This window comes from Lolium perenne, chromosome 1 (assembly GCF_019359855.2).
Source record: "Lolium perenne isolate Kyuss_39 chromosome 1, Kyuss_2.0, whole genome shotgun sequence".
In the NCBI taxonomy this organism is placed as follows: Eukaryota; Viridiplantae; Streptophyta; class Magnoliopsida; order Poales; family Poaceae; genus Lolium; species Lolium perenne.
The window spans coordinates 247,641,132-247,712,275 of record NC_067244.2 but is presented as its reverse complement, the minus strand read 5'-3'; the positions used below and the strand labels follow the sequence as shown (position 1 = coordinate 247,712,275).

The 71,144-nt window shown below is 42.0% G+C and overlaps 5 protein-coding genes across 8 annotated transcripts; 3 read left to right on the top strand and 2 right to left on the bottom strand.

Moving 5' to 3' along the window:
- The first annotated feature begins 270 nt into the window (after positions 1–270).
- LOC127327540 (DNA damage-binding protein 1) lies at positions 271–8,757 on the top strand. Of its 3 annotated transcripts, XM_051354319.1 has the most exons (20): positions 271–461; positions 1,010–1,058; positions 1,172–1,231; positions 1,321–1,412; positions 1,509–1,560; positions 1,713–1,775; positions 1,857–1,906; positions 2,352–2,427; positions 3,191–3,403; positions 3,498–3,604; positions 3,693–3,801; positions 4,214–4,414; positions 4,510–4,725; positions 5,256–5,366; positions 6,047–6,180; positions 6,262–6,322; positions 6,402–6,676; positions 7,145–7,493; positions 7,644–7,928; positions 8,010–8,757. In XM_051354319.1, the coding sequence occupies exons 1-20, from the start codon at positions 358–360 to the stop codon at positions 8,619–8,621; spliced, it is 3,219 nt and encodes a 1,072-aa protein (XP_051210279.1). In that variant the 5' UTR covers positions 271–357; the 3' UTR covers positions 8,622–8,757. The 3 variants fall into 3 exon arrangements, with proteins under 3 accessions (XP_051210279.1, XP_051210278.1, XP_051210280.1); XM_051354318.1 differs by having other exon boundaries at positions 6,047–6,322; XM_051354320.2 differs by lacking the exons at positions 271–461; positions 1,010–1,058; positions 1,172–1,231 and having other exon boundaries at positions 1,321–1,416; positions 6,047–6,322.
- Positions 8,758–31,330: 22,573 nt separating this feature from the next.
- LOC127327539 (rop guanine nucleotide exchange factor 9) lies at positions 31,331–34,159 on the top strand. Of its 2 annotated transcripts, none has more exons than XM_071824978.1 (7): positions 31,331–31,893; positions 31,995–32,111; positions 32,244–32,398; positions 32,524–32,598; positions 32,708–32,983; positions 33,132–33,455; positions 33,508–33,802. In XM_071824978.1, the coding sequence occupies exons 1-7, from the start codon at positions 31,557–31,559 to the stop codon at positions 33,658–33,660; spliced, it is 1,437 nt and encodes a 478-aa protein (XP_071681079.1). In that variant the 5' UTR covers positions 31,331–31,556; the 3' UTR covers positions 33,661–33,802. The 2 variants fall into 2 exon arrangements, with proteins under 2 accessions (XP_071681079.1, XP_051210277.1); XM_051354317.2 differs by having other exon boundaries at positions 31,339–31,893; positions 33,566–34,159.
- Positions 34,160–35,100: 941 nt separating this feature from the next.
- On the bottom strand, positions 35,101–35,838 carry LOC127327538 (photosystem I reaction center subunit VI, chloroplastic). The gene is made up of 2 exons (XM_051354315.2): positions 35,643–35,838; positions 35,101–35,568 (listed from the first exon to the last, which is right to left on the bottom strand). Exons 1-2 carry the CDS (start codon positions 35,750–35,752, stop codon positions 35,256–35,258), a joined length of 423 nt encoding a protein of 140 aa, XP_051210275.1. The 5' UTR covers positions 35,753–35,838; the 3' UTR covers positions 35,101–35,255.
- Positions 35,839–42,219: 6,381 nt separating this feature from the next.
- LOC127327537 (golgin candidate 5) lies at positions 42,220–51,977 on the top strand. Its single transcript, XM_051354314.2, has 19 exons — positions 42,220–42,825; positions 43,630–44,834; positions 45,654–45,725; positions 45,920–45,994; positions 46,566–46,680; positions 47,268–47,329; positions 47,419–47,466; positions 47,930–48,214; positions 48,429–48,488; positions 48,577–48,660; positions 48,810–48,875; positions 49,273–49,371; positions 49,505–49,723; positions 50,075–50,162; positions 50,267–50,481; positions 50,597–50,656; positions 50,764–50,877; positions 51,523–51,597; positions 51,682–51,977. Exons 1-19 carry the CDS (start codon positions 42,687–42,689, stop codon positions 51,706–51,708), a joined length of 3,108 nt encoding a protein of 1,035 aa, XP_051210274.1. The 5' UTR covers positions 42,220–42,686; the 3' UTR covers positions 51,709–51,977.
- Positions 51,978–53,832: 1,855 nt separating this feature from the next.
- Positions 53,833–55,411, bottom strand: LOC139834965 (uncharacterized). Its single transcript, XM_071824901.1, has 2 exons — positions 54,701–55,411; positions 53,833–53,910 (listed from the first exon to the last, which is right to left on the bottom strand). The coding sequence occupies exons 1-2, from the start codon at positions 55,409–55,411 to the stop codon at positions 53,833–53,835; spliced, it is 789 nt and encodes a 262-aa protein (XP_071681002.1).
- Between the last annotated feature and the right edge of the window lie 15,733 nt (positions 55,412–71,144).

Here is a 71,144-nt window from a genome sequence, read left to right as displayed (position 1 = left end):
CTATCACCTGAAGTATCTGGAAAAGAAGAAATGTCAGGACTTTCACCGGTATTGTTGAAGAAACCCCCTTGGTCACCCGTAGGTGCATCGAAGACGTCAGGTTTTGGGCTCACCGTTGTACCACCCCCTCTTGCTCCTCCTCTCTTAATAATTGGTGTAATAGGTTTGACCCGCCTTAAACCCCCACCCCTCTATGATTCCTGTACGTTTTTGATGTTATTTAATTGTTCAGGCTGGCCTAAGCCCGCCGTAACCCCGGTCAAAAAAAGAAATTGCACATAGGGAGCTCAGAACAGAAAAACTCTGCCAAGAACCCTCCTCTCCCCTTTCCCTCCTCCTTCTCCGGCGGCGGCGAAGATGAGCAAGTGGAACTACGTCGTCACGGCACACAAGCCCACCAGCGTCAGCCACTCCTGCGTCGGAAACTTCACCGGCCCGCACCAGCTCAACCTCATCGTCGCGTACGCACGCCACTCCACTCCCTCTCCCCCAATTTATGCCGCAGGATACGCAGGATGTGATATCCATATCCCAGGGGTCTCTCTCCGGCGGATCGATTTTTCTCTTGGCTATCTGGGAGGACCTGGGCCTGTCACTCTAGCTAGTGCGGCAACACGACGGCAGGCAGGGCAGGCTGCAGTGTTTTCTCTAGTCCTCGGCTATTGAGCTAGAATGAAACTGAAACCAGGCTAGGCTGATGTGAAAAGTGAAATTGAGATGAGTAGAGCCGTCCAGATGCAATGAATATGCACGCTTGAAGATGTTGAGTTCATTATGGAAGTGTGCCGTATGTGTTTATTTCGAAAATTGGAATGTGAAACTAGTTAGTTATCCAGATGCAGTCACTGTATGCACGCATGTCGGCGTTGCGTTCATCCTAGAAGTGTGCCATATCTGTTCAGAAAGTTCGCTAGCTTGTTCAATTTGGATGCCTGTGTTTTTCTATGTCCGGGTACCTGCTAGGCTGCTAAATCCTTTTGCTAAGTGCGCGTGGTTGCCCTGCTTTCAGGAAATGCACCCGCATCGAGATCCATCTGCTCACTCCACAGGGCCTTCAGGTCAGTGATCCATGCCACCGAGGAGGGCCATATGTGCTGCTTGTGCCTTTCTGTAATTTGTGCTCACTTGATATCCTGCTACTGCAAAACCATGACGTTTGTTCTGCTCGCAGCCTATGCTAGATGCACCGATATACGGAAGAATCGCGACGATTGAGCTCTTCCGTCCTCATGTGAGTTAATGTGCTGCTTTTCATATATCGCAGTTGTCTTCGTGCAGTATTTCTGTCAAAGTAATTTACTGTCTGTTTCTCCCCTTCAGAATGAGACTCAGGACTTCATTTTCATCGCTACGGAAAGATGCAAGTTCTGTGTCCTAAAGTGGGATGGGGAAAAATCAGAGCTTCTCACCATGTTGGTAGAACAAAATCACATTGTCACTCTATAGGATAACTTCCGAGAGTTATTATCGTGTTTCGTATGGAATTATAATTTATTTGTATTATGTAGATCCATGGGAGATGTTTCTGATCCCCTTGGCTGCCCTACGGACAATGGACAGGTTGCACCCCTTTCCATGTTCAAACTCTTTTTTTTGGGTTGCGAAATTATATCACGTTCTTCCTATTTTTGATCTTCACCTTTCCATGCATTAAAGAGAGAGTGATGCACTTAGCAATGATACTACTGGATGGCCTTTGATTTATAATGCAGATTGGAATTGTTGACCCTGACTGTAGGCTTATTGGTCTTCACCTCTACTATGGATTATTTAAAGTAAGCCTCTGTTACTTCTGTTCTTATGGATCTTAGTCATCCATCCTTGGTACCAAACTGAATTGATTCTTTCTTTATCAGGTTATACTGTTTGACAACAAAGGACTGCTGATGGAAGCTTTTGATATCAGGTACTAGTATGTCAGTGAATAACTAAATGGTTTTGCTGATTGAACCGCTCATTTAGTGATAATAATGGGTTGCTCAATGGGAGGAATTCTTACAGGATCCTATTGTCTTTCATTAGAAGCAACCATAATGTACTTTGTTTCAATTTATCAATTTTATATTTATACTTGTGTTGCTTGACCTGCTATCATTGTAGAAAATGCATAAAATGATTAAGGTTATTTTATGTTTTTGCTTCGCATGCTTGATGGTCAAGACAAAGTCACCATTTCTCATGGTGGCGCGGAAATCTTATGGATATTTATGTGCTTCTGTGCTATAGCTACTGTCAGGCTTATAGAACAGTTGTTGCTAGAAGTTCACGATAGAGTTAATGTTTCATGAGGAATAATATTCATTAAAATATTTGACCCTATTAACTTAGATGCTTTTGCTTACTTATGCCAGACTAGAAGAGCTTCCAGTATTGGACATCAAGTTTCTGTATGGCTGTGTCAAACCTACAATAGTTGTCCTCTACCAGGTTTGCTCAAGCTTCTTCTTAGTTCTTACACACTTTATACTATCAATGTCAAAATCCAGCGTTGCAAAGTATTGAACTACATCAATCATGAATCACTACTCTAATGATGAATATGACTTCCTCTATTTAAGGTTTGCCATTATTCTCAACTGGAGCAAATGTTTGGTTTACACCTGTAATCCTTGCTGTTTCTGTATTTACTTTTAAAGTGTAGTCTGTTCACAACTTGCAGGTGCTTAACTTCTTATAGGCTGTATGTAATAAGTTACTCAGGGATGTTCATAAGATTAATTCTCGAGATTTGTGGCTATGTTGTCCAACGATTTAGTTTTGATTTAACAATTCACAATATGTGTTCTCGCTATATCATCTGCACTATATGATATTGCTCTTGTGATTCTACTTTCGACTCGGCAACACAGTTCAATAATCAATACTGCTGGGATAGTTACTTGATTATCTTTGCAGCCATACTCTAAAGTCTAACATGATCTGCATGGTTCTTATACTTGTTGATTGTTGTGAAATCTTGAGTCATCCCTGTAGTACATATGTACTGATTTTTTACTTTTAACATCAAGCTGTGCCGTTGATGTAACAATATATTTTTTTGTCTTCTGAACACTGACTGAAGGCACCCTCTCCTTATTGCTACCCGCCCAACCTTAGGGTTCCTACTTTACTGATTATGCTACAAATAACTTGGCCATTGATAAAATAGTAACAGATCTTGATCAGTTGCATTTTCCATGCTATATGTCAGGATAACAGCGATGCAAGGCATGTTAAGACATATGAAATTGCACTGAAGGACAAAGACTTCGTTGAGGGTCCTTGGTCACAGAACAATTTGGACAATGGTGCTGGTCTTTTAATACCTGTACTGGCTCCACTTGGTGGTGTTATAATTATTGGTGAGGAGACAATAGTTTACTGCAATGGCAATTCTGCATTCAAAGCTTTGCCCATCAAACAAGTAATACTTCTTCTTATATTAGTTGTATTCTTGTTGAGTCAATTACATGGTGTGTATTTTGACATGCTGTAATTATCTTCCATATCTTGCTCAGTCCATCATAAGAGCTTACGGACGGGTTGACCCAGATGGTCCCCGCTATTTACTTGGTGATAATACAGGCACTTTGCATTTACTTGTGCTTACCCAAGAAGAAGAAAGGTACCTTACCATGTACCATTTCGCAACTAACAGAATCTTGATCTACTACTTACATATTTTCTGTTCTCGTGTATTCCTTACGTTCTAGGGTAACTGGTTTAAAAATTGAGCACTTGGGAGAGACTTCAATTGCATCGTCAATATCGTATCTTCATAATGGTGTTGTCTATGTTGGTTCTCGATTTGGTGATTCACAGGTGGGTCAATAGCAGATTATGTTACAAGCTACCACTATTGCTTCCTATTCCATGCTACATAGAACAACTTACATATTGGTACCATGTAGCAATTCAATAACATGTAGCTATTTAACCGTCCATTCAGATAAATATTCTTGCATCTCCATTGGCAACTTCTACTTGTACTTATGTTAAATTGCTTGGAAATCAAGTTACTCTCAGCTCCACTTAACAAAAAGGAAAGGAAGGGAAATCAGGAAAAACTAAAAAAGGAAAACCAGTAGCAACTAATTAGGTACTGCTTCGACACAAAAGCATGTACGCATGTGCAATAAAATGTGCGCACTTACGGGAAAATACAAAACTTCCATTCATCTCTCTGTTGTTATTTTAATGATACCTGCACTGAAATATTCATTGGTCTTGACAGCTCGTAAAGCTGAATCTCCTACCTGATGCAACTGGTTCGTTTGTTGAAGTTCTTGAACGATATGCGAATCTTGGACCCATTGTGGACTTCTGTGTGGTTGACCTTGATAGGCAGGGGCAAGGTCAGGTGGTCACTTGTTCAGGAGCATTTAAAGATGGATCAATTCGGGTGATTCGTAATGGTATTGGGATTAACGAGCAGGTATTGAATTAAAGGTGACCATTTTCTTGCTAGGAAGTTACTAGCCAAACTTCACAAATAGGAAGTTAAGTTGTATATCTTCTCTCCTCAATTAGGCTTCAGTAGAGCTGCAAGGAATCAGTGGATTATGGTCATTGAAATCTTCCTTCAGTGATCCGTACGACATGTACCTGGTGGTGAGCTTTATAAGCGAGACACGATTCATGGCTATGAACATCGAAGGTGTATTAGAAGAAACGGAGATAGAAGGCTTTGATGCACAAACCCAGACTTTGTTTTGCCAAAATGGCATCAGTGATCTGCTTATACAGGTATTTTTCTAACCATTTGGTTTGTTTTCCTTGCTTCATAAGCCATAAACGGAGTATCCCAGTAAAAGTAGATATGGTGGGTTAGGAAAGCTAAATGAAACACTATATGGAAATGGATGAACCCTGAGTAAAGAATGGAATTATTGTGGACTATTATAATGGTATTTAGTGTGTGTTTTGTTGGTGCCCAATGCATACGTACCAAATATGGGCACGAATTGACATCTTTTGGTCAAAGATTCATGCACCTTGTTGCAAATCAGTTGGTAGGCATCCGTGAGAGGGATGGGTGAATTTTCATGGGCAGCCAACATTTTGGCAACAAAACCAAGCAAGATAATCTTTTTTATAGGTGACCACTTTCTTCGGTATCGCTAATTTGGACAACAATCGAACATATTCTCGAGCCATATTTTGTGGCAAGTTGTAGCATCAGGTTTCTGTTCATCATTTAAAAAGGTTGCACGACTATGCTGCACGCCTACTGTTTTAAGAAATATTAATATCTTATCACCTATTTTTAATGTCAGATTACTGCTAATTCTGTTCGGTTAGTCAGTTGCACTTCCCGGGAGCTAGTGGATCAATGGAATGCACCAGAAGGATTTTCAGTCAATGTTGCATCAGCTAATGCCACCCAGGTGGGTATCTTTGTGGGTTCCCCTCTTTTTCTTTGGGCAAATATTATAGCGCTTCTAGTAAGAAATGAGTTAATCCCAATGACGACCAGCTTAGTAAAACATGTATGTGAGGGAAACAACTTTCCTGTAGCCTGTATTCATGTTTGAATTTCTCATCAATATACACATGGAACATGCATAGTCTGGCAAATACAAACTGAGCAAACCCAAGAAGTGGTTTAGAGAGGAGAATCATAAGCAAGAGATGAGATGTAACTTATCAGCTGTCCTATTGATTGATACTGTTGATATGTCCTTTCACTTTCAGTAACTGTTCCTTATTCGTATGCCTTTCAATTCTGTCTTCATATTTGTACTTGCAATTTTATATACCGTCATACCCATTTTGTTTATTGCTAACTTTGTTTCCTGACTCCAAAAACTTTGAATCCATATAGTTGACCATTTTTGTAAGTGTATGCATTGTGACATGTTTTTACCTTTTACCTACAAAACAATGCATGTGTGTTTCATTTCAGCCTCTTGTGTCTGGACTTTAGGGTACTTGCTTGTAAGTCTTAGTGGACTTGTAGATGCACGCCAACATACTCTGTGCTTGACAATCCTAAATACAAATGAATTTGATACTTCGCTAGTTAGCTTTCTGTTCTGACTTCAAATACACATTATCTGTATTGCAGGTCCTGTTGGCAATCGGTGGTGGTCATGTTATTTACCTAGAGATTAGGGATGCTAAGCTGGTTGAAGTGAAACATGCACAGCTAGAACATGACGTCTCCTGTGTTGATTTGAACCCAGTCGGCGAGAACCCACAGTATAGTTCTCTAGCTGCTATTGGGTTATGGACTGATATAAGTGTTAGTATATATTCACTTCCTGACCTTAAATTAATCAGGAAGGAGAATTTAGGTGGAGAAACAGTTCCTCGGTCTGTTCTGCTATGCACCTTGGAAAGGGTATGTTGCTGACCTCACTTTTCATTAAATTAAAAGAGTGCTAATATAAGTGGCTTATGCTTGCTGCTTGTCTTTTCAGGTTTCGTATTTGCTTTGTGCTCTTGGAGATGGCCACCTGTTCAGTTTTCTTTTAAATGCAAGTACAGGTGAACTAACTGATAGAAAGAAGGTTTCTCTTGGTACCCAACCAATTACCCTTCGTACATTCTCATCGAAGGGTACAGCTCATGTGTTTGCTTCATCTGATAGACTGACTGTTATCTATAGCAGCAGTAAGAAGCTGCTGTATAGCAATGTCAATTTGAAAGGAGTTAATCATATGTGCCCTTTCAATACAGCCTCTTTTCCCGACAGGTTACTATCTTTCTCACACAGAATGACTTGTTTATTTAGTTCCGCAGTTTAATGCGTGGTATACCTGTATCAGCTTTTGTTTACAAGTAGGAATGAACCTGACATATCCGTCCAATAGAGCTATTTATTCCGTACTCGTTTTCTCATCTGACTCAATATTGTCAAGTAACCTCCCTTTGTACTCAACGCATACATGCCAACACTGTCGTTAACATTCACTGCGCTAGTTTCTTACATATTACACCATAATTTTTTTTTGAGTAGATTATCGCTGACTTGATAGTGTCTTCTAATATGCTAATTGAAGCATAATTTTTGCTAGTGCTGTTCTACTTATACTACGGGCTTCTCACATGGTCCTCATATTTCATTCCAGTAGTTTCTTGCCAGCATGTACTTGGAAGCTGTACTATTATCTTATATCCGTATATGTGCTTCTAAGTTACTTTTGTTCGGTGTATATCACAGCCTTGCAATTGCTAAACAAAGTGAATTTTCTATTGGAACTATGGGCTATATCCAAAACCAGAAGCTCCGCACGATACCGTTGAATGAACAACCAAAGCGTATTTGCCACCAGGAACAGTCCAGTACACTGGCGGTCTGCACTTCCAAATACTTAGACAGTGGGGAGCAAAGCGAGGCACATTTTATTCGTCTGTTGGATCATCAAACTTTCGAGTTTCTGTTTACACATCCACTTGATCAATATGAATGCGGTTGCTCCATGATTAGCTGCTCATTCTCAGATGATAATAAATTCTATTATTGTGTGGGAACATCATACATTTTACCTGATGAGTACGAACCAGCAAAGGTAATTATGTGAGGAGTTTCCTTAATGGTCTGTTTTTTCTTTTCAATACTCGTTCAGTTTACTTCCTCTTGGAGCTTATTGTTTCAGTGATTATGTCTTCATTAATATTTCCTGCACATTGTACTTCTGTGCCTATGCATCTTGGTGCAGGGCCGGATCCTCGTATTTGCAGTTGAAGATGGAAGGTTGCAATTAATTGTAGAAAAAGAAACAAAAGGAGCTGTCTATTCTCTAAATGCATTCAATGGGAAACTGTTGGCAGCTATCAATCAGAAGGTGCAATTATATAAGTGGATGACACGGGAGGATGGTTTGCATGAGCTGCAATCTGAGTGCAGCTATCATGGACACATACTGGCCTTGTATACCCAAACCCGTGGCAATTTCATTGTCGTTGGAGACCTGATGAAATCGATATCCTTGCTTGTATACAAAGTAAGTATTGGCTGTTTACTTGTATGCTTGGCATCTAATGCACATGCCCACTAATTTTCTTCTTCTTTTACTTCTGAGCAGCATGAGGAGAGTGCAATGGAAGAGCTTGCTAGGGATTACAACCCAAACTGGATGACTGCGGTTGAGATGATCGATGATGATATCTACATCGGTGCAGAGAATAGCTATAACCTCTTCACTGTCCGTAAGAACAGTGATGCGGCCACAGATGAAGAGAGGGGCAGGCTTCAGGTTGTCGGGGAGTACCACCTTGGAGAGTTTGTGAACAGGTTCTGCCACGGTTCACTTGTGATGCATCTCCCAGACTCTGAGATGGGCCAGATCCCCACGGTCATCTTCAGCACAATAAACGGGGTCATTGGCATCATCGCCTCCCTGCCCCATGACCAGTATGTGTTCCTCGAGAAGCTCCAGGCGACCCTGGTGAAGTTCATAAAGGGCGTCGGCAGCCTCAGCCACGAGCAGTGGCGGTCGTTCTACAATGGCAAGAAGACGTTGGATGCCCACAACTTCCTGGACGGTGACCTGATTGAATCGTTCCTGGACCTTAACAGAGGCAAGATGGAGGAGGTGGCTGAGGCGATGTCGGTCCAGGTGGAGGAGCTGCTCCAGAGGGTGGAAGAGCTGACGAGACTGCACGAAACGATGCCGCGCCATGTACATAAAGAATGATTCTGTGGAGTTATTTGTAGTAACATTACTTTCCACTAACGTTTGATAATGTGTATCTTTTCTCTGTGCTGATGTAGAATTTTACCGGTGAATTGTCGTGGTTTACAAGCATGACATTGCCTTAAGACTTACCATATCTTCCTTTGGCTGGTTATGCATAATAAAATCATGACCAGAGACAATCTGAAGAAAAGGAATATCAAAAGACCAGAAGAATGTGTCTTGTGTTCTTGAAAATAAACCATAGACAACTTATTCGTTAATTCTATTGTTGCTAAGAATATATGACAAAAGATAATTAGTTTCTTTGGCAGACCAATAGGAAGTTAGGAACTAGGAAATAATTAGATACTTTTTCCCATTTTTGGATTGCAAATGAAAAAAACTATGCTTTAAACACCATTTTTGTTGCTGTGTTATGGTCCATTTGGAGACTTTGGAATGATTTAATATTCAATGGAGTGACATAGCTTAGGGCCTGATCGGAACAGAGGACCCAAAATACAGTAAACGGAAAATGTATAGAAATAGAATGAATCTCATAGTGTATCCTACATACCTCTAAATTGGAGGATTTAGAACACCTGAGGTGTTCGGAACGAAGGAAACTTGTGGTTCGGTTACAGACTCGTGGAGCACGAATGGAGTATTGTTTATCAATGTTCACATGACTAAAAATGGATCCGGGAGGAGCCATCCTGCTTGTCTAAGAGCAAGTCCAGCAGCACCCCTATAACCACCCCTATATCAAACAAGGGGAGAAAGAAGAAAAAATATTGCTGCAACAGCTCTCCTATAGTCTCCCCTAAATATTGGTGTCCCCAACTCAGCCCCCTCCCTCCCCTATGCATTGGGGTTGTGGAGGTGTCCCCTACACATGCCCCAACCCAAGTTATGTCTTGTTATAATCTTACATGTGGACTCTACACTATTAAAATACATGTAAACATGACATTAGGGAGGAATTATAGGAGAGCTGCTGGAAAGAAGAAAAATATAGAGAAGGAATCTTTTTAGAAATGTCCCCTACATGGGGAAAAAAATATAGGGATCCTACTGGACTTGCTCTAAGAAAGGCCGACTTACGCGGATTCAGTCTATGCTCATGCCATGTTACAAGGTACGCAAAACGATTCTCCTCTCTCCCCGTATACATCTTTTTTAATTGCAACTAGGCAGCGTATGCAGACAGATGCATATCCAATCTTACATCCAAAACTATTACTGCATGCATGCATGCTTATGTGCATATGCAGCATCCTTGCAGAAAACCTGATCCGCATGACGAGCTGAAGATGCAAGCCCAGCCGAACAAACAAGAGCTGTTCGATCTGCTCATCCAGGCCAAAAGAACAGAAGCCTACACGCCTTTCCCCAGGGCAGACGTACAAAACTCACGGCTCATACATAACTTTGCTGTGCACTCAGATGGTGATCCTCTCTTGTAGCTTTTGATATTATCTTTTTATTATTGCCTCGATCGATATGGGTCAGGTCGTGGTGATTTTCTGCTAATATTTTACCCGAAACACATTCGCAGGCATAGGTATCAATATACAAGAAGGCTCTTTGATTTCAACATGTTATACTCCTGCCTGGGATTTCACTATTTGTCATGTTGCTCCAGTTGCGAGATGGAAGAAGATGATGCCCCCCGGGGGCCCATATGGACGCCAAGTCTGATACGGAGCAGTCGGTTTTTTATCCATGTCCACCCGACAAATATAATTACAAGCATGGGAATTTCTATGACAACGTGACTCATTTATAGATCTTTTGTTTGGTCCGATAAAAGTAGTTCTTTTTTATAACTACTAAACGTGCATGTGTCATATTAATTTGTTTGCCACCCCTCGCTGCATCGCTCTTCTTGAATCTATGAGGCCGGTGGCATGTCCTCGCACAAAAGCAATGTCGCCTGCATGATCAACAGCCATAAAACATTCAAACGACTGTAGCAACATTTAGGACAATGCAATGACATAAAAGAACACAATTGTATGTTTCAGAGCCCCACATCTTAAATTCAGTATGATATGATAATGTGCATCTACATTTGTATTTTAAAGATTCGGAATCTTTGTTCAAAAAAAAAAAAAAAAAAAAGATTCGGAATCTATGGTTCTGTAGCCTAGATTCTGAATGGTTGGTTCAATAATATTCGTGAAAGTGTGCTTGATGTTTCCTTTATCTAGGTATCTTCTACATTTGTATTTTAAAGATTCTGAATCTGTGGTTTTGTGGCCTAGATTCTGAATGGTTGGTTCAATAATATTCGTGAAAGTGTGCTTGATGTTCCAGGGAAACGGTGGCGGGGAGGTGCATTGGAACCAACCGGCTGGTGGTAACTTTCACACATTGCAATCTTGTGCAGTGTTCTTCTGTGGTGTTGAATAGGGAGAAGTGTTAAATGAATTTTAATGTACATGGCTCTCTTAGTGTGATAGGAGTGTCACATCTAAAATTAGATGGCCATAACCATTGCAATTATTTTAATACGATCAAGAAGATTGGAGTAGAGAATTTGAGGTTGGCAAGCCAAGTTCTTAGAAGTTGTGATGCGGAGAACGAAACTAGAGAAAGGATGATTGTGTGGGCAAATAGGATTAGTAATTTTAGTTGTTGCATGTGTCATGACTTATATTATTTTCTGCATTGATGATAATGGGATGTGTGTGAATTGTCTCTAATGTGTTTATTGCGGTAAGCAGACAATGGAATTTGAATAAATGCACCTTCAATTTAATGTGTATAATTAGTGAGTGGCAACCTATAAAACGTCATGAAATTTCAAAAGGAAATTGCACATTCAGTTTGACACATCCATTTTGCAAAGTAACAACAAATTTGACATGATAATTCACTAAATTGCCAAAAGTTTCACACATTCACAGAAAGTGACATGAAAATGCACATCAGAACCCGTCAACATTTATTATCTATAAATAACCAGAAATTTCACAATGAAACCTATATTAATATGCCCTGGAAAATCTATAATATTCCCAGAAAGTGTGCTTGATGTCCAACAAGTCTCCCAGCCACTTTCTCCCAGGTTATGTTATCTTTTTTTTTTTTTTGCTTTTTTCTGATACCTAGACCACATAGTTATGTGTGGCTGGGAGACTTGTTGGATGCTGTGGTTTTTAAGATAAAGAGAATATATTAATATCGTCAAGATACCAATTACAGCCAGCCTCTGCAATATTGCAAAACCCTAATGACAGCATAGATACACACATTCAAAAAAATAAGACGAGGCTAAAAAAATAAAAGTCATGTTATAGTGATCTAGTCCTTATAGCAGCAACACAAATACCACTAAGACACCGCCTAGAGTCCAAGTTCTCCAAAATCGACGCCTCAAAGAAGGAAACAGTGCACTGATGCATGTAAAATGCATGCATGAACTTTGTATTTGCAACATATATGATCTTATATCCATGTCTTATATTGATTTTTGGGGATTTATCAATGATCCCCTTTATTTGGGTTTGATGGCTCCCAAGTGCAGGAGATCAATTGTAGTACTTTTCAATAAAGAAATATTGTCGAACTCAAGAGGAGTTGAAGGTATTGGTGAGAAAAAATAACAAGAAAGCAGTAATAATAAAGTAATGGTTTTGGTGTTTTGGGTATATATTTGCAATAGAAATAAAGTACGAAAAGTAAATAGCAAATAAGTAAATGCTCTCGATGAGAGAAAAGCCCAATCCTCTTTGCAGCAAGAGAACAAGCTCAAGTGTGTGTGCTTATATGAGACAAAAGTTCCCGATGGCGGCATGGATTCACTAGCATCTGAGTTCTAAACAACATGGTAAATATCTTGTCAAGATTTGTTCAATTAGGGGTGGAGCCTTAATTAGGTGCAGCCATAAGCATGTGCAAATACACCCCTTATGATAGGTCCTAGAGCTATTTTCATGTGCAAGTATATGAATCATTAATACATAAATGTCCCATCATAGCCATAAGATTTAGGGTCCCCGACATAAACCCATCTAATGCAACCCATAGTGTTGGAAGACGGTTTCTGTCATTCCGACCCCTCCAACACTAATGCATTACATCAAAGTGCAGCCCTATGAGCCCATATAGGTGAAGTAATATGCAATCAACGTTCGCATAAACCCATCATAGAACAACATAAAAGATAGAAAACTTAACCAAATACTCATTGCACATCATATATAATCATAGCCAGATCATCCTATGCCCTCAGGAACGTGGGGAACTACTTACAAGTGACAAACATGATATGGACCAGAGATATAATGGTTCCAACACAATCTGAATATATAATCTCCCCACCAAATAATGACAAAGTACCAATCACGAACATGCAATAGCACGAAAAACAATATCTGGGGTTCAACTAAACACAAACTATGAGGGGGATAATGTCGATCGCGTAGATGGTGATGGTGGTGATGATGGTGCTGGTGGAGATGTTGATGGAGATGCCTCCTCCCAAGCCAAGGAGGAGTGGGGATGTCGATGGTGTCGCTTTCCCCTTCACCGGAGGCACCGGTGCAGCAGGATCTGCCCTCTCCCGGAGTAGGAGAGGACTTTCGCCTCCGCCACCGTCTCAATAAATCTCGGGAAAAATATGGCTTAGGTTTTTGGGCGAAACGGAGCGTATGGAATAAAAGGGGGGCCGAAACGATGCCCAAGGTGCAAACGAGCACAAGTGGCGCGACCAGAAGGTTGGGTCGCGCCACCAGGTGTCGTTCGCACCTCGTGGCCCCTCTCGCGTGCTTCTTTCGCTCACGGCCGTTCTTCGGGTGAAAAACTGATCAGGTATTTTTTCTCCTTGAATTAGGGGACTTTGTAGAAAAATCCCAGAAATCATCTAAGAATGCATAAATAACAACGTATGAATGCAAATAACAATGAAAACAAACTCTATATGTAGCAATAATGATGATGCAAAATGCACGTATCAGGGTTATAGCTCTGCAGGACAGGAAAACCATGATTTGTGTATTTTTAACTTTTAGGGATCTAAACAAAGTCAAATTGAGGTAGGATTTTGGGGGTATCAATATTTCATCAAAAGAAGCATCTGGAGCGCTTGGATCTCACCAGATGAGCCAGGAGGGGCAAAAGGCCCCTGGTGGCGCGCCCAGTCAGGGAGGGTGCGCTACCATGTCTCTTTTCCTCATCGAGCGTCCGATTTGCTTGCTTATTTCACCCACGGACTTCGTCTGACCTAAAAACACCTATACAAAGGACTTCCCAAGGCTTTCTCGAGGAGAGCACCGCAGAAACACCGAAACATCAAAACAGAGCTAGAACCAGTGAAGATTGGAGGGGGGTGATACGTCTCCGACGTATCGATAATTTCTTATGTTCCATGCCATATTATTGATGTTATCTACATGTTTTATGCACACTTTATGTCATACTCGTGCATTTTCTGGAACTAACCTATTAACAAGATGCCGAAGTGCCAGTTGCTGTTTTCTGCTGTTTTTGGTTTCAGAAATCCTAGTAACGAAATATTCTCGGAATTGGACGAAATCAACGCCCAGGGTCCTATTTTGCCACGAAGCTTCCAGAAGTCCGAAGAAGAGACGAAGAGGGGCCACGAGGGGGCCACACCCTAGGGCGGCGCGGCCCCCCCTTGGCCGCGCGGCCCTGTGGTGTGGGGCCCTCGTGCCGCCTCCTGACCTGCCCTTCCGCCTACTTAAAGCCTCCGTTGCGAAACCCCCAGTACCGAGAGCCACGATACGGAAAACCTTCCAGAGACGCCGCCGCCGCCGATCCCATCTCGGGATCCAGAGATCGCCTCCGGCACCCTGCCGGAGAGGGGAATCATCTCCCGGAGGACTCTACGCCGCCATGGTCGCCTCCGGAGTGATGTGTGAGTAGTCTACCCCTGGACTATGGGTCCATAGCAGTAGCTAGATGGTTGTCTTCTCCCCATTGTGCTATCATTGTCGGATCTTGTGAGCTGCCTAACATGATCAAGATCATCTATCTGTAATTCTATATGTTGCGTTTGTTGGGATCCGATGAATAGAGAATACTTGTTATGTTGATTATCAAAGTTATGTCTATGTGTTGTTTATGATCTTGCATGCTCTCCGTTACTAGTAGATGCTCTGGCCAAGTAGATGCTTGTAACTCCAAGAGGGAGTATTTATGCTCGATAGTGGGTTCATGCCTCCATTGATATCTGGGACAGTGACAGAAAGTTCTAAGGTTGTGGATGTGCTGTTGCCACTAGGGATAAAACATTAGTGCTATGTTCAAGGATGTAGTTACTAGTTACATTACGCGTAATACTTAATGCAATTGTCTGTTGTTAGCAACTTAATACTGGAGGGGGTTCGGATGATAACCTGAAGGTGGACTTTTTAGGCATAGATGCATGCTGGATGGCGGTCTATGTACTTTGTCGTAATGCCCAATTAAATCTCACTATACTCATCATAATATGTATGTGCATGGTCATGCCCTCTTTATTTGTCAATTGCCCAACTGTAATTTGTTCACCCAACATGCTGTTTATCTTATGGGAGAGACACCTCTAGTGAACTGTGGACTCCGGTCCAATTCTCTATACTGAAATACAATCTACTGCAATACTTGTTCTACTGTTTTCTGCAAACAATCATCTTCCACACAATACGGTTAATCCTTTGTTACAGCAAGCCGGTGAGATTGACAACCTCAGCATTTCGTTGGGGCAAAGTACTTTGGTTGTGTTGTGCAGGTTCCACGTTGGCGCCGGAATCTCTGGTGTTGCGCCGCACTACATCCCGCCGCCATCAACCTTCAACGTGCTTCTTGACTCCTACTGGTTCGATTAAACCTTGGTTTCTTACTGAGGGAAACTTGCCGCTGTGCGCATCACACCTTCCTCTTGGGGTTCCCAACGGACGTGTCAACAACACGCATCAAGCAAATTTCTGGCGCCATTGCCGGGGAGATCAAGACACGCTGCAAGGGGAGTCTCCACTTCTCAATCTCTTTACTTTGTTTTTGTCTTGCTTTGTTTTATTTACTACTTTGTTTGCTGCACTAAATCAAAATACAAAAAAATTAGTTGCTAGTTTTACTTTATTTGCTATCTTGTTTGCTATATCAAAAACACAAAAAAATTAGTTATTTGCATTTACTTTATCTAGTTTGCTTTATTTACTGTTGCTAAAATGGCCAACCCTGAAAATACTAAGTTGTGTGACTTCACAACCACAAATAATAATGATTTCTTATGCACACCTATTGCTCCACCTGCTACTACAGCAGAATTCTTTGAAATTAAACCTGCTTTACTGAATCTTGTTATGCGAGAGCAATTTTCTGGTGTTAGTTCTGATGATGCTGCTGCCCATCTTAATAATTTTGTTGAACTATGTGAAATGCAAAAATATAAAGATGTAGATGGTGATATTATAAAATTAAAATTGTTCCCTTTCTCATTAAGAGGAAGAGCTAAAGATTGGTTGCTATCTCTGCCTAAGAATAGTATTGATTCATGGACTAAATGCAATGATGCTTTTATTGGTAGATATTATCCCCCTGCTAAAATTATATCTTTGAGGAGTAGCATAATGAATTTTAAACAATTAGATACTGAACATGTTGCTCAAGCTTGGGAAAAAATGAAATCTCTGGTTAAAAATTGCCCAACCCATGGACTGACTACTTGGATGATCATCCAAACCTTCTATGCAGGACTAAATTTTTCTTCGCAGAATTTATTGGATTCAGCTGCTGGAGGTACCTTTATGTCCATTACTCTTGGTGAAGCAACAAAGCTTCTTGATAATATGATGATCAACTACTCTGAATGGCACACGGAAAGAGCTCCACAAGGTAAGAAGGTAAATTCTGTCGAAGAAACCTCTTCCTTGTGTGATAAGATTGATGCTATTATGTCTATGCTTGTGAATGATAGGACAAATGTTGATCCTAATAATGTTCCATTAGCTTCATTGGTTGCACAAGAAGAACATGTTGATGTAAACTTCATTAAAAGTAATAATTTCAACAACAATGCTTACCGGAACAATTCTAGTAACAACTATAGGCCATATCCTTATAATAATGGCAACGGCTATGGTAATTCTTATGGGAATTCTTACAACAATAATAGGAGTTCACCCCCTGGACTTGAAGCCATGCTTAAAGAATTTATTAGTACACAAACTGCTTTTAACAAATCTGCTGAAGAAAAGCTTGGGAAAATTGATATACTTGCTTCTAAAGTCGATAGTCTTGCTGCTGATGTTGATCTTTTGAAATCGAAAGTTATGCCTAATGAAAATCATCATAATAAAATTGTTACTACAGCAAATGCCATTCAAGTTAGAATTAATGAGAATATAAGATTAATGGCTGAATTGCGTGCTAGGTGGGATAGAGAAGAAAATGAAAAACTAGCTAAAGAGAAGAATGTAGCTAAAGTTTGGACTATTACCACCACTAGTAATGCTAATGCTACACATGTTGCTGCACCTCCTACTATTAATAATAAAATAATTGGTGTTAGCAATGTTTCCACTTCTAATGCAAAGCGCGAGAAACTGCTCGAAATCGCTAAAACCGCTAAATCGCTGTGATAAACCGCTGAAATTTTTTCCAACATTGGGGATGATGATCCCATTGCTTTAGATTATAATGGTTTGAATTTTGATGATTGCCACATCTCTGAAGTTATAAAGTTCTTGCAAAAACTTGCTAAAAGTCCTAATGCTAGTGCTATAAATTTGGCTTTCACGCAACATATTACAAATGCTCTCATAAAAGCTAGAGAAGAGAAACTAGAGCGCGAAGCCTCTATTCCTAGAAAGCTAGAGGATGGTTGGGAGCCCATCATTAATATGAAGGTTAAAGATTTTGATTGTAATGCCTTATGTGATCTTGGTGCAAGTATTTCTGTTATGCCTAAGAAAATTTATAATATGCTTGACTTGCCACCGCTGAAAAATTGTTATTTGGATGTTAATCTTGCTGATCATTCTACAAAGAAACCTTTGGGGAAAGTTGATAATGTTCGCATTACCGTTAACAATAACCTTGTCCCCGTTGATTTTGTTGTCTCGGATATTGAATGCAATGCATCTTGTCCCATTATATTGGGAAGACCTTTTCTTCGAACTGTTGGTGCTATCATTGATATGAAGGAAGGTAATATTAAATATCAATTTCCTCTCAACAAAGGTATGGAACACTTCCCTAGAAAGAGAATGAAGTTACCTTTTGATTCTATTATGAGAACAAATTATGATGTTGACACTTCGTCTCTTGATAATACTTGATACACACTTTCTGCGCCTAGCTGAAAGGCGTTAAAGAAAAGCGCTTATGGGAGACAACCCATGTTTTTACCTACAGTACTTTGTTTTTATTTTGTGTCTTGGAAGTTGTTTACTACTGTAGCAACCTCTCCTTATCTTAGTTTAGTGTTTTGTTGTGCCAAGTAAAGTCGTTGATAGAAAAGTTTATACTAGATTTGGATTACTGCGCAGAAACAGATTTCTTTGCTGTCACGAATCTGGGCTGTTTTCCCTGTAGGTAACTCAGAAAATTATGCCAATTTACGTGAGTAATCCTCAGATATGTACGCAACTTTCATTCAATTTGAGCATTTTCATTTGAGCAAGTTTGGTGCCTCAATAAAATTCGTCAATACGAACTGTTCTGTTTTGACAGATTCTGCCTTTTATTTCGCATTGCCTCTTTTGCTATGTTGGATGAATTTCTTTGATCCATTAATGTCCAGTAGCTTTATGCAATGTCCAGAAGTGTTAAGAATGATTGTGTCACCTCTGAATATGTTAATTTTTATTGTCGCTAACCCTCTAATGAGTTGTTCTAAGTTTGGTGTGGAGGAAGTTTTCAAGGATCAAGAGAGGAGTATGATGCAACATGATCAAGGAGAGTGAAAGCTCTAAGCTTGGGGATGCCCCGGTGGTTCACCCCTGCATATTCTAATAAGACTCAAGCGTCTAAGCTTGGGGATGCCCAAGGCATCCCCTTCTTCATCGACAACATTATCAGGTTCCTCCCCTGAAACTATATTTTTATTCCATCACATCTTATGTGCTTTTCTTGGAGCGTCGGTTTGTTTTTGTTTTTTTGTTTTGTTTGAATAAAATGGATCCTAGCATTCACTTTATGGGAGAGAGACACGCTCCGCTGTAGCATATGGACAAGTATGTCCTTTGTTTCTACTCATATTATTCATGGCGAAGTTTCTCCTTCGTTAAATTGTTATATGGTTGGAATTGGAAAATGATACATGTAGTATTTGCTATTAATGTCTTGGGTAATGTGATACTTGGCAATTGTTGTGCTCATGTTTAAGCTCTTGCATCATATGCTTTGCACCCATTAATGAAGAAATACATAGAGCATGCTAAAATTTGGTTTGCATATTTGGTTTCTCTAAGGTCTAGATAATTTCTAGTATTGAGTTTGAACAACAAGGAAGACGGTGTAGAGTCTTATAATGTTTTCAATATGTCTTTTATGTGAGTTTTGCTGCACCGGTTCATCCTTGTGTTTGTTTCAAATAAGCCTTGCTAGCCTAAACCTTGTATCGAGAGGGAATACTTCTCATGCATCCAAAATACTTGAGCCAACCACTATGCCATTTATGTCCACCATACCTACCTACTACATGGTATTTTCCGCCATTCCAAAGTAAATTGCTTGAGTGCTACCTTTAAAATTCCATCATTCACCTTTGCAATATATAGCTCATGGGACAAATAGCTTAAAAACTATTGTGGTATTGAATATGTAATTATGCACTTTATCTCTTATTAAGTTGCTTGTTGTGCGATAACCATGTTCACTGGGGACGCCATCAACTACTCTTTGTTGAATTTCATGTGAGTTGCTATGCATGTTCGTCTTGTCTGAAGTAAGAGCGATCTACCACCCTATGGTTAAGCATGCATATTGTTAGAGAAGAACATTGGACCGCTAACTAAAGCCATGATCCATGGTGGAAGTTTCAGTTTTGGACATATATCCTCAATCTCATATGAGAAAATTATTAATTGTTGTTACATGCTTATGCATAAAAGAGGAGTCCATTATCTGTTGTCTATGTTGTCCCGGTATGGATGTCTAAGTTGAGAATAATCAATAGCGAGAAATCCAATGCGAGCTTTCTCCTTAGACCTTTGTACAGGCGGCATAGAGGTACCCCTTTGTGACACTTGGTTAAAACATGTGCATTGTGATGATCCGGTAGTCCAAGCTAATTAGGACAAGGTGCGGGCACTATTAGTACACTATGCATGAGGCTTGCAACTTGTAAGATATAATTTACATGATACATATGCTTTATTACTACCGTTGACAAAATTGTTTCAAGTTTTCAAAATCAAAGCTCTAGCACAAATATAGCAATCGATGCTTTTCCTCTATGAAGGACCATTCTTTTACTTTCATTGTTGAGTCAGTTCACCTATTTCTCTCCACCTCAAGAAGCAAACACTTGTGTGAACTGTGCATTGATTCCTACATATTTGCTTATTGCACTTATTATATTACTCTATGTTGACAATATCCATGAGATATATATGTTACAAGTTGAAAGCAACCGCTGAAACTTAATCTTCCTTTGTGTTGCTTCAATGCCTTTACTTTGAATTATTGCTTTATGAGTTAACTCTTATGCAAGACTTATTGATGCTTGTCTTGAAGTGCTATTCATGAAAAGTCTTTGCTATATGATTCACTTGTTTACTCATGTCATATACATTGTTTTGATCGCTGCATTCACTACATATGCTTTACAAATAGTATGATCAAGGTTATGATGGCATGTCACTCCAGAAATTATCTGTGTTATCGTTTTACCTGCTCGGGACGACCAGAACTAAGCTTGGGGATGCTGATACGTCTCCGACGTATCGATAATTTCTTATGTTCCATGCCACATTATTGATGTTATCTACATGTTTTATGCACACTTTATGTCATATTCGTGCATTTTCTGGAACTAACCTATTAACAAGATGCCGAAGTGCCGCTTCTTGTTTTCGCTGTTTTTGGTTTCAGAAATCCTAGTAACGAAATATTCTCGGAATTGGACGAAATCAACGCCCAGGGTCCTATTTTGCCACGAAGCTTCCAGAAGTCCGAAGAAGAGACGAAGAGGGGCCACGAGGGGGCCACACCCTAGGGCGGTGCGGCCCCCCCCTTGGCCGCACGGCCCTGTGGTGTGGGGCCCTCGTGCCGCCTCCTGACCTGCCCTTCCGCCTACTTAAAGCCTCCGTTGCGAAACCCCCAGTACCGAGAGCCACGATACGGAAAACCTTCCAGAGACGCCGCCGCCGCCGATCCCATCTCGGGGGATCCAGGAGATCGCCTCTGGCACCCTGCCGGAGAGGGGAATCATCTCCCGGAGGACTCTACGCCGCCATGGTCGCCTCCGGAGTGATGTGTGAGTAGTCTACCCCTGGACTATGGGTCCATAGCAGTAGCTAGATGGTTGTCTTCTCCCCATTGTGCTATCATTGTCGGATCTTGTGAGCTGCCTAACATGATCAAGATCATCTATCTGTAATTCTATATGTTGCGTTTGTTGGGATCTGATGAATAGAGAATACTTGTTATGTTGATTATCAAAGTTATGTCTATGTGTTGTTTATGATCTTGCATGCTCTCCGTTACTAGTAGATGCTCTGGCCAAGTAGATGCTTGTAACTCCAAGAGGGAGTATTTATGCTCGATAGTGGGTTCATGCCTCCATTGATATCTGGGACAGTGACAGAAAGTTCTAAGGTTGTGGATGTGCTGTTGCCACTAGGGATAAAACATTAGTGCTATGTTCAAGGATGTAGTTACTAGTTACATTACGCGCAATACTTAATGCAATTGTCTGTTGTTAGCAACTTAATACTGGAGGGGGTTCGGATGATAACCTGAAGGTGGACTTTTTAGGCATAGATGCATGCTGGATGGCGTTCTATGTACTTTGTCGTAATGCCCAATTAAATCTCACTATACTCATCATAATATGTATGTGCATGGTCATGCCCTCTTTATTTGTCAATTGCCCAACTGTAATTTGTTCACCCAATATGCTGTTTATCTTATGGGAGAGACACCTCTAGTGAACTGTGGACCCCGGTCCAATTCTCTATACTGAAATACAATCTACTGCAATACTTGTTCTACTGTTTTCTGCAAACAATCATCTTCCACACAATACGGTTAATCCTTTGTTACAGCAAGCCGGTGAGATTGACAACCTCACTGTTTCGTTGGGGCAAAGTACTTTGGTTGTGTTGTGCAGGTTCCACGTTGGCGCCGGAATCTCTGGTGTTGCGCCGCACTACATCCCGCCGCCATCAACCTTCAACGTGCTTCTTGACTCCTACTGGTTCGATTAAACCTTGGTTTCTTACTGAGGGAAACTTGCCGCTGTGCGCATCACACCTTCCTCTTGGGGTTCCCAACGGACGTGTCAACCACACGCATCAGGGGGGAACTCCACCGGAGCCGCCGCTGGAGGGGTCTCCACATTCTCCAACGTCTCCACCATGATCACCATGATGAAGAGGGAGTAGTCCACCTCTGGACTATGGGTTTGTGGTTGTAGCTTGATCTATTTCTCTCTTGTTATTCATAGATGTAGTACTATGTGAGCTGCCCAACATGATTATCGTCATATATGTAATTCCTATGTAGTGGATATTTATTCTATGACATTGTATATGAGATTGGAACCTATTATGCATAATATGTATTGATAGATGCATATTATGTACCCCGTTCTTAAGTACTTGCTCTAGTCCAACTTGTATGCAAGAACATGTGTGGAGAGAAGTGTGTACTAGACGGAGTAGCATGGTGATAGTGATTGAATTGTGACAACAAATTCAAGATCTAATATGATATTTACCTCTCTTTTACTACCTCACTAGGCATAAAGTGAATACATGTGCTATAATTATCATGTGACATTGTGATAATCTTGTTTGTTCAAGGTAGCATATTTGATATTCAAATATTATGTCAAATTATTTAAGGCTATACTCTTAATTCAAGATTTCTTGGAGTTCTCTATGTTAGGACGTAATGCTTATATGAATGCTTATCAAACATATGTTGAAGTTCCACCAATATTACGTCATTGATGAATGGTTAGTGTCCACTGATGTCTACGCCCCCCTCCTTTTCCTGTAGACAGTGTTGGGCCTCCAAGAGCAGAGGTTTGTAGAACAGCAGCAAGTTTTCCCTTAAGTGGATCACCCAAGGTTTATCGAACTCAGGGAGGAAGAGGTCAAAGATATCCCTCTCATGCAACCCTGCAACCACAAAGCAAGAAGTCTCTTGTGTCCCCAACACACCTAATAGGTGCACTAGTTCGGCGAAGAGATAGTGAAATACAGGTGGTATGAATATATATGAGCAGTGGCAACGGCACCAGAAAAGTGCTTTGCCCAGGACAGTAAACAAGCAGTAGTAACGCAGCAGTAGTAACAAGCAGTAGTAACGCAGCAGTAGTAAACAAGTAGCGATAGCAGTATTTAGGAACAAGGCCTAGGGATTAGACTTTCACTAGTGGACACTCTCAACTTTGATCACATAACAGAATAGATAAATGCATACTCTACACTCTTGTTGGATGATGAACACATTGCGTAGGATTACACGAATCCTCAATGCCGGAGTTAACAAGCTCCACAATTCAATGTTCATATTTAAATAACCTTAGAGTGCATGAAAGATCAATTCGACTAAACCAAGTACTAACATAGTATGCACACTGTCACCTTCACACTATGTAGGAGGAATAGATCATATCAATACTATCATATCAATAGTTAACTTCATAATCTACAAGAGATCATAATCATAGCATAAACCAAGTACTAACACGGATGCACACACTGTCACCATTACACCGTGCAGGAGGAATAAAACTACTTTAATAACATTGCTAGAGTAGCACATAGATAAATTGTGATACAAAACACATTGCAATCATAAAGAGATATAAATAAGCACTTCACTATGCCATTCATAACAGTGAATAAGTATTCTGTGACATATAGCCTAAGAGACCCACACGGTGCACACACTGTCACCTTTACACACGTGGGACAAGGAGTCTTCGGAGATCACATAATTAAAATTCACTTGACTAGCATAACGACATCTAGATTACAAGTATCATCATATGAATCTCAATCATGTAAGGCAGCTCATGAGATTATTGTATTGAAGTACATAGGAGAGAGATTAACCACATAGCTACCGGTACAGCCCCGAACCTCGATGGAGAACTACTCCCTCCTCACCATGGAGGCAGCGATGGCGGTGAAGATGGCAGCGGTGTCGATGGAGAAGCCTTCCGGGGGCACTTCCCCGTTCCGGCGGCGTGCCGGAACAGAGACTCCTGTCCCCCAGATCTTGGCTTCGCGATGGCGGCGGCTCTGGATGGTTTCTCGTACCGTGGCTTTTTTCGTCGAACGTGATAGGGTTTTCGCGACGGAGGCTTTAAATAGGCGGAAGGGCAGCCTCGGAGGGGGCCTGGGGCCACCACACCATAGGGCGGCGTGACCCCCCTCTGGCCGGGCCAGGGTGTAGTGTGGGGCCCCCAGGGCTTCCCTCTGGCGGCTCTCGGGTGTTCTGGATGCTTCCGGGCAAAATAGGAACCTGGGCGTTGATTTCGTCCGATTCCGAGAATATTTCGTTACTAGGATTTCTGAAACCAAAAACAGCAGAAAACAGGAACTGGCACTTCGGCATCTTGTTAATAGGTTAGTTCCAGAAAATGCACGAATATGACATAAAGTGTGCATAAAACATGTAGATATCATCAATAATGTGGCATGGAACACAAGAAATTATCGATACGTCGGAGACGTATCAGCATCCCCAAGCTTAGTTCTGCTCGTCCCGAGCAGGTAAAACGATAACAAAGATAATTTCTGGAGTGACATGCCATCATAACCTTGATCATACTATTTGTAAAGCATATGTAGTGAATGCAGCGATCAAAACAATGTATATGACATGAGTAAACAAGTGAATCATATAGCAAAGACTTTTCATGAATAGTACTTCAAGACAAGCATCAATAAGTCTTGCATAAGAGTTAACTCATAAAGCAATAAATCAAAGTAAAAGCATTGAAGCAACACAAAGGAAGATTAAGTTTCAGCGGTTGCTTTCAACTTGTAACATGTATATCTCATGGATATTGTCAACATAGAGTAATATAATAAGTGCAATATGCAAGTATGTAGGAATTAATGCACAGTTCACACAAGTGTTTGCTTCTTGAGGTGGAGAGAAATAGGTGAACTGACTCAACAATGAAAGTAAAAGAATGGTCCTCCATAGAGGAAAAGCATCGATTGCTATATTTGTGCTAGAGCTTTAATTTTGAAAACATGAAACAATTTTGTCAACGGTAGTAATAAAGCATATGCATTATGTAAATTATATCCTACAAGTTGCAAGCCTCATGCATAGTATACTAATAGTGCCCGCACCTTGTCCTAATTAGCTTGGACTACCGGATCATCGTAATGCACATGTTTTAACCAAGTGTCACAAAGGGGTACCTCTATGCCGCCTGTACAAAGGTCTAAGGAGAAAGCTCGCATTGGATTTCTCGCTATTGATTATTCTCAACTTAGACATCCATACCGGGACAACATAGACAACAGATAATGGACTCCTCTTTTATGCATAAGCATGTAACAACAATTAACAATTTTCTCATATGAGATTGAGGATATATGTCCAAAACTGAAACTTCCACCATGGATCATGGCTTTAGTTAGCGGCCCAATGTTCTTCTCTAACAATATGCATGCTTAACCATAAGGTGGTAGATCTCTCTTACTTCAGACAAGACGAACATGCATAGCAACTCACATGATATTCAACAAAGAATAGTTGATGGCGTCCCCAGAAACATGGTTATCGCACAACAAGCAACTTAATAAGAGATAAAGTGCATAAGTACATATTCAATACCACAATAGTTTTTAAGCTATTTGTCCCATGAGCTATATATTGCAAAGGTGAATGATGGAATTTTAAAGGTAGCACTTCAAGCAATTTACTTTGGAATGGCGGAGAAATACCATGTAGTAGGTAGGTATGGTGGACACAAATGGCATAGTGGTTGGCTCAAGGATTTTGGATGCATGAGAAGTAATCCCTCTCGATACAAGGTTTAGGCTAGCAAGGCTATTTGAAACAAACACAAGGATGAACCAGTGCAGCAAAACTCACATAAAAGACATATTGAAAACATTATAAGACTCTACACCGTCCTCCTTGTTGTTCAAACTCAATACTAGAAATTATCTAGACCTTAGAGAGACCAATTATGCAAACCAAATTTTAGCAAGCTCTATGTATTTCTTCATTAATAGGTGCAAAGTATATGATGCAAGAGCTTAAACATGAGCACAACAATTGCCAAGTATCAAATTATCCAAGACATTTTAGCAATTACTACATGTAGCATTTTTCAATTCCAACCATATAACAATTTAACGAAGAAGAAACTTCGCCATGAATATTAAAAGCTAAGAACACATGTGTTCATATGCAACAGCGGAGCGTGTCTCTCTCCCACACAAGCATTTATTCAAACAAAAAACAAAAACAAGAAACATACAGACGCTCCAAGTAAAGTACATAAGATGTGATCGAATAAAAATATAGTTTCAGGGGAGGAACCTGATAATTTGTTGATGAAGAAGGGGATGCCTTGGGCATCCCCAAGCTTAGACGCTTGAGTCTTCTTGATATATGCAGGGGTGAACCACCGGGGCATCCCCAAGCTTAGAGCTTTCACTCTTCTTGATCATAGTATATCATCCTCCTCTCTTGACCATTGAAAACTTCCTTCACACCAAACTTCTCGTAAACTTCATTAGAGGGGTTAGTACATAATCAAAAACTCACATGTTCAGAGGTGACACAATCATTCTTAACACTTCTGGACATTACTCAAAGCTACTGGAAGGTAATGGAACAAAGAAATCCACCCAACACAGCGAAAGAAGCAATGCGAAATAAAAGGCAGAATCTGTCAAAACAGAACAGTCCGTAAAGACGAATTTTTAATAAATACTTCCGTTGCTCAGATCAGAAAACTCAAAACTAATGAAAGTTGCGTACATATCTGAGGAACACGCACGTAAATTGGCATATTTTTCTGATTTTTCTACAGAGAAAACAGCCCAGATTCGTGACAGATAGAAATCTATTTCTGCGCAGAAATCCAAATCTAGTATCAACCTTCGATTAGAGCCTTCACTTGGCACAACAAAACACTAAACTAAGATAAGGAGAGGTTGCTACAGTAGTAAACAACTTCCAAGACACAAATATAAAACAAAGTACTGCAGCAAAATAACACATGGGTTATCTCCCAAGAAGTTCTTTCTTTATAGCCATTAAGATGGGCTCAGCAGTTTTAATGATGCACTCGCAAGAAATTGTATTTGAAGCAAAATAGAGCATCAAGAGGCAAATTCAAAACACACTTAAGTCTAACATGCTTCCTATGAAAAGGAATCTTGTAAATAAACAAGTTCATGAAGAGCAAAGTAACAAGCATAGGAAGATAAAACAAGTGTAGTTTCAAAAATTTCAGCACATAGAGAGGTGTTTTAGTAACATGAAAATTTCTACAACCATATTTTCCTCTCTCATAATAACTTTCAGTAGCAACATGAGCAAACTCAACAATATAACTATCACATAAAGCATTCTTATCATGAGTCTCATCCACATAAGCATAGTTATTCTTACTAATTGTAGTAGGAGCAAATTCAACAAAGTAGCTATCATTATTATTCTCATCAAGTGTTGGAGGCATAGTATAATCACAACAAAATTTACTCTCCATAGTAGGTGGCACCAAAAGACCACTATCATTATAATCATCATATATGGGAGGCAAAGTATCATCAAAGAAAATTTTCTCCTCAATGCTTGGGGGACTAAAAAGATCATGAAAACCAGCTTCCCCAAGCTTAGAACTTTCTATATCATTATCAACAATGGTGTTCAAAGCGTTCATACTAATATTACTACCAGCATGCAAATAAGATTCCATAGGTTTTTTAATTTTCGCATCAAACAATCCATGTTTTAAATCAGGAAATAGTATAAGAAGCTCATTTTTGTCCATTATGCCAAACTAGTGTAAACAAGAAACAAAAAGATGCAATTGCAGGATCTAAAGGAAATAGCTTTGAGTACTTACAACGGCGGAAAATAGCTTGGTAGCCGAGGTCCGGAGTGTGAGTACCTTTTACCTTTCCTCCCCGGCAACGGCGCCAGAAAATAGCTTGATGTCTACGCCCCCTCCTTTTCCTGTAGACAGTGTTGGGCCTCCAAGAGCAGAGGTTTGTAGAACAGCAGCAAGTTTTCCCTTAAGTGGATCACCCAAGGTTTATCGAACTCAGGGAGGAAGAGGTCAAAGATATCCCTCTCATGCAACCCTGCAACCACAAAGCAAGAAGTCTCTTGTGTCCCAACACACCTAATAGGTGCACTAGTTCGGCGAAGAGATAGTGAAATACAGGTGGTATGAATATATATGAGCAGTGGCAACGGCACCAGAAAAGTGCTTTGCCCAGGACAGTAAACAAGCAGTAGTAACGCAGCAGTAGTAACAAGCAGTAGTAACGCAGCAGTAGTAAACAAGTAGCGATAGCAGTATTTAGGAACAAGGCCTAGGGATTAGACTTTCACTAGTGGACACTCTCAACTTTGATCACATAACAGAATAGATAAATGCATACTCTACACTCTTGTTGGATGATGAACACATTGCGTAGGATTACACGAATCCTCAATGCCGGAGTTAACAAGCTCCACAATTCAATGTTCATATTTAAATAACCTTAGAGTGCATGAAAGATCAATTCGACTAAACCAAGTACTAACATAGTATGCACACTGTCACCTTCACACTATGTAGGAGGAATAGATCATATCAATACTATCATAGCAATAGTTAACTTCATAATCTACAAGAGATCATAATCATAGCATAAACCAAGTACTAACACGGATCCACACACTGTCACCATTACACCGTGCAGGAGGAATAAAACTACTTTAATAACATTGCTAGAGTAGCACATAGATAAATTGTGATACAAAACACATTGCAATCATAAAGAGATATAAATAAGCACTTCACTATGCCATTCATAACAGTGAATAAGTATTCTGTGAAATATAGCCTAAGAGACCCACACGGTGCACACACTATCACCTTTACACACGTGGGACAAGAAGTCTCCGGAGATCACATAAGTAAAATTCACTTGACTAGCATAACGACATCTAGATTACAAGTATCATCATATGAATCTCAATCATATAAGGCAGCTCATGAGATTATTGTATTGAAGTACATAGGAGAGAGATTAACCACATAGCTACCGGTACAGCCCCGAACCTCGATGGAGAACTACTCCCTCCTCATCATGGAGGCAGCGATGGCGGTGAAGATGGCAGCGGTGTCGATGGAGAAGCCTTCCGGGGGCACTTCCCCGTTCCGGCGGCGTGCCGGAACAGAGACTCCTGTCCCCCAGATCTAGGCTTCGCGATGGCGGCGGCTCTGGATGGTTTCTCGTACCGTGGCTTTTTTCGTCGAACGTGATAGGGTTTTCGCGACAGAGGCTTTAAATAGGCGGAAGGGCAGCCTCGGAGGGGGCCTAGGGCCACCACACCATAGGGCGGCGCGGCCCCCCCTCTGGCCGCGCCAGGGTGTAGTGTGGGGCCCCCAGGGCTTCCCTCTGGCGGCTCTCGGGTGTTCTGGATGCTTCCGGGCAAAATAGGAACCTGGGCGTTGATTTCGTCCGATTCCGAGAATATTTCGTTACTAGGATTTCTGAAACCAAAAACAGCAGAAAACAGGAACTGGCACTTCGGCATCTTGGTAATAGGTTAGTTCCAGAAAATGCACGAATATGACATAAAGTGTGCATAAAACATGTAGATATCATCAATAATGTGGCATGGAACACAAGAAATTATCGATACGTCGGAGACGTATCATCCACCACAACTTAAAAAGAGAGTAGACAAGTGAATCCATGAATCTCGGTCCACTTTAAATCACTAGAAGCACATTGCCAACATTATTACCTTACTTCATGTTTACCACTATTATTTAATTCGAAAATATCGAAAATACTTTCTTTAAATACACACACACATAAAACCCAAATACCACTAGCCTTTATTTGCTTTTTCTAGTTTACTTAGATTGATTACTTTACTTTACTTTACACTTGTATTTTCTATTATTAATATGAAACCTTGTGCTTCACAACCACATGGTGGAGTTAGGAACACAAGGCAAGAACTTCATTTTGCAGGTTGCTAGAAGTGGAGAGGCAGAATTCAGCTTGTAAGCCAATTCTCCGCGAGTTCTATATAAACTCTCGAGACACCTTTGTAGAGAAATGACGCTTGCTACAATACTATGCACTTGCAGTCCCAATGAGTTGAGACACACAGAGTTGTTACCATCAAGAACAAGTGTCATCGTCGCTCGATCATAGATCTTAGGTTTTCACCTTGAAGAAAGTACCCGCTCTCAAAACAATGTCTTCAACAAGGCTATTGCCGTGAACAACTAATTAAGGCCAGACCTTGGATTTCACCCTGAAAGGTAAGCCTTGGAACTTCTCCTGTGATGTCGCTCTCACTTGCAAGCCGCTGCGACGAAGCCCGAATCACTAAGCAAGTCCCTCATCATCGCAAAGACTCGAACCACCAGGACTAGTCCTCGGATCTCGGCTTCCATGCCATTCTCCACCCCTGACTTCACCATGGAAAAGAAGACATGACCTATGATGGCAACAAATGGCAAAGCTCCGGCTGCTTCCTCCTAAACCAAACGTTCGGAAAAAACATGGGTGCACACGACCGAATCTCATTCGATCCAGCAATCTCCAGGCACGAGGCACCCTAAGGGAGTCCCCCGAACTGGGCATCGTGTCCCCCTCGCATCCATAGCAGTCGCCAAGGTTAATTACCGAAGAAGACCGTGGCCGCCGCCCTGGCGTCCGTCTCCGCCACGTGCACCTCGCTCTAGGGCCGCTAATCTGCAGTAGCCGGAGATTCCATCGCTTTGAGATGAAAGGCCCGTGCCTCAACCCACCTCGCGAGCGGATGAAGGTCCGCCTTCGTCGTCATCCACGCAGGCTTCGCCCGGTGACTTCCTCCTGCGGCGCCAAGGAAGGAATGTGGAGGGGCAGTCGCCTGCGCCATCCCTTAGGACGACGCGAGCAAGCGGTTTTTCTAGCACGGTTTAGCACTTGTTACTTTCTATTTTCCGTGTCACTAGCATGTGGTGGTCATGTAGCAAATAATGGACACTTGAAATGAAAGTGTGGCAAATCATAAAACATACCGAAATCCGGGGGTGAGCCACTTTAATCTGAAAAAAAAATTATGGATGGAGGGATTGGAGGGAGTACCGCAAAATTAAGTTACATCGTGCTAATTAAACGCCAAGGTAGATTAAAACAAATTACGGCCGATCGTTGAGGATTAAAAACATGGAGGGTACATCTACAGAGCTAGCCACCCAGCCGCAACGATAAACCGGTTCCGGTTCTCTTCCATGTTTGGAGTGTTGCGGAGGAGGTCCCTTCCAAGCTGGGCGACACACAGAAAAGCGCGCGGAGACATCCCAGCCCATTTCCCGCCGCGCCAGCGCCATCGCCATCCACAACGACAACGCAGCCTCCTCCTCCGCCTCCGCCTTCGTCTCCTCGCCTCCCTCCCAAAACCGCCTCCCCGAATCTAGCCACCGGACATCCCTCCTCCCCTCCTCTCTCGCGCGAGCGGAGGCGCGAGGACGGACGGACGGACGGACGGTGCACGTACGAGCTCACGCACGCGCCGTGCGGATGCGGTGGTAGCTAGCGGCATGCCAGCGATGAGCGCGTGATGGCGCCGCCGTTCCTCAAGACCGGGCACGGCCGCGACTCCAGGTTCTCGTTCAGGCGCCGGAAGTCGGGCAAGGCCTCGCCCTCGCCGTCCTCGCCGCTGTCCGTGTCGTCCTCGGAGGAGATCACCGACCCGGGGAGCCCCATGGAGTCGTCCAAGGCCCAGACGCTGCCGTGCGCCAGGCGGGCGCTCTCAAGGAGCAGCTGCGGCTCCAGGGGGAAGCTGTCCGTCGACCTGATCCCGCCGCCGCTCGCCGGCGGCCCGTCCGACGCGCCAAGGCCGTCCACCTCCGCGCCGCCGCCCAAGCCCGCCCCACGGCACGACGGCCCGCCTTCAGGTACGTGACGCGCCCGTTTTTCTCCCTGGGATGACCAATGCCGATTGCATTGTTCGATCTTGTTGTGCCAATGATTTGCTCCTGTGGTCAATCAATTGCAGATTATGAGATCGTGAGGGAGAAGTTCTCCAAGCTGCTGCTGGGGGAGGACATGTCCGGCACCGGCAAAGGGGTGTCCTCTGCTCTCGCCCTCTCCAACGCCATCACCAATCTTGCAGGTAAAATCTTTCCATTTCCTTCCAATGTGAATGGTTCCTGAATTTCAATTCATTCCGTTGTCTTGGTTGGTTTCTGATGGAAACTAATAATCTAACGCGTTATGAATCCTTTCCCGTTGTGGCACATCACAGCTTCCGTGTTCGGCGAGCAGCGTCGTCTCCAGCCGATGGCCCCGGAGCAGAAGGCCCGGTGGACCAAGGAGATCGACTGGCTCCTCTCCGTCGCCGATCACATCGTCGAGTTTGTTCCGTCACGTCAGGTGTCCGACGATGGCAGCACCATGGAGGTCAGAAACAAATCCCCTCCCTAATTAATTTCTATCACACATCACAGTACCTGTGCTACGTGACCTCATTATGCAAATCAAGGTACAACGGCAACACATTTCGACATTTCCTTTTTGTCAAACAGGTAATGATAACCCAGCAGCGCAAGGATCTGCAGATGAACATCCCCGCGCTGCGCAAGCTCGACATGATGCTCCTTGTAATAACAACTGCCCACACCCTTCTCCGAAACATCTACTACAAGATTTTTCCGTGGAGATAACTGGGTTGCTAATTTGCTACCGTTGCACATTTCTACTGTCGAGCAGGACTATCTTGACAGTTTCAGCGACAAACAGGAGTTCTGGTACGTTAAGAAAGAATCAAATGACTCTGAAAAGAGTGGCGACGCGCCGACGCAGGGTGACAAGTGGTGGCTCCCAACCGTCAAGGTCCCTCCGAATGGCCTGTCCGATTCTTCGAGGAGATGGCTTCAGCACCAGAAGGAGCTCGTCAACCAGGTCTTGAAGGCAACAATGGCCATCAATGCTAATGTTATTATGGAGATGGACGTTCCGGATGCTTACATGGAGTCTCTGCCTAAGGTGATCCATAAGACACTACTGTACCGCACAACAATTACATTTACTTTACTTGACTACATTGGTGACATCTCACCATATAATACTTTAGAGGATCTTTTTTAGAGGAAACTCACCATATAATATTACCTTCTTTTTTCATGCTTGGTAGAATGGAAAGTCGACCCTTGGGGACTCTATGTACAAGCTTATAACCGACGAGTATTTTGACCCCGAAGAACTCATCGCAACAGTCGACTTGTCGAACGAGTACAACATTGTTGATCTGAAGAATAGAATCGAAGCCTCCGTCGTCATTTGGCAGAAGAAAATGACGCAGAAGGACACAGGCAAGTTATCGTGGGGCCATGGTGTCAGTCACGAGAAGCGGGGGCGGTTCGAAGGGAGGGCGGAGAATGTTCTTCTCCTCCTTAAGCACAGGTTTCCTGGAATTTCTCAGTCAGCTCTAGACATCAGCAAAATCCAATATAACAGGGTACTACTGGCAACCATCTGTAATTTCCACTGCGTTTTCGGATTTGCTACAGTGCTTGTTACTCAGGTGCATTGCACGCACACATTTCTTTGTGCGTCTGTTTTTTGCAGGATGTTGGCAGTGCCATTTTGGAGAGCTATTCCAGGACACTCGAGAGTCTGGCCTTCACGGTCATGTCTCGCATCGAAGACGTCCTCCATGCTGACTCCCTCGCCCAAGACCCCAAGAACGCGGACGCGATGAGGATGCCAAGCTTGCAATCAGATGACACGGATACGGTCGTCCAGGACGCCAAGGACGAGGTGGAGAGGCTGGGAAGGATGGAGCCGCTTAACTCAACGTTGTTCGACTACGTGGGCCCCCGGGACGGAGACATCCAGAGCATGATTGCAGAATCGGATGATCCCCAGGATGCAAAGGTGACGAAGGTGTCCCCGATCGCGACCAAGAGGTTCTCTTACCTTGATAAGCTTGAGAATTTGGGTGGAACGAGGAGCCCCATATCTAGACACTAGTTGGTTGCTGCCGTAGGGAATATGACACATCACACATGTATGCTGCTGCTGCAAAGCCTCCGGAGGAAATGCATGTATATATGTCGGATGTTCAGAGCATTGTGATCAAGGTGCAGAACTGATCGAGCGTGTACCATTATATGAGGTTATGTAAAGCTTTCGGACACCTTTAACTCCATTGTTCCTCAATGAGTCGATGATTTCCTCTGCTTTGCATGAACTAATCACAAGATTGTTCACACTGAACCTGAAAAATGGACCTGTAGTTTTGTAGTAGCCTACTTTTGTAGTAACTGAACATTGACCTCTTCTAGACCCTGTTTTCCATGCAAGGTTTCAGGAAGCCTACTCTTCCTCCCTTGTACGAGTGTTATCTTGTCAACTTGAAATTTGGCAGAAAATTCCACGACATAGCGTATGATTATTGGTACTTATCACTTATCAGACACTAAACCTGACAGTATTATAATTAGCTAACAAGTGATTGATTCTTCCTGCTGCTTGTACCACCAGCAGCAGCAGCTGTTTGTGTATATTTACTTCTGCAGTTCTGCCCCTGGATCGAGTCATGAATAGGGGAGAGAACATGTATTGGCTAGTGCCGTAAAACAATGGCAAAATAGTATTATCTGATGGTTTCACCTGCTTTACATGAGCAAATCATAAGATTTTACACACTGAGCCTGAAGAATGGACATGTATTGTTTTTAGCACAGTTCTGCACTACTGAACCTTGAACTCTTCTATACTTCTTTTCGACGCAATGGCTAGTCTTCATATCTGATACTCAGGAATGTAAAGTATGATTGTTGGTAATTATCCGAGGCTAAAGCTTCGATCATGATTAGCTAGCAAATGATCTATCCTTCCTGTTTGCTGCACCAGCAACTGTTGCGTGTATATTTTTACCTGTGTAGTTGTAGTGCACCTAGATGGTGTCATGAATAGGTTGGACAATGTGTATTGGGATATTGGCTGGTGCCGTAGAACAGAGGCCAAGTACTCGAGATCGGCACTGTAATTGTACCATGTATACACACGGTCACATCACATGCACTGGACGATTAAAATCATCACCTGTATAAACATAGTACAACAGCACAGTAATTGAACATCAAATGGTCCAGTGGTAGAGTACTATGCATCACGCACGCAGCTAGCATCGTTTCAATTACTGATACGCGGAGTACAGGAATCAAGTATCAACATTACACAAAGATAGAAGTGGGATCAAGATCCATGGTACAAAGAGGAGGCAAGGGAAAGGAGAGAGCTTGATTGGAGCTTAGATCTTGCCGCGTGGGCCGGGGACGGGGGGCAGCTGGGGCCCCTTCTTGATGGGGAGCAGGTCCGGCGAGGCGCTGGCGGAGACGTAGGCGAGCAGCGAGCCGCCGCCGAGGAGCAGGAACTTGAGCAGCAGGCCGCGCTTGGTGAAGGGCGCGGCGAAGGTGTTGAAGAACTTGCTCTGCAGGCCGTTGTAGGGCGACGGCGCGTCGGAGCCGTACAGGTCCCACTGCCCCGTCGTGTTGCCGATGTCGTCCAGGTCGAAGTACACGCTCTTCTCGCCGTACTTGGCCACCACCGCCGCGCCCCGAGCCCTGCACCATGGACGCAGAGTTCAGTTAGCTGATCACACACACGTAATGCAGTGATAGAAACTCGTGTCTCGTACCTGCGGATGGAGCGGGCGGAGGAGGGCCGGACGGCGAGCTTGCGGCCGGAGATGGAGCTGCCGGAGAGGCCCTTCACGGCGACCGGCTGGACGGCGACGAGGGACGCCATTGCTGCGAGCTGTACAGTCCTTTCTTCTTCTGAAGACGATGATGCTGTGGCGGGTAGGTGCACAGACGTAGTTCGGTGGACGCTGTTAAGGATTTGAAATGGACGCTCGGCCGTCGATCAGGTTTGTGTGGGAGGGGCTGCGCGCGGCCGACGCCCATAGGGAGGGCGCCACGCCGCCGGCTCCGGATAGCCTTATCCCGTTCCCGTGATGACTTGGCATGCCGACGTGGTATCCGTCTGCCTTGTTCGTGGCGAAGCAGATCGATCTCACCGTCCGTTCAGCCTTGCTTCCGACAGGATCGCTCGTAGAGATTTCGTAGTCCGGCGAGGCTAGGACGGCTGCACGTGCACCGATCGAGCGTGCATGGTATGAACCTAAGCGAGTACAATAAGGTGTAGTAAGGTATTACTCTTAACTTCTTAATCACCCCTCGTGGTGTACACGATGCCCGTTAACATGGGCAAGATCGAGATCTGAGATCTACTGAGTTCTGCTTAGTTAGCTCTTTCACAGTGCAATGCATTATATCTTATGCAATGCATTGTGTCTTATGAGTTGTATTTATATTTAATGATTTTGTGAACATGTACATATGGGATTGTATTAGTAATACATTTTGCCGATTATTCTGTGCAAAAGTTGTATCTTAGGCTCTTAGCTAAGCTACAACACCAACTAATTATTTATATTTACTATATAGTGTCACATAAGCAAAGAACTTTGGATACCGCGCTAAGAAACACTCAGAAAGGCCTTATATCTGCTCGATTATCTAGGGCCTACGCTTAGTGCGCAAAGTGCTTTACAAGGAGCAGTAAAGGGATCTATCTTAACTATAACTCACTTTAGCAGGAGTAGTTGTTAATTCGTCAAGGGAAAAGAGACAAACTTATTTGTGTCCACTAATGGTTTAGCAATATTACCACTGATAAGCTTATGACAGAGAACAACCAATTGCATTGGATCAAAATCAATTGGTCAAACTCAACTAACTTCACTAAGCTCTCAAAAGTAAAAGCCTAGGAACATCATGCTCTCTTGCTAGCCATCGACATATTTTTTAAAACCATCATGGTTTGGAGATCTATGGTGCATCTAGGTGAGCTTATGTTTATATTTAAATCTAGGCTTCGATTCGTAAGGTCCTCTTGTTAAATATATTTGCCTTATGTATATTGTTTCTTGAAATTCTTGGTGTACTATTGAATTATTTTGCGCTCTGATCATAAGAAAGTTCATCCAAATTAAGTTGTTGTTACCAGATAAGCAGTGGTGGACCTAGAAACTTTCGGAAGCCTAGACAAACATGGTTAAGTTGCCAAATTTTAGATGAGGTGCTATAGAAAATCATAAATCATAAGCTTTTTAACGTTTGGAAAGCTTGGGCGGCCGACCCGACTTAGGGACGGCTAGGTCCGCCCATGCAGATAAGTTAATGTACAACCTAGCCACCTAGGTTTAGCCCATCATAGAAGCAGGTTTGGTTCTTAATATTTTTAAAAAACGTTGTAGGTGTTTCCCTACCGCATTCCTTTCAATTTTATTTATTTATTAGGGGACTCGTGATCTTTATTGATCAAAAGATAATAATGTTCTTATAATCATCAATGATCAGTGCCAATACATATGGAAGCACTAAATCATCTAAGACACCAATAACCCACCTTTTTCCTAACCATGTTAAGCCGTGAGCTATTTTATTGGCCAACAAGTTAAGTTTACCACACAAACTCAGCCAAAGAGCAAAATATGCTTATTTATTATCCTCCTTGTCTTTCTACCTATGTTGTTTGACGAGTTCCCACAAGCGCTTTTGTGGCAGTGGCCCTAAACTTCGGGAGGTGAAGCTGCGGGTGGCCGGCGGTGGAGGGCGGCACTCGTGGGACGTGGAGGTTGTCGCTAACTCGGGTAGCGACATGTTTCTCGGCAGGGACTGGCAGGAATTTTCTAGCATGAACAAGCTAGAGCTTGGGAAGTTCTTCGTGTTTCACTATGATGGAGCCGTGTAGTCCACTGTGGCGGTTTTTGAGGATTATTCCAAGTGTTGGAGATAGTACCAACACATGGAGGACGACAATGCTAGTACGACCCACTTCCCTTTTTGTCTGGTGTATGATCATAATTCATACATACTATGATTGAATTCAAAAGGAAGGCAAGTCCTCGTAGCCGTAAGGCAACAATTACGGAAGTGGCAATGACAAGGAGTGAGATGACACAATGGAAGTGGATACCATTTACGGGTTATCGCAACAGTACCTAGAGAGTGATGTGTTAATGGCATCCTATGATTTTGCAATTCGATGAACAACACGTACATGCGTGCAACAAGGATATCACCCAAGGTTAACCATGCCGACTAATGTCCCGGCGGAAACCGGAAACTCCATGGTATAAACTTGCTAGAACCAGAACTTGTATGAACACATCCTTTCTTTGACCTCTTATTCCTTACTAGCGTGAAAGTGCCATCATTTCTGACACGGACACAAAGATGCACTACAACTATTTAAATAAGATTGTGATTTGGATGCATCACTACCTGTTTCTGCATGCAAGCGAGAAACTCACTCATTTATTTATATTGTACATGACACGTTGACCGCACTACGCGAAAGAAGCGGTCGTGCATGTATGTGCTACGATAATGGATAGGGTCAAAAGCGCCTAGAAGTGAACCAATTGAGATCCCTATAACTTTTTAATAATTCGGAGCCTTGAAAGCCGACTTATCAGTAACCCCCGACTACTCACTGTGTAAAATGAGTAAGGTGATGGAAGAAGAACAAAAGAGAGTGAGGCTGGAAGAACAAATGTAGAGGAGGTAGACCGAGTTATAAAAGTGAAACAATTATCGAATTGTCCACACCTGACATCATAATGCCTTGTGATACAAAAATTGAGTATAAAGGTCTTCTTTATCACGGCTCTCAAATTGCAAATCTAAACATAATTAAACCGCCATCGTGCATCTTCCACGATCCAAAATTCAAACCAAAATATCGTTATAACTGAGTGTCTGAATCATGAACATTTTTTAGTTTTCATGTTTTTGTTTCTGTGTCAAAATGCTTGAGATCAGTATTTTTTTTCCAGTTATACCGTAGGAAAAGAGAGAATTCCTTATTTGGCCCTGAATGAAGTTTGCCTTGCTTTCTTGGCCCTTGCAAAAAATTTCTTCATTTCTCGACACACAAAGTTTAGTTGGTTCCTTATTTGGTCCTACCGTCAATTCCGTTAGCTACTTCTGTCAAACATTTTTTTGCTGGACTTGTATACCCGGCTGCATCGATAGTTCACTAACTGGAAAGAAAAGAGAAAATAAGGAAAAATAAAAGGGAATTCACCCTGCAATCATGTTTGCATCCCAGGCTGATTAATAGTATTACCGAACTATGCGTCCCGGAAGAAAAGAGATAGAGGTTGGTTTCTTTTAGCCGTCAAATGCTCGAATTAATTTTGGTTGTACGATGTTTGATATTTGGCTTTACGTGCCCAAACAACACATCATGCCCATATATCTACGCAAGTGAGAGTAGATATGTGTAGTACAAGTTAAACTTAGTCTAAAATTAAGTTACAACACATCATGCCCATATTTTTTAGATATGGGTACTCCTAAACCCGATATAACTAAGTTTGAAATTAAGTTACATAGTGTACCGATATCTAAGTTACATATCTAAGTTACAGACATGTCAGGAGAGGGAGTTTCCTTCAGACAGTTCATCCGGAACTTGTCATTTTTCCAAAGCTACATACTTTCAAATTTGAATATTAAAAATGTGTCTATTGTACATAATTGTATCCTTTACATGCAAAAAAGTTGTTTAAATTTTTTAGAGGCATGGAAATACCGATTTTTGGACCTTTCTTTCATCAGGCACTTGTGAACCCGGGACCAGGCACGTATTTTCGGTGATTTATTGGCTCTGTTTGTTTTCCTATATACACATGATCTTTTTGTACGTGTGAATGTCATGTGTTTTGTATTGACTTATTTATATCACAAAAATACATTTATGAAATATAAACACTATATTTCTACAAGCTAATTGCCTTGCGAGTACGCTTTCAGCTAGATTTTGTTTTGCAACTACTACATTTCCGCAAGATAGCTTTCGCACGTGCATGGATATCACGGATGCAGCTGTGCTTAATTGCCGTTTTAAGCAAGCTTTAGCCAGTTTTTTTTTTTGAACTACCATGGAGCTTTATTTGGATTGAACGGACCTACCTATGCATATGGTTCCGACTCCTTGATTATTTGCAGGAGTCCAACTATATCACAGATTTTTCACCATTTCGTCACATATTGCAGCAGGGGCAAACTGTCATCTTTGACATCTACAGTACTTAACACCGTCAGTGCTTAAACAATAAAGCTACACTTACGGGCAAACTTCCTACGCAAATTTGTTACGGGCTGAGGTGGAGAGCATGCGGAGCCATCACGGCCCTAAACTCACGGGGACAAACTGATTTTCAACAAATCCCCTGCAGCCATGTCAGCCCGTAAGGATATTCCGTAAACATTACTCCGTAGGTGTAGCATTTCTCGTGCTTAAATTATACTAGAAGGTCAAATAAGGAAGCAACTAAAATTTGTGTGTCAAGAAAGGAAGAAATTTTTTGCCAGGGTCAAGAAAGGAAGGCAAACTTCCGCCGGATCCAAATAAGAAATTCTCTCATAGGAAAAACCACTACGGTGTATTTTTATATTAAAAAAATATGTAAAATTTATACACATTGTAGGAAGGATTACATCAAGGTGGAAGGAAATGAAAAAGTGACATATAATCCATACAAAGATGGAAGCTACCCAATCAACCTATGGTTAAAAAAAGGCCTTTTTGACTCTAAACTGATGTAACATAATGTCACTTTGAACTCTAACTCTCCAATGTCCAAAGGATGGCAAAGTACCTCTGAAGGTATACTCATTGCATTCCTTCTACATTTTTCATGCAACACAGGCAACAATCTCCAGAGTTTTGTGTTGCTAGGCGTTGATGAAAAATTTCTTTGACAATTGTGTACTCCCACTAGATGGTTGAAGCCATATGGGTGCATATGCACACCCATTATTATTTAACAGAATGCTGAATAGATATGTATATTTCAGATACGTTGAACATTGTCCATCAAGCAAATTAGAATGCCCAAATTTTTGGAGAACTAATGGATGCTCCCTCAGCCACTGACCCACGGTAGTATCTGTAAGCGTACTTCCTGAGTTAGCACGCGTGTACATGTAGTACACATGATCGAAACTCATGGTCCTCATGCAAATAAAAAAAGTATGGTCTAGATTTGCTCGAATCTTTTAACCTTTATTTTCTAATTGTCGCAAACAGCTCGTGCATCTCTACAATGTATTATTTATTATTATAAATATATATGGTATTGATTGTTAAAAAAACCTAACAGAAAACAACGCACACGACATGGGCTAGGCAAGGCAGGTTCGTTGGTCCTTGTGGTTCTAGCCCAGCATCCCCCATTTCCCAAACACAAGCTGACACTGAAAAAAAATATACGAACCACATATGTTTGGCTAGGCCTGAGTCGAACTTGGCACGGCAATTCTTTCGGGTCAAACGTGAAGTCCAGTCAACGACAACTCTTTCTACTTTCAAAGGCAAAACTTAAAACAGAGACCAAGCTACACATGGACCTTTATTTACAAATAATTGTAATTTTCATTTCAAAGTTTTAAAAATATCGAAACAAAATTCTAGAGATAGCCTATGATATATACTACAATGGTGTAAGATCTCAATATAAATTAGTTTATATTCTAGGCGACACAGAAATGATAAATTTTGATAAATATTATAGTGAATAGTGTATATTTATGGACCATATAATTTGTCAGATTTTGTCAATTTCGTGTAGCCTAGAATATAAATTAGTTTGCATTAAGATTTTACACCATTGTAGCATACATCATTGGCTACCTATCAAATTTATTTTGTTTTTTTTTTAAAATTGAAACATAAATTCTGAGTGTTTGAAAATAAAGAGCTATATGAAAAAATAAAAGAAAGAGAAAAATGAAGTGAAAGGGTGGAAGGCAATTTGGAAGATTTGTGCTCCTGGTAAAATAAAGACCACTTTGTGGTGTTTCGCTCACGATTGTCTGCCCTCTGGTCGCCAACTTCAACACCGGCATGTGCATGTTGTCTCGACGTGTATTCATTGCTCGATAGAAGAAGATGTGCAGCACGATGCTGTTGTGCCCTTTTGCTAGGGATGTGTGGGAGGATGTGAAGATGACGTACCACATTAATTTGCACCGCAAGGATTTTAATTCTCCAAAGCTATTGCTCTTTGATTTTCTGTCTCGGTGCAGCAGCCAAGGCTACAATTTGTATTGATTCTATGTCTGTAACGTTTTTTTTTTTTAAAGAAAGAAAAAATCCCGCAGCGTACAACAGAGGTTGGCTCGGTGACGCCGACGCGAGGGGCACCTTTGCTGGGTTGAGGTCGAGATCCAGTGATCTCTACCCGTCCACCTGCGCGCACCGGTGACGGTGAGCCATCACCGACGCGGCGCCACCAAACGGCCACCCAAAACGCACTACAACTCGCCGTCGCCGTGCTCCCCGGCCAAACCCCCACTACATCTCCACGGCGGGAGCTCCCCGAAGCTCCCCACCACCACTCCCGCGCCGCACTCCCTCGCACTCCTCCCGCTCCCCGTCCCCACAGGCCTCCGGCTCCTCGGCGGAGCTCCGTCGATTCGGTTCGGGCCGCGCCGCGGGGCGGGTCAGATCCCGCGCGGCTGAGCGGGGAAGTGTGCGCGGAGTGATCGGGCGGGCGGGCGCGCGGATCAGATCTATGCGCGAGATCTAGCCGGGCGGGGCGGTGGCGAGCCGCCGGTGATCGGACCCGGACCCGGACCCGGACCCGGGCAGGAGGGAGGGCGAGATGGCGTGGTGGTCGGGCTCGCTGGGCGGGCTGCAGGACATCGCCGGCGCCGTCAACAAGATCAGCGAGAGCGTCAAGAACATCGAGAAGAACTTCGACAGCGCGCTCGGCCTCGAGGAGAAGCGCGACGACGACGAAGGTATTGTCCTGCACACCGCGCCTCCTCTCTGTACACGGGCTGCATTGCTGCCTAGTACTAGGCTGTGCACAACTTGAAACTGCGGTGGGGTTGTTTCTGGGTGAACACTGGGATGGGATTGCCCAAGTGGCAGTGATGCTATTTGCAGCTGGGTCGTATGACAGTTGGGTAGTTCTGGAGGGTAGGGACTGACTGAGCGACTGCGGTGTTGAATGGAGGCCAAAGTTTGAATTGAGGCTGTCAATTACTAGTTCGTTTCTGTTTCTGATGTAGTGGGTGCTTTACTTAAGTCAGACTCTGCACACTGGTCAAGCAAAACCCAGTCCCTAAATTCCATATGTCAGTTACTGAATTGCTATGGATCATTGATTGATTAACTAGATGCTTACTTAAGTCAGACTCTATACACTGTACAAGCAAAACTCAGTCCCTAAATCCTGCATGCATCAGTTACCAAATTACTATGGATCATTGATTGGTTTGGGCAGATCATAAAAAGTCATACCTGCATCTTAGTACTGCTTGCGTCATATCATTTTCTATCTTATTCTTTCCTTCTGAGAAGTATCGGAGCTTGGAAGCACTGAATTCATGCTTCTTTTCATAACTATTTCCAAATATCTCTGTTTTATGGAGCATCGGTACGACGAGTATATTTGGCTAATTAACCTCACGAAACATAAAACGTAAATAGACAGAGTGATTTACGAGTATATTTGGCTAATAAAATGTCATATCTACCTCTTAGTCTTAGTACTGTGTATTTATGTGCACGAAACATGATGTGTTTTTTTGGCAATGCAGGATCAGGGTCTCGTACGTCGAACTCTGATGGAATGGGATTCTTTAATCCTGTCATGGCCTTCATGGGACAAAATGGCGAGGAGAGCTCTACGGAAGCATCAGAAAAGCAACAATTGCCTCAACATTCAACAGCAGTAGAAGTGAATCATAAGGTCACCACCAAGCCAGCTACATCTGAAGCAGGTGCTTGTGAAGTACCACCAGTAATAACACAAGTTCCAAAGGAGCCTCCAGAATTAGAAGAAAACGTTAGCGGCTCCACGGAGCCGCCTGTATCTAAGGCGGATGTTTCTGATCAATCTGTAAGACCGCAGTCTCCAATACGTTCTTCAGCAGCGGAAGAAAATCATGATGGCTCCACCGAGTCACCTACATCTAAGAGGGACACTTCTGAAGTATCAGAAACACAGCAGTCACCAACACCTCCATCTATAGCAGAAGAAACTTTTGGCGGATCCATTGAGACCAGTAACTCAATCGAGAAGGAAAAACATGGTCATCAAGACACTGAAAATTCGGATCCTAATGTTGAAGCTTTACCGAGTCAGCCTGATTCATCCATAAGAGACATACCTGGTGATGGAACATCTTCACCTAACAAATTGGATCAATCAAGTGATATGGGAACAGAAGAATCTATCCATGCTGGAAAGGAAGACACAGATGATGGAAAATCCTCCCGGTTACAACCAGCAGATTCCATGGTCGCCACTTCAGATGATGTAAATGAAGCCGAGGTGAAAATTGTTCAAGAACTCGATATCCAAAAGGAAATAATCAGCCCACAGGAGAACAGTGACATTGTCGACAAAGCCAGTCATGGGGAAGTCAAAGTACATGATGGTGAAACTAATACAGCCGAGAACGGAGAAGAGAACGATCAAACAAAAGCACATGCAGTATCTGTTGTCGAAAATGAGGATACTACAATGATACAGCTTGAAAACGTTAGCTCAAAGTCAATAATTGTGGACAATGATCCAGACTTGCAAAATGAGTTGGTACCAGCTTCTGCACATGTGCCTGTTGGTCCACTAGAAGTTGGTTCTCATGCAAATGATTTGAGAAAAGAAGAAAAGATTCAGGACTCTGTTACAACCATGAATTCTGCGGAATCTGTTGGTTCTGTCGTTGAACTAGAGAAACTAAAACGTGACATGAAGATGATGGATGCTGCATTGCAAGGTGCTGCTAGACAGTCCCAGGTATCATTTCCACATGCTTTGAGGAACTTGACATTGAGTTGACCATCTGATTCTAGCCCACTTGTCTGGGTTTGAGGAAAGGATGGTTGGTCCATCACCACTTCACCCTTCCACAGAATGAGGAATTGAGTCATCCCACCAAATTTGATGGATGATGGAGCAACCCATCTAGGATGAGATGATGCCTAAACCCTTAATGCTTTGTGGGATCATATGTATAACACGACGAAAGTTACTCCAAGATGATTTTCTAGTTGGAAGTAAAACCTTTCTAATTTCATAAATTCATATTATGTTGGATAAAAAAACATTAACAAGTTTTGAAAGTGCCAGTCATGAAGTACACTACTAGTTGGAGCATAGTACCTTAGTGCATCTATTTTCATGTAATGCAATCTGTTTTAAGGTATTAAACCATTGAGTGCTTGCTAAATTGTAATAAAGCTTTTGTTCATTCTCAATTTAGTTTACTGGTGAAGGGTTCTATCTTGTATTTCCTTTTATGGATCATGCTTCATAAAAGACAACTCAGTTAGTCAATACTTCTTAGAGTCAAAGAGGGCATGCCTTTTCTTTTCTTAACACCATATCCTGAATGCATCAGAACAGGGGGAGTTGTTTTAACTATTCACTTTATGTTAGCCTAGGGCTTACTTATCACGAGGCATTTTGTGCTGCACATGACCCTTAGCAATATTATATGTATATTAGCGCATTGTCAGAACGTTGAACAATTGTACCCCATGTTAGTCATTTCTTTTGACATGCATGGCCGCTCACTACTAATTTTTGACTAACAACACCCAATTCTTTCTGCAGTCCAAAGCTGATGAAATTGCTAGACTCATGAATGAGAACGAACAGCTGAAAGCAACAATTGATGAGCTAAAGGTATGTTCGATAAGCAGATTCCCGATCCTTTGCCCTCTAGAAACAGGTATTTAGAATATATTATTTAGATTAGAATCAGCAAGAATAAGTCAACTTATGTGAAAAATGAACAAGATGAATACTGTGCTAACAACTATTCTCTACGTTTAGCTTTTGATAAATTCGAGATTAATTATTTTTGTGGTATTTTACAGGGTAAGTCAGTTGAAGCAGAAATGGATGCGCTTAAGGATGAATATCACCAGCGAGTAGCAACTCTTGAAAGGAAGGTGAGACACATTATTCGTATTACTCAATGCTTCTATCATCGATTGATCATCACATAATGCACACCTCAATCTGATTAAGACTAGTAACCACGGAGAAGTGTAAACATATGCTAGACTAGAGAGTTCATAGTTATGATATTGCCCAACCAACATGCAATGTTGTAATTGCAACCACATGTTTTGCGTGCAATGGCTTTTTCTTGTTATTCTTTAGGATAGTGGTGGAAGTAATTAAATATTGTTGTTTGTGCTCTAACAGTTAGCTATTTAGCTAAAGTTTGAACTTTCTTTTTCCTGCGATGTTTCTAGTTCTGAATCCTTTGACTAGTTTGATGTGCTGCACATTAATGTCTTTAATTTTGTTACACTGTGTAACTTCTACTCTAATATTAGTTTACTAGTAGTCGAGACGATGTTTAATCTAAAAGTAGAAATCACAGTGACTTGTATTAGTGAGGTTAACTAAATTCTACAGACCGGGACATAGGTGTTGCTCAATGTCCTTGTTCATCTAGACTATCTTGGGCAGATCACCGAAATGTTTGTAATGTGAATGCCTCAATGTGTCTAGGTGTATGCACTAACCAAAGAACGAGATACATTAAGGAGAGAGCAAAATAAGAAAAGTGACGCAGCTGCTCTTTTGAAAGAAAAGGACGAGATTATCACTCAGGTCATGGCTGAAGGTATGCAAATTTTTTTTTGACATTGCATTAATTAAATTATTCTGTTATAATGTTGAGAATACCAAATTACCAGTTCTATCATTTGAAATATTGTCATGTGACCATTTCAAGAATTAATGTTACCATACGGTATGGTGCACCATGTTGAGCAGCCTTTGTCAGTGAAAGTCATTGCTGACTCCAATGATCATTTACCGAGATGTACATATTAGCGACATTAGAAAAGATGTAATGGCTTACAGAACGTAGATAATAATGACAACATAAACTTTTCAAACATATCCTGCAGGTGAGAGTCATATCTATCGGTTTGATATTAGTATCTCATCTGCAGTTTATTGTGGCATTTGAAATTTGTATGCCCTTAACATGCCTTGGTTGGAGCTATAGTCCTTTTGCTTTCCGCTGTAACACTCTGATCTTGCTGTCAACGGTAGGCTACTAGGCAATAAGGCATACACATGGGCCTGATGTGTATGTCAGTTTGAAGATAATTCATTCCTTATCTACTTTATTCCGCATACACTACACCATGTGATAATTTTGGCTTTTCTGACACTAACATCTTATGTTTACCAATGAAACAGGTGAAGAGCTATCGAAAAAACAAGCTGCTCAAGAAGCTACTATACGAAAACTGAGAGCACAGGCATGGAGTATAACTCTATCACCACACTCTTATGAAATGCCATTTTTTCAAACTAATCAAGTTTGCTGTCTTTTTTTGGTTGAAGCTAGATTCGTGAGTTTGAAGAAGAAAAGCAACGGCTGAACTCAAAGATCCAGGTAAAAAGAGAGCAAATATGTTAAAAAGAAAGCAAACGAATGAACTCGTCTTTTAATAATTAATTAATTCATCTGTACTAAATTGTTTCTTATCTGCTTTAATGACACACATTAAGTATTTGCTTTTGCTGCTTGCATGATACAAAACCAAATTTGCACCCATATTTAGGTGGTTTGTTCGTCTCTCTTTTGATCATGTGTGAACACATTGTGCTGAGTTGTTCCTTTTAAACAGTAGTATGCGTAACCTCTACAGCTCGCTTAAAGTTCACGATTTCATTCAACCAGACTCCAGACAAGCTTTTTCCTTAATTACTTGTTGGATGGATAGCTCCGAAAAATTGCTCATTGAGAATAGTGGAGCTACTTTGGCTTCCTGAAGGAAGCACTTTTGCTCTATTCGTCAGTTTTTATTTGCTCTGGGGCTTAAAATGAACCCATGCACTTAATTTTGACTTTCCAGGTTGAGGAGACAAAGGTTGAGAGTATTAAAAGAGATAAGGCAGCAACAGAGAAGTTGCTACAAGAAACAATCGAAAGAAATCAATCTGAACTTGCAGCTCAGAAGGAGTTCTACACAAATGCTCTTAATGCAGCAAAAGAGGCTGAGGCATTAGCTGAATCAAGAGTCAACACAGAAGCCAAAGTTGAGCTTGAGAGCCGCTTAAGAGAAGCCTGCGAAAAAGAAAATATGCTGATTAACACAATCGAGGAGTTGAGGAATGCTCTTACCAGACAAGAACAGGAGGTAAGCCATGAAAATATGCATCTACTGTGCATCAATAATTCAATACCCCCGGGACATTTAGTCTGTAGATTGTGGTGATCTAACTGTAATCTATATTGCTTTGTTGATTAAAACTTTTATCTAGAACATTATTTTGTTGATCTATAATGTCATGAAATCTTTAATATTGCTTTGTTGATAAAAACTGTTTGTTGTTTATTTGGGGGCATTTCAGGCTGCTTTCAGGGAAGAACGGTTAAAAAGGGATCATGATGATCTTCAAAAGCGCTATCAGGTGAGCAGAGCTTTTTCGGTTTAGCTGGCACTACAGAGTAAAATTAGTCAGACCAGTTGTCATTTCCTTTCATTTTTTAATACTTCAGGCCAGTGAACTTCGTTATAATGAACTGGTTACACAAGTTCCTGAGTCGACAAGGCCACTCTTAAGGCAAATTGAAGCCATGCAGGTATTTGTGCTTCCACAGATTTTTCCCTTTTAGTGTAGTCATTTCACCTTGATTTCCTTATTGGGTGTGTGTATATTAATGCAGTTTGTGATTTTGAGTTTTTTCGGCAGTCAGAAGCAGGCTAATCAATTGTGTGTTTATCTTAACAGGAGTCAGTTGCTCGAAGGGAAGAAGCTTGGGCTGGTGTGGAGAGAACCTTGAACTCTCGCCTTCAGGTTTACTCTGTTCTGATTTTTTGGTTAACAGTGGTTGGCACAGAAATAATGAAGATAAATACTCCCTCCGGTTCATATTAATTGACTCTAATATGGATGTATCTAGACATATTTTAGTTCTAGATACATCCATATTGAAATCAATTAATATGAATCGGAGGGAGTAGAACTACACAAGCCTTATTGTTATAAACAAACATGATTAGGGACATCAGAAGGAATGGCCGTAAGCAACTATGTCATTAGTAGCTATTTTCATGTAGTTGTTTATGCTTTTTCCGCAGTTGTACATGTAAAGATGGGTGTTATCTTGCTTTAATGCAATCAGTCATGAAGCCAGAAGCACAGCAGGAGTATTTCAGTGACATAATTTTATTTGTCCTACTCAAATATGCAGGAAGCAGAAGCGAAAGCTGCTGCCTCAGAAGAAAAGGAGCGGTCTATAAATGAGAGACTGTCACAAAGTTCATCCCGCATAACTGTTCTGGAGACCCAGGTTTGTGTGTTAATTTCTTCTGAGACAAAAACATGTGACATTACTCATGTCCATAACCATGGTTTTTGGCATCAATTTGAAACTTTAAGTGAGAAAGGTAGTTCTTTTGACATGGATGTTGGTTCATACGCAGATTACAATTCTTAGAACAGAGCAGACTCAGCTGAGCCGATCTCTTGAAAAGGAGAGACAGAGAGCATCTGAAAGTAGACAGGAGTACCTTGCAATTAAGGAAGAGGCGGCAATACAAGAAGGACGTGCCAAACAGCTTGAAGAAGAAATAAAGGAGCTTAGAGCTAGGCACAGAAAGGAGCTGCAAGAAGCGGCAGAACACAGGGGACTGCTTGAGAAGGTAGAGAACTTACTATGTGAATCACCGTTTTCTAAAAATAACTGGATATACATCTTAATTAATCTGGTTACTTTGAGAACTATGTACTGAAGCAACGTTTTCTCCTGCGAAAATTGTTAATGGGCCCCAGAGACTCTTCAAAATTAATCAAACACACGCATATACATTTTTTTTTTACTTTGGGGTTGTCTTATAGCAGGATTTTGTAGGGCCAAAAGTATTTTTTTACTTGTTGTTTCTCCTAGTCATATGTCACCAGTCCCCCTAGTACTTAATCTTCCGGTTCGTGCATTACCAATTTGGCAAGAATTTAATGTGTCTTACGATTTCTTGCGTGAACTGCACTTCCAGGACCTTGAAAGGGAAAAGGCTGCCAGGGCAGAACTTGAGAAAACTTCTTCCCGCGAGTCACCTAAAATTCCACTTCCAGATCAAATAAGTATGCACTTATAAGCCTCCGATTAATTTCTGTGAGTTTATACAGTATATTTGTTTGTCGCCTTACTGTGAATCTGTTGGTTTCCTCTTTTGTTTCTTTTGAAGAAAATGCTCCCAACAGAAAGCTGTCTAGTGTTGGTAGCCTGGAAGAAAGCCATTTCCTTCAAGCATCATTGGACTTGTCTGATAGCTCTTCATTGGAGAGGAGAATGTCTGCAGAAAGTAATATGTCATACTATCTCAGGAGCATGACTCCAAGTGCTTTTGAGTCAGCACTCCGTCAAAAGGATGGAGAATTGGCTTCTTACATGTCACGCTTGGTGTGTATATGCATCCTTTTAACATTTCTCCTGAAATTGTTTAAATTATGCCTCATGTTGGCATGGTAAACACTCATCCTATTGTCACTGTACTAATGTTACTACTATATTACAGGCCTCATTGGAATCTATTCGGAATTCTCTGGCAGAGGAGCTGGTAAAACTAACGGAGCAAGTAATTCCCTGCGAACCAACTGCATTATTATTTCATGATCTATGTGGATGGCATCGATAGATCTCCAGTCCCATACTGATATTAGTTACTACAACTTTTTAATGCAGTGTGAAAAGTTGCGGAATGAAGCTGCTGCTCTGCCTGGCCTAAAGGCTGAACTGGAAGCACTGAAACAAAGACACTTTCAAGCTCTAGAACTTATGGGGGAACGTGATGAAGAGGTATGGCTATAATGCAGCACATTATGACTTACCACTCATTTCTTAGTGTTAGCGACCTTATCACAGGACATATAACTCACGAATGTCCAAAATCTGTCATAATATTTAGCCTCTGATCATGTGAAAAAGTAAGTCATGTTGCTAGAGTTAAACTGGTATTGAGCTTCACACAGTGGAATCCTGGAACTTCACAATGTTTTTTTAGATGATAATCTCACAAAATTAGTAAGCCGTGTAGTGACTTTTGGTGCGTGGAACCAAGGTTGCTAGCTAAAAATCCCATCTGTTTTTGGGGCCCAAAACTGGTCCCGTTACCAATTTGATATTTTTAAAAATTTAGATATAGGTATGAACGAACAGTAACTGAAGTAATGAAAAATTAGAGGTGAACTATGCTAGCCACTGGCTTCCGCATGTTGGATGGAACCGCCATGATAGCTAGTCAGGTTGCATTTATCGGCACATTCTATTAGCTACTCCCTCTGTTCAGATTAAATTGACGCAGGCTGTGCAAAGAAAGTAGCCTATGCATGCAGTTGCTGGCGTCGATTAAATAAGAACAGAGTAGTACATTGCTAGACGAGTCCCAAGAAAATATTTGAGTAAACTCAGTTAATAAGTACACATTACCGTGCTGTTTTGCAGTTGGAAGAATTACGGAATGATATTGTTGACCTAAAGGATATGTACAGAGAACAAGTCGATCTTCTTGTTAGCCAGGTTTGAAGCATATTGGTTTGAAGTTCCGCTTCCAGTTTTAGCAACCTAATGAACTGTGTTGTCTAAAACATTCCCTTTTAACAGCTCCAGACATTGGGCGCTCGTGTATAGTGGTACTGACCAAGATATTTTGAAGGCTGAAGCGGCTGAGTGTGGAAGTTTATAATTATACGGGACTATTTTTTGTACACCGAGAGATTTCCTTTTGTTGATTTCTGTAGGATAGTCTGTTGTATACTAGACTGAATTATAGCTCCATAGTTTTGTACGTATTGCTTGCAAAAAGATTCATTCACAGAAGCATATCAAATTTAAACCTACCAAATGTATGTCAATCTCTCAGCTAATAACACCAATACCAATCCATGGGCCTGATTCAAGCCTGGTCCTTTCCGTCTTAACATCAACATTAAAGCACTTGTTTAAATTAGCATGTATCATTAACCCTTCTCTACTGATTTCCCCATCCGGAGTGACGATTGGTAGGTACACTGAGCCTGTGCTAATCGAAGGACCGAGTATTTTACTAAATCAAGCATGTCTTTTGAGTAAGAAAACCTTTTGACTGTAACAATGATGTGATTGCAAAGGTCTGACTTTATGGGATCTCGAGTGGCATTTTGGAATAAAAGAATTACCTTAGTTTATGGGATTTTAATACCAAAGGATTACTCAGAAAAATCTCCTAATAGGTCCCTGAAATGAACTTACGAGTGGAAAGTGATTTTGGCTCCTGAGTTTTAGTGCTCTCGCTATTTAGAAAAAATAAAATATACTTTTACAAGTTATTATTGTAAAAATCTAAAAATAATTTTGGCGATTGTCACATTTGACAATCATGTAAAATCTTAACCCGAAGTTATTTTTATTTTATGCTAGACAAAAATAACAAAATCTGATATGTTTTGGAGATTTCAAAATGTACTACTTAGATCTATATTTTTGTCATTTTTATGTAGCTTAGAATATAAAATATTTACAATTGATATTTAGCACCTCCAATGAGTTAAATGCATGTTGAAAATAAGCAAAACATAGGCTGATTATTATTATGTTTAATTTTCGTGCGATGAGAGAGAAGCAATTTTTGCTACAGTTAAAATGCATTAGAAAGATAGAAGTAATTCTCTTATTAACAAAGTTTAGGGCTAAACATCTACATACTTACTTAAGGATGGAGGGAGTATTTAGACAATCTTCTACGTACTCCTGTGCATATAAAATCCACAAACTCTTCCTGTAATCTTGTTACAAAATTTATGCTCCTAGGATGCGCAGCTGCAACCTTGAACACATTGGGAAGTGCAGGTGCAGAGCTTTAGATAGGGCACTTGCATCTAAAATCTCAAGAAAAACACAGTACTGTGTTGTGACTTGCGTGCAACGTGATAAATCGATCGATCCCTCTCCTCATGGTGGAGTTCCTCTGAACATGCAAACTAGAATGTTTCCCCGATCCCGAATTGCCGATCCACGAAAAGTTCAATGAAATCACACCCGTGTGGCCACGGATGTCGATCAAAATGCCTTGTCAAGGGCGGACATGCAAAGTTCTGCAGCATTTTTCGAATGAAAATTTGTAAAAATCGTTTGCCGGTGGTGCATAATCCAGCTTACCATGGAGCCCTGTTGCGGTGCTCCCCCCTAACCAGGGAGATTTTACTATTTGCCACGTTTTATCTCAGACTTCTATAATTTGCCACGTTTTACTTAGCCTTTGATAATTTGCCACACATTAGATTGATTTCTTTCTAATTTGCCCTCTTTCTCTCTTTGCAGCACTATTACTTATTTTAACACCAAAATACTTTGGGAAATACAGTACTTCTACCGATTGGATCGATCAACCAAAGATCCCCAAAATCGCTCATTTCGTTTCTTGCAGCAGACCGTAAGAGAGAGCTCGAACGGAGCGCCGCCGCCTGCCGGCCACCACGGACGGCTGAGGAGGAGCAGAGACACCACCTGCAGACAACGCCGACCGGACAAAGGTCGAATCCCTCCTCGAGAGGCCGGCTGCATCGTCAGAGGTCGGCGCCTCCTACTGGACATGGTGCCGCCGGAGAGATCCTCCGTGGCTTGCCGACAAAGAAGGTGTCATCGGTGTCAAGTGAAGAGCTATGGCGCATTGAAGCATAGCTGCATCACTTGTCGCTCGATGCTAACCCCATCTCCCAGCGCAAAGAGCTGGTCTCCTGTAAGAAGTTATCTGAAGAACACACAGGCAGAAAAAGATCAACCTGGCCAAGAAACTGAGCTCATGCATGCAGACATCAAGAGGCCCAATGACCAGAATTCAGAGCATTCGGTGATCTGCAATTGCAGAATTCAGTTGCTAGTCAGTAGTCACTAACCTTCTCCAAGCGAAATAGGGAAAAATTTGATGGGATTGAGGGAGATGAGTGGATTGGGTTACATGGATATGGTGGTTGTCGTTCATGATCGGCAACCATGGCTGCGCCACCCGTGGTCCGGCCTCTGCCACCGGTGATCCCGCCCTAGCTCCTCTTTCTCATGTCCTCGGTTACTCCTCCGCTGAACGAGGAGAACGGGGGAACGATTTCATTGGTTGATCGATCGACAGATCAGGATCGGTCCAGCCAGGTTAAATTTTTTTTTGAGGGGAAACACTGCGTTTATTTATTCATAAAGCCCGGCAATATCCGTAGCCAAAGAGTGTTCAATACAACTAGGTGGTCACTTCTGCTCCGGTGCTCCTCCCCTGGAAAAATTCTAGACGCGTTAATTACGGTGGATATTTTCCCATATATGTTCGTATGCGGGTACACGATCGTCGTTTTAGTATAGGTCCACCGTTCGTACATCCCTGTACAGGCTCGTATGGCCCGCATTATGTTGTACCTCGTTTTTTTACGACGTGGGGTGGTACTTAGGCTGATGAGATCATTAGCTGGTCACGTGACCTTTTTTTTCCTTACATGAGGTACATATACCGTATCAATATAGACAGGTATACATGGGCTGAATATGCGTTTCGGCGGACCCAACACAGAAAAAAAACCAACCATGACTCTTCAACTTCGTTTAGGGGGAGCACCGGAGCAGGGCTCCTAGGTGGTACAATGAACCAGGTTTTGTTTACTTTCTCCACGCAGCCTTCCCTTGCTAGCTTGTGAGCAGCATCATTCGCCGATCGCCTTGCCCACTTAACCGAGCAGTCCTCTATCGATTGTAGCATCTTCTTGATCTCCTCAACCAAAGGACCATGCACTGACCTGTCCTTCTCCTCACAGTTCAGCTTTGCAGCAACACCAGAGCTGTCCGTCTCCAACTGAACCCGATTTAGTCTCAGTTCCTTCACCAACATGAGCCCGCGTCTACATGCCTTTAGTTCAGCTTCTTCAGGATCCAACAGGGAGGGGAAAAAATGGCATGCCCCCGCAATGTAGCTGCCATCGTGGTCCCTAATGACCACTCCTCCACCGCCATTTCCTGAAGCTTTTGCCGCCGCGCCGTCGACATTCACCTTCAAACAATCTCGAGCTGGTGGAGTCCAACGATCCTTTGGCTTGTCAGATCTTGGCGCCGGCCTACATTGAACATTATTCCATTCCTCCAGCAGGCTCATCGCTCTGTTCGCAATAGCAGTTGGGTCATCAATCTTCCTGGATTCTCTGGCGTCATTTCGCGCCAGCCACATCTGGTACATAACCATCAGTGAATTATCCAGCTCCGCATCCTTCATTGAACCCAAACAATCAAGCAGCCATAACATAAGTTCCCTGTGACAGCGTATATCACTCGGCGGGTCGCCAATAGACGGCATCTCCTTGTCGCGAACGGAGTTGCGCATGAGGGCAGTGCCAGAAACGATGAAGAGCAGTCTCCTCACGTCCACACGCCACACAATCAACTCCAGCTTTAATCCGTCACCGTGCAAGCTCGGATCCCACGGCTAATCCATTCTTCAGAAGACGCCATGTATGAATTTTTATCTTTCATGGGACATTAGTACTCCACAAGGCAAGCCATCCTTTATGGGCTGAACAAGACGAGGACGATTCAACCATGCCGGCCTTCACCTTCTTTTGCTTCATCGCCAAATGGTACGCTGATCGTACCAAGAAAATCCCATTTTTTGTAAAATTCCAAACATGGTAATCTTCAGTCCCAGCACCTCCAACAGAAATACTCCTGATGTCCAGTACATCTTGCTCATAAAACACCTCCTGGAGTTTATCCTCATTCCATTCCGACCCATCTTCTGTGAGCAGCTCACACACTCTACGAACATTGGAATCCGGTTTACAACCCAGTGGTCGCTGTACACTATCTCTTGGGATCCAATTGCTCTCCCAGACCTCCACTTGAGAGCCGTCCCCAATTCGCCAAATCAGCCCACACCTAAGAAGATCTCTTCCAAATAAAATACTTCTCCACGTAAATGATCCTCTCTTTGGGCACCTTGAATGCAAGAAATCAGAGTTACTAAAATAACGAGCTTTAAGCACACGAGCACACAAGGAGGTCGGCACAGTAAGGAGACGCCAAGCCTGTTTGGCTAATAAGGCCTGGTTGAAGGCTTCGTAATCACGAAACCCCATCCCACCTTCCTTTTTTGGGCAGCACATTTTATCCCAAGAGATCCAATGAACCTTACGCTTGCCATCTGCTGATCCCCACAAGAAATTTGAAGATATAGAACTCAGCTTTTTTGCTTTGCCTCTTATTAAATTTGAAGCAACTCATCGGGTAGGTTATTTGCCAAACCATACTAGTACTGTATTTCCCAACGTATTTTGGTGTTAAAATAAATGATAGAGCTGTAAAGAGTGAAATAGGGAAAATTAGAAAGAAATCAATCTAATGTGTGGCAAATTATCAAAGGCTAAGTAATGTGCGGAAAATTATAGAAGTCTGAAATAAAGCGTGGCAAATAGTAAAATCTCCCCCCTAACCAAGTTGAGGAGTTATATTTGTTTTTCTCTCTATGTTGGGAAAAAAGGTCACGTGACCAGCCCAGTTCCCTAACTACCGTCCCATATCGATCGTGCATGCCTTGTTTTGAAACCCTATTGGCGGCGTTCATACACATCCAGTGGGATCTGCCGATCGATGGCGCCGCTAGACGACGGAATCGGTAGCGCGCCGATTGTCTCCGCCATCGGTAGACGCACGCACTGCCATACACGTACAAAAAATTGGTACAACACAACGCGGACCATATGAAACTGTACATGGTTGTACGGACGGTGGAGCTTCGGTGAAATTACAATCGTACCCCCGCTTACGAATAGCTATGAGAAGATCTCCAGCGTTCTAGTGTTTGACGCGCCTGGATTTTTTCCAAAGGGGGAGCACCGCAACAGAAGTGCTTACCATGCCATGTCAGCGTTATTTGCTCGCGTTGTCAGATATAAACTGTGGTATATCACTTAGGCAAGTTTATGTATGTGGATGAATGGTTTATGTACATATGGGAGCAAATGAGAGAATTGAAGGACAAACTACTAGCAGACACTTCATACAATCTAGAATTATCTAAATAACCACACCCAACCTTGATAGAGTAGTACGCTAGAAAATTAGAACCACTGTCGAAGTTATTTCCGAAAATTCATACGAAGTTATTTAAGGATAAGACAAGAAATGCACATAAGCACACTATAATTAATTTGTGGAGGGCAGTGTGATAATATTACTTAAATTTGCACTCAAGGAAATCCAGAGTAACAAGTGTTTACCTTAAATATCCCAAACTAAATAACTTTTTTTTGACAAAATACTGTTTCAGTTTAGCACTAGAAAAGGTATTTGAAATAATGAAAATTTTGAAGACATGAAAAATACATACCTTTACATACATGAGCATGTAATAAATTAAACTATGTTTGTTATAAATGGAAATATAATATATGAGATAGTATATCGAAAGATATATCAATAAAAATATTTAACATTATTACAAGTTACATGAAAATAAAAAAGTTTGATATAAAGTGGTATCAAGCACTTAAAAATTTAGACATGTTGGAGATTTTGAAGGATGAACATGTATCGTCAAAATTCAAACTGCGGCCCATGTAGGATTGTGCACATCGCTGACATAGGCATCCCCAATGGGCTTGCCAGAGAAGGTACCCGGGGTTTTACTGCCCACGACCCGAAGTTTATGAAGCCTGAAAGCCCAATTATGAGTTAGTTTTGGAAAGATAGAATTGTATTAGGAATATCGACATGTAAATCTGTGGGTAGAACTCAGAGAATCTCCCGAAATATGTAACCGTGTGTAATACGAAACCCTCGGCTCCGCCTCCTATATAAGGGGGAGTCGAGGGACAAAGAAATCATCGATTCATTGTCAACAGAACCCTAGTTTTCTAGTCGTCGAGTACTTTTCGGCTGAAACCCTCGAGATCTACTTGCCCTCTACTTCCAACTAAACCCTAGTCTACAATCTGTAGGCTGATGACCCACAAGTATAGGGGATCGCAACAGTCTTCGAGGGAAGTAAAACCCAATTTATTGATTCGACACAAGTGGAGACAAAGAATACTTGAAAGCCTTAACATCGGAGTTGTCAATTCAGCTGCACCTGGAAACAGACTTGCTCGCAAGAGTTTATCAGTAGTAACAGTTTTATAGCAGTAGCAGTAGTGAAATATCAGCAGCAGTGCAACAAAGATAGCAGTAGTGATTATAGTAAACAGCAGGATTAAAATACTGTAGGCACAGGGATGGATGATCGGGCGTTGCATGGATGAGAGAAACTCATGGAACAATCAAAGCAGGGCATTTGCAGATAGTAATAAAACGGTATCCAAGTACTAAGAAATCCATAGGCATGTGTTCCATATTTAGTCGTACGTGCTCGCAATGAGAAACTTGCACAACATCTTTTGTCCTACCAGCCGGTGGCAGCCGGGCCTCTAGGGAATCTACTGGAAATTAAGGTAATCCTTTTAATAGAGCACCGGAGCAAAGCATTAACACTCCGTGAACACATGTGATCCTCACATCACCGCCTTCCCCTCCGGTTGTCCCAATTTCTGTCACTTTGGGGCCTCGGGTTCCGGACAGCGACATGTGTATACAACTTGCAGGTAAGATCATAAAACAATGAATATAATCATGAAACAATAACATGTTCAGATCTGAGATCATGGCACTCGGGCCCTAGTGACAAGCATTAAGCATAACAAGTTGCAACAATATCATCAAAGTACCAATTACGGACACTAGGCACTATGCCATAACAATCTTATGCTATTACATGACCAATCTCATCCAATCCCTACCATCCCCTTCAGCCTACAGCGGGGGAATTACTCACACATGGATGGGGGAAACATGGCTGGTCGATGGAGAGGCGTCGGTGGTGATGATGGCGATGATCTCCTCCAATTCCCTGTCCCGGCGGAGTGCCAGAACGGAGTTTCTGGTCCCGAGATGGAGTTTCGCGATGGTGGCGGCGTTCTGGATGGTTTCTGGCGACTTCGACTTCTCGTCTCGCGTTTTTAGATCGAAACCCTTAAATAGTCCAGAGGAGGGCGTCAGAGGCTGGCCGAGGGGGCCACGCACTAGGGCGGCGCGCCCCCCCTTCAGGCCGCGCCGGCCTGGTGTGTGGGGACCCTGGGCCTCCCCCAGGCCTGCCCTTCTGGCTCCGTGAATCTCCGGGAAAAATAAGCCCTTCGACATAAATTCCGGGGATTTTCCTGAAAGTTGAATTTCTGCACAAAAACAAGACACCAGGGCAATTCTGCTGAAAACAGTGTTAGTCCGTGTTAGTTGTATCCAAAATACACAAATTAGAGGCAAAACAATAGCAAAAGTGTTCGGGAAAGTAGATACGTTTTGGACGTATCAAGTCCCCCCAAGCTTAGCTTATTGCTTGTCCTCAAGCAATTCAGTTAACAACTGAGTGCGATAAAAGAACTTTCACGAACACATTTGTTCATATGATGTAAATATTCTCATGATATGGACAAGTACTTAGGAAATTCATAATAAGATACATGCAAATAAGATCATCCAATAGCTATGTCAATCATGGAAAGGTACCAATCAAATTAATAATAAGCATCATGAATCATGTCTATCAGCAGGATTGGAATGTTCATAAAAGGATATGATAAAGTGGTATCTCGCTTGCCCGTATTTGTACAGCAAAACATAAATGCTCAGGTACCTCTAAAGTTCATGGAAAGACTAGAAGCAGAGATTGTCAAAGATAAAAGCATCAAAGTTATACCACAATTAATCACATTTTGGGACAACCATATTATACTAAGAATGACAGCTGTGCTCTCAAGAAAGTGCTCAAAGAAAGGATGGTGACTCAACATAAAAGTAAAAGATTGACCCTTCGCAGAGGGAAGCAGGGATTAACATGCGCTAGAACTTTTCATTTTTAAAACAGGAGTAAAAATTATTTTGAGAGGTCTTTGTTGTTGTCAACGAATGGTAATGGGTATACCAACTACCTCATCAACCAGACTTTCAAGAGCGGCTCCCATGAAGGACGTTATTTCTACCAGCAAGGTAGATCATCCCTCTTCTCTTTTGTTTACACACGTATTTTAGTTTTATTATGAATGACACTCCCCCAACCTTTGCTTACACAAGCCATGGCTAACCGAATCTTCGGGTGCCTTCCAATCAATCTCATACCATGGAGGAGTGTCTATTTGCAAAATTAAGTTGCTTACTGATGAATCAGGGCAAAACATGTGAAGAGAATTTAGTTTGATTAATTTGGGGCTGGGCACCCCGTTGCCAGGTCTTATTATGAAAGTCCGTCAAAAGTAAATGACAAGGTCGAAAGATAAACACCACATACTTCCTCATGAGCTATAAAACATTGACACAAATTGAGAAGCATTTTAAAGGTTTTAAAGGTAGCGCATGAGAATTTACTTGGAATGGTTTGAAATGCCATGCATAGGTATTTATGGTGGACACTTTGGAATAACTTGGTTTTCAGGGATTTGGAAGCACGAGCAGCGTTCCCGCTCAGTACAAGTGAAGGCTAGCAATAGACTGGGGAGCGACAATCAAGAGAGCAGTTACTGTCATAATCATGCTTGCGGCAAAATAAATTAACGGAGGCATAAAAGTGATACAAGAACCCTGAGGTAAATTAAATCATCGAGGCTTAATTGACTCTTGTTCAGTCATATGCATGCGTGAGCCTTTTCCAAGTCGATTCAAGTGAATTATTCAGAGGAGGATACCACAATGTCATACCTATTTATGAATAAAATAATGCAAGCAAACATCCATGACATGCTACTCATATTAATTAACTGGAGCTAAACATGAGAGATCATGAACTACTAGACTTTCTTAAATGACATATACCTCACATGAACCAACTAAGCATGCTCACATGGATGAGTATATGTACAAAAATGAAAACAAATAGAGTTCATACCAGCCTCTCACCACAATCGAATTGTCGTAGATCGTCATTATTGCCTTTCACTTGTGTAGCTTGAATAATATAGAATGAAAACCACGCTCCAGCCACCGAAGACCATTGAATTCCATAATGAACTTTACAAAACCAAAGAAGAACAGCAAATATTTTTGGTGTTTTCGAATTGGAAACAAGAACAAAAGGAAACAAGCAAACAAAGCAAAATCTTTTTGGATTTTCTTATAGCAAACCAACGATAGCAAATAAAGCAAAATAAAAGTAAGAAACCAAAATAAGCAAATGGTGAAGAGAAACAACAGAAATATCTTTTTGTGTTTTGGGAAAGAAACAAAGTAAAAACAAGAAAATGAAAACTAGAAGAGTCACATAAACACAAAGCAGCAGGAATTCGTCAAACTTGACAGTAGTACAGTAATCGATTTTTAAGAAAATTCTTCCGCTGCCCAGCTTGAAAAGTGTTCAACTAATGAAAGTTAGATAACAACCTGGGGAACATGCTCAAAAATTGGCTTCGAAAAATAACGTTCTGGCTGTTTTTGAGAATTTTTTTGGTATCAGTCCAGAATCTGTTTTCAGGCAGCACTTCCCCAAATATCATCTTCCTCTTATTAGAAAACCACTTTAAGAGACTAAACAAGTATGTACAAGTATCCAACAATCATAATATGCAAAGAATGAGTGATGCCGGTATACCTCCCCCCAAGCTTAGGCTTTTGACTCTTCTTGATCACATTATATCACCCTTCTCTCTTGACCCTTGAAAACTTCTGCCACACCAAACTTCTCATAAACTCCATTAGAGGGGTTAGTGCTCAAAAACTTTAATCCACTTTAGTCCTGTAGTGACATATTGCAAGAACTCAATAAAACATTAGCTACAACTCTCCATGTCTAGAAAGCCTTACTTAAAATCCACAAGAGACAATGCAAAAAACAGAGACAGAATCTGCCAAAATAGGACAGCCAGTAAAGACGAATTTTTTCGAGGCACTTCCGTTGCTCAAATCCGAAAACTCAAAACTAATGAAAGTTGCGTACATATCTGAGGATCACACGTGAATTTTTACATAATTTTTAGATTCTCATACAGAGAGAAAACTCAAATTCGTGACAGCTAAAAATCTGTTTCTGCGCAGAAATCCAAATCTAGCATCAACTTTCTATTAGAGACTTTACTTGGCACAATAATGCAATGAAGTAAAGATACAAAGGTATTGCTGCAGTAGTAACAAGCACCTTAACTCAAATATAAAAATTGCTGTAATAAAATGTTGGAGATATGCCCAAGAGGCAATAATAAAAGTGGTTATTATATATCTTTATGTTTATGATAAATATTTATATACCATGCTATAATTGTATTAATCGAAACATAGATACATGTGTGATATGTAAACAACAAAGAGTCCCTAGTATGCCTCTTAACTAGCTTGTTGATTAATGGATGATTAGTTTCATAATCATGAACATTGGATGCTATTAATAACAAGGTTATATCATTGTATGAATGATGTAATGGAAACACCCAATTAAGCGTAGCATAAGATCACGTCATTAAGTTATTTGCTATAAGCTTTCGATACATAGTTACCTAGTCCTTATGACCATGAGATCATGTAAATCACTTATACCGGAAAGGTACTTTGATTACATCAAACGCCACTGCGTAAATGGGTGGTTATAAAGGTGGGATTAAGTATCCGGAAAGTATGAGTTGAGGCATATGGATCAATAGTGGGATTTGTCCATCCCGATGACGGATAGATATACTCTGGGCCCTCTCGGTGGAATGTCGTCTAATGTCTTGCAAGCATATGAATAAGTTCATAAGAGACCACATACCACAGTACGAGTAAAGAGTACTTGTCAGGAGACGAGGTTGAACAAGGTATAGAGTGATACCGATGATCAAACCTCGGACAAGTAAAATATCGCGTGACAAAGGGAATTGGTATCGTATGTGAATGGTTCATTCGATCACTAAAGTTATCGTTGAATATGTGGGAGCCATTATGGATCTCCAGATCCCGCTATTGGTTATTGGTCGGAGAGAGTTCTCAACCATGTCCACATAGTTCGCGAACCGTAGGGTGACACACTTAAGGTTTGATGTTGTATTAGTAGAACTTGAATATGGAATGGAGTTCGAAGTTTTGTTCGGAGTCGCGGATGGGATCCCGGACATCACGAGGAGTTCCGGAATGGTCCGAAGAATAAGATTCATATATAGGAAGTCATATTCCAAGTTTGGAAATGATCCGGTGCATTTATGGAAGGTTCTAGAAGGTTCTAGAAAAATCCGGAAGAAATCACTTTGGAAGGCGGAGTCCCGAAGGGACTCCACCACCCATGGCTGGCCAACCCTAAAGGGAGAGGAGTCCCAAGTGGACTCCCCAAGGTGGCCGGCCACCCCCTCCCAAGGAAAGGCGGGAATCCCACCTCAAGTGGGAGTCCTAGCTTGGGTAGGTTTCATGCCATATGGAAGGTTTTGGTTTGGGGTCTTATTCGAAGACTTGTAGACCAACTCTTGGGTGTTCCACAAATATAATGAGGGCCAAGGGGAGGGGGCCGGACACACCAAAGCCATTGTGGCCGCACCCCCATAGTGGCCGGCCACCACCCCCTCTCCCAAACCCTAGCCGCCCCACCTCCTCCACTTCTCCCGCATACGCTTAGCGAAGCTCTGCCAGAGATCTCCATCGCCACCGCCACCACGCCATCGTGCTGCCGGATTCAAGGAGGAGCTACTACTCTGCTGCCCACTGGAACGGGGAGAAGGACGTCGTCTTCATCAACACCGAACGTGTGACCGAGTACGGAGGTGCTGCCCGATCGTGGCACCGTGATCAAGATCTTCTACGCGCTTTTGCAAGCGGCAAGTGAACGTCTACCGCAGCAACAAGAGCCTACTCTTGTAGGCTTTGGAAATCTTCAAGGGTGAGTCTCGATCATCCCCTCGTTGCTCCCGTCTTCTAGATTGCATCTTGGCTTGGATTGCGTTCTCGCGGTAGGAAATTTTTTGTTTTCTATGCAACGAATCCCTACAGTGGTATCAGAGCCGTGTCTATGCATAGATGGTTGCACGAGTAGAACACAATGGTTTTGTGGGCGTTGATGCTCTTGTTGTCTTTAGTTTGAGTACTTTGCATCTTTGTGGCATAGTGGGATGAAGCGGCTCGGACTAACTTTACATGACCGCGTTCATGAGACTTGTTCCTCGTTCGACATGCAACTTGTATTGCATAAGAGGCTTTGCGGGTGTCTGTCTCTCCTACTATAGTGAAGATTCAATTTACTCTTCTATTGACAACACTAGTATCACCGTTGTGGTTCATGTTCGTAGGTAGATTAGATCTCTCTCGAAAACCCTAAACCACGTAAAATATGCAAACCAAATTAGAGACATCTAACTTGTTTTTGCAGGGTTTGGTGATGTGATATGGCCATAATGTGATGATGAATATGTATGAGATGATCATTATTGTATTGTGGCAACCGGCAGGAGCCTTATGGTTGTCTTTAAATTTCATGTTGAGTAGTATTTCAAAGTAGTTGTAATAGTTGCTACATGAGGTGAACAACCATGAAGACGGCGCCATGGACCTTGACGCTACGCCGACGATGATGGAGATCATGCCCGAAGATGATGGAGATCATGTCCGTGCTTTGGAGATGAAGATCAAAGGCGCAAAGACAAAAGGGCCATATCATATCACATATGAACTGCATGTGATGTTAATCCTTTTATGCATCTTATTTTGCTTAGATCGCGACGGTAGCATTATAAGATGATCCCTCACTAAAATATAAGGATAATAAAGTGTTCATCCTTAGTAGCACCGTTGCCAAGACTTGTCGTTTCGAAGCATCTCGTGATGATCGGGTGTGATAGAATCCACAAGTGCATACAATGGGTGCAAGCCAGTTTTGCACATGCGGATACTAAGGTGGCCTTGATGAGCCTAGCATGTACAGACATGGTCTCAGAACACGTGATACCGAAAGGTAGAGCATGAATCATATGATTGATATGATGAACACTTTGAGTGTTCGCCATTGAAATTACACCTTGTCTCGTGATGATCGGACTTAGGTGTGGTGGATTTGGTTCGTGTGATCACTAAGACAATGCGAGGGATATTGTTTTGAGTGGGAGTTCACCTAGATTTTAATTATGTTGAATTAAAATTTGAACTCAATTTGTCATAAACTTAGTCTAAACTATTGCAAATATATGTTGTAGAGATGGCGTCCCAATCAATTTTAACCAGTTCCTAGAGAAAGCAAAGCTTAAGAGCAACGGTAGCAACTTCACCGACTGGTTCCGTCATGTGAGGATCTTCCTCTCTGGCGGAAATCTGCAATATGTGCTTGATGCACCGCTAGGTGACCCTCCTGCAGAAACTGAAACCGATGAAGTAAAGAATGTTTACGCGACTCGGAAAACTCGGTACTCTCAAGTTCAATGTGCCATCCTGTGCAGTCTGGAAGCCGATCTTCAAAAACGTTTTGAGCACCACGATCCTCATGAGTTGGTCAATGAGCTGAAAGCTATATTTGAAACTCATGCGGACGTGGAATGCTATGAAGCATCGAAACACTTCTTCAGCTGCATGATGGAAGAAGGCAGCTCCGTTAGTGAGCACATGCTCGTCATGACCGGGCATGCGAAGAAACTCAGTGACTTGGGAATAGTGATTCCTAACAGACTGGGGATTAATCGTGTCCTTCAATCACTGCCACCAAGTTACAAGAACTTTGTGATGAACTACAATATGCAGAACATGAACAAAGAGTTACCTGAACTCTTTGGCATGCTAAAAGCTGCTGAGATTGAGATCAAGAAAGAGCACCAAGTGTTGATGGTCAACAAGACCACCGTTTCAAGAAACAGGGGCAAGTCTAAGGGAAAATTCAAGAAGGGTGGCAAGAAAGCTGCCACGCCTCCTATGAAACCTAAGACTGGCCCTAAGCCCGATCTTGAGTGCTATTACCGCAAGGAGAAGGGACACTGGAAGCGTAATTGCTCCAAGTATCTGGCTGATCTGAAGAGCGGCCTTGTCAAGAAGAAGAAAGAAGGTATATCTGATATACATGTTATAGATGTTTATCTCACTGGTTCTCGTACTAGTACCTGGGTATTTGATACTGGTTCGGTTGCTCATATTTGTAACTCGAAACAGGAACTAAAGAATAAACGAAGACTACTGAAAGATGAAGTGACGATGCGCGTTGGAAACGGATCCAAAGTCGATGTGATCGCTGTCGGCACACTTCCTCTACATCTACCTTCGGGATTAGTTTTAAGCCTAAATAATTGTTATTTTGTACCCGCGTTGAGCATGAACATTATATCTGGATCTTGTTTAATGCAAGACGGTTATTCATTCAAGTCTGAGAATAATGGTTGTTCTATTTTTATGAATAATATCTTTTATGGTCGAGCACCTGAAAAGAATGGCTTATTTCTGTTAGATCTCGATAGTAGTGATACGCATATACATAACATTGATGCTAAGCGAATTAAATTGAATGATAATTCTACTTATATGTGGCACTGTCATCTTGGTCATATTGGAGTGAAACGCATGAAGAAACTCCATACCGATGGATTACTTGAATCACTTGACTTTGAGTTACTTGATAGATGCGAAGCATGTCTAATGGGAAAAATGACTAAGACTCCATTTTATGGTATGATGGAGCGAGCTACTGACTTATTGGAAATCATACATACCGATGTGTGTGGACCAATGAGTGTAGCATCGCGCGGTGGTTATCGTTATGTTCTAACCTTCACAGATGATCTGAGTAGATATGGGTATATCTATTTCATGAAACATAAATCCAAAACTTTCGAGAAGTTTAAGGAATTCCAAAGTGAAGTAGAAAATCAACGTAACAAGAAGATTAAATTTCTACCATCTGATCACGGAGGTGAATATCTGAGTTATGAGTTTGGCATGCATTTAAAGAAATGCGGAATACTTTCACAATTGACACCGCCGGGAACACCACAACGAAACGGTGTGTCCGAACGTCGTAATCGAACTCTCTTAGATATGGTTCGTTCTATGATGTCTCTTACTGATTTGCCGTTATCATTTTGGAGTTATGCATTAGAGACAGCTGCATTCACTTTAAATAGAGCACCGTCAAAATCCGTAGAAACGACACTGTATGAATTATGATTTAATAAGAAACCTAAGCTGTCGTTCCTTAAAGTTTGGGGTTGCGAAGCCTATGTAAAGAAGTTACAACCGGACAAGCTAGAACCCAAAGTGGAGAAATGCGTCTTCATAGGATACCCTAAGGAAACTATAGGGTACACTTTCTATCACAGATCCGAAGGCAAAATCTTTGTTGCTAAGAACGGAACATTTCTTGAGAAAGAATTTATCACTAAAGAAGTGACTGGAAGGAAAGTAGAACTCGATGAGATTGATGAATCTTTACTCGTTGATCAGAGTAGCGCAGTACCGGAAGCTATTCCTGTACCGCCTACACCGGCAACAGAGGAAGCTAATGATAATGATCATGAAACTTCGAACGAGGAAACTACTGAACCTCGTAGATCGACAAGGGAACGTGCCACTCCTGATTGGTATGATCCTTGGCTAAATGTCATGATTGTGGACAACAATGATGAGGACCCTGCGACGTATGAAGAAGCGATGATGAGCCCAGATTCCAACAAATGGCAAGAAGCCATGAAATCTGAAATGGGATCCATGTATGATAACAAAGTATGGACTTTGGTAGACTTACCTGATAGCCGCAAGGCTGTCGAGAATAAATGGATCTTCAAGAGAAAAACATATGCTGATGGTAATATTACTGTCTATAAAGCTCGACTTGTCGCAAAAGGTTTCCGACAAATTCAAGGAGTTGACTACGATGAGACTTTCTCACCTGTAGCGAAGCTAAAATCTGTGAGGATTTTGTTAGCGATAGCTGCATTTTTAGATTATGAGATTTGGCAGATGGATGTCAAAACGGCGTTACTTAATGGAGACATTGAGGAAGAGTTGTATATGGTACAACCCAAAGGTTTTGTCGATCCTAAAAATGCTGACAAAGTATGCAAACTTCAGCGTTCAATCTATGGACTGAAGCAAGCATCGAGAAGTTGGAACCGACGCTTTGATAAGGTGATCAAAGACTTCGAGTTTATACAGTGTCATGGAGAGGCCTGTATTTACAAGAAAGTGAGTGGGAGCTCTGTAGCATTCCTGATATTATATGTAGATGACATATTATTGATTGGGAATGATATAGAACTATTAAGCAATGTAAAAGGTTATTTGAATAACAGTTTTTCAATGAAAGACCTTGGTGAAGCATCGTATATATTAGGCATCAAGATTTATAGAGATAGATCAAGACGCCTAATAGGGCTATCACAGAGTACATACCTGGATAAGATTCTAAAGAAGTTTAGAATGGACGAAAGTAAGAAAGGGTTCTTACCTATGTTACCAGGCAAGGTCTTGAGTAAAACTCAAGGACCGGCTACGGCAGAAGAAAGAGAAAAGATGAGTCAGATCCCCTATGCCTCGGAAGTAGGCTCTATCATGTATGCCATGCTATGTACTAGACCGGATATAGCACATGCTGTTAGTTTGACTAGCAGATATCAAAGTGATCCAGGGATGGAACACTGGATAGCGGTCAAGAATATCCTGAAGTACTTGAAAAGAACTAAGGATATGTTTCTTTGTTATGGAGGTGACCAAGAGCTCGTTGTAACCAGTTACACCGATGCAAGTTGGAACACTGATCCTGATGACTCTAAGTCACAGTCTGGGTACGTGTTTATATTGAATGGTGCTGCGATGGTGGGCAAGCTCGAAGCAGTGCACGGTGGCGAAGTCTTCAACAGAATCAGAGTACATAGCGGCTTCAGAGGCTTCATCAGAAGCGGTATGGATGAAGAGGTTCATTGTAGAGCTCGGTGTGGTTCCTAGTGCATTGGACCCACTAGTCATCTACTGTGACAACATGGGTGCCATCACCAATGCACAAGAACCAAGGTCACACAAGAGGCTGAAGCATATCAAGCTGCGTTATCACTCGATTCGCGAGTACATCGAAGATGGAGAAGTAAAGATTTGCAAAGTACACACTGATCTGAATGTAGCAGATCCGTTGACTAAAGCTCTCCCTAGGGCAAAGCATGACCAACACCAGAATGCCATGGGTGTTAGGTACATTACAATGTAATCTAGATTATTGACACTAGTGCAAGTGGGAGACTGTTGGAGATATGCCCAAGAGGCAATAATAAAAGTGGTTATTATATATCTTTATGTTTATGATAAATGTTTATATACCATGCTATAATTGTATTAACCGAAACATTGATACATGTGTGATATGTAAAAAACAAAGAGTCCCTAGAATGCCTCTTAACTAGCTTGTTGATTAATGGATGATTAGTTTCATAATCATGAACATTGGATGTTATTAATAACAAGGTTATATCATTGTATGAATGATGTAATGGAAACACCCAATTAAGCGTAGCATAAGATCACGTCATTAAGTTATTTGCTATAAGCTTTCAATACATAGTTACCTAGTCCTTATGACCATGAGATCATGTAAATCACTTATACCGGAAAGGTACTTTGATTACATCAAACGCCACTGCGTAAATGGGTGGTTATAAAGGTGGGATTAAGTATCCGGAAAGTATGATTTGAGGCATATGGATCAACAGTGGGGTTTGTCCATCCCGATGACGGATAGATATACTCTGGGCCCTCTCGGTGGAATGTCGTCTAATGTCTTGCAAGCATATGAATAAGTTCATAAGAGACCACATACCACAGTACGAGTAAAGAGTACTTGTCAGGAGACGAGGTTGAACAAGGTATAGAGTGATACCGATGATCAAACCTCGGACAAGTAAAATATCGCGTGACAAAGGGAATTGGTATCGTATGTGAATGGTTCATTCGATCACTAAAGTTATCGTCGAATATGTGGGAGCCATTATGGATCTCCAGATCCCGTTATTGGTTATTGGTCGGAGAGAGTTCTCAACCATGTCCACATAGTTCGCGAACCGTAGGGTGACACACTTAAGGTTTGATGTTGTATTAGTAGAACTTGAATATGGAATGGAGTTCGAAGTTTTGTTCGGAGTCGCGGATGGGATCCCGGACATCACGAGGAGTTCCGGAATGGTCCGGAGAATAAGATTCATATATAGGAAGTCATATTCCAAGTTTGGAAATGATCCGGTGCATTTATGGAAGGTTCTAGAAGGTTCTAGAAAAATCCGGAAGAAATCACTTTGGAAGGCGGAGTGATATGGGGTGGCCCGATCTTATCAGTAAGCAACGGTGGTGATGATGATCACTGGGTGATGGCAGCGGAGAAACACAAAGAAGTAGTGGATGATAACTTGTATGACGCAACGAGATCTCTCGATTGGTCCCTGTCGCCAATGCAACAGCTCTCAACCCTGCAAGATATTCGCAACTCCACACACTTGCGCACGTAGCCGCCGACCACGAAGCGGTAAGTTGCAACCGTCTAATTCCCAATGGAACAGCAGATCACACAAGACTTTTTCAGGATCTACACAATATCAAGCAATATGGTGTAGGGATTCAATAGTTTTGCATAAGCAAACAACTAAGAACTAGGGTTTATCTTAAACGTGGTCTAAAGCAGCTAGGGGGGCGTCCTGGTGACTTATATAGGAGTTCAGGACGACCTCAGGTCGAAAAAGTACGAAAATAACCGACCCAGAACAGATCTGGTCGAGACAGACTCGGATTGGTCCGGTTGGCGCCCGGTTGACCGGGCCAGGAACCGGGCTGTCCGGTCTAGGGTCCGGTCGGCCGGGCGCCAACCGGATCGGCCGGTCTGGCGTCCGGTCAACCGGGCGGAAACCGGGAAGTTGCGAGGTTTTCCGGTTTTTAGCCGGTACGAGCTTCGCATCCGGTTGGCGCCCGGTCAACCGGGCCAGGGACCGGGCCGGCCGGTCTGGCGGCCGGTCTAACCGGGTGCTGGACCGGCCTGGACATCTTCTTCTCCTCTCGCGCATGCCTCCCGCTCCTCCCTCGCGCGTCCATGAGATATCTTCATGTCCAGCTCCATGTCCAGCTTCACGTCCATCTTGACGTCCGCCTTC

Excerpts from the sequence above, each read along its gene's own strand:
- LOC127327537 (XM_051354314.2), top strand. The coding sequence starts at position 42,687 with ATGGCGTGGTGGTCGGGCTCGCTGGGCGGGCTGCAGGACATCGCCGGC. Across the intron at positions 48,489-48,576 it reads ATCTTCAAAAGCGCTATCAG|GCCAGTGAACTTCGTTATAA; the intron begins GTGAGCAGAGCT and ends TTAATACTTCAG. Across the intron at positions 48,661-48,809 it reads GGCAAATTGAAGCCATGCAG|GAGTCAGTTGCTCGAAGGGA; the intron begins GTATTTGTGCTT and ends TTATCTTAACAG.
- LOC127327539 (XM_051354317.2), top strand. The coding sequence starts at position 31,557 with ATGGCGCCGCCGTTCCTCAAGACCGGGCACGGCCGCGACTCCAGGTTC. Across the intron at positions 32,599-32,707 it reads AGCTCGACATGATGCTCCTT|GACTATCTTGACAGTTTCAG; the intron begins GTAATAACAACT and ends ACTGTCGAGCAG. Across the intron at positions 32,984-33,131 it reads ACATGGAGTCTCTGCCTAAG|AATGGAAAGTCGACCCTTGG; the intron begins GTGATCCATAAG and ends CATGCTTGGTAG.
- LOC127327540 (XM_051354318.1), top strand. The coding sequence starts at position 358 with ATGAGCAAGTGGAACTACGTCGTCACGGCACACAAGCCCACCAGCGTC. Across the intron at positions 1,776-1,856 it reads TCTACTATGGATTATTTAAA|GTTATACTGTTTGACAACAA; the intron begins GTAAGCCTCTGT and ends TTTCTTTATCAG. Across the intron at positions 3,605-3,692 it reads CTTACCCAAGAAGAAGAAAG|GGTAACTGGTTTAAAAATTG; the intron begins GTACCTTACCAT and ends CTTACGTTCTAG.
- LOC127327538 (XM_051354315.2), bottom strand. The coding sequence starts at position 35,752 with ATGGCGTCCCTCGTCGCCGTCCAGCCGGTCGCCGTGAAGGGCCTCTCC. Across the intron at positions 35,569-35,642 it reads TCCGCCCGCTCCATCCGCAG|GGCTCGGGGCGCGGCGGTGG; the intron begins GTACGAGACACG and ends TCCATGGTGCAG.
- LOC139834965 (XM_071824901.1), bottom strand. The coding sequence starts at position 55,411 with ATGCGCAACTCCGTTCGCGACAAGGAGATGCCGTCTATTGGCGACCCG. Across the intron at positions 53,911-54,700 it reads GGGAAGGCTGCGTGGAGAAA|ATCACCGAATGCTCTGAATT; the intron begins GTAAACAAAACC and ends CTGCAATTGCAG.